This window comes from Lonchura striata, chromosome 8, assembly GCF_046129695.1.
Source record: "Lonchura striata isolate bLonStr1 chromosome 8, bLonStr1.mat, whole genome shotgun sequence".
NCBI classification, from domain to species: domain Eukaryota; kingdom Metazoa; phylum Chordata; class Aves; order Passeriformes; family Estrildidae; genus Lonchura; species Lonchura striata.
In genome coordinates, this window is record NC_134610.1 from 1,564,066 (window position 1) to 1,634,160 (window position 70,095).

At 47.7% G+C, this 70,095-nt stretch overlaps 1 protein-coding gene and 1 long non-coding RNA gene across 6 annotated transcripts; both read left to right on the plus strand.

Annotated features, from left to right (window-relative positions):
• The first annotated feature begins 1,345 nt into the window (after nt 1-1,345).
• On the plus strand, nt 1,346-25,975 carry STAM2 (signal transducing adaptor molecule 2). Of its 2 annotated transcripts, none has more exons than XM_077784868.1 (14): nt 1,346-1,454; nt 10,675-10,759; nt 13,446-13,521; nt 14,383-14,478; nt 16,638-16,784; nt 17,636-17,705; nt 18,042-18,228; nt 18,872-18,966; nt 19,387-19,469; nt 19,633-19,720; nt 20,099-20,153; nt 21,005-21,158; nt 22,117-22,274; nt 23,266-25,975. In XM_077784868.1, exons 1-14 carry the CDS (start codon nt 1,415-1,417, stop codon nt 23,438-23,440), a joined length of 1,509 nt encoding a protein of 502 aa, XP_077640994.1. In that variant the 5' UTR covers nt 1,346-1,414; the 3' UTR covers nt 23,441-25,975. The 2 variants fall into 2 exon arrangements, with proteins under 2 accessions (XP_077640994.1, XP_077640995.1); XM_077784869.1 differs by having other exon boundaries at nt 19,390-19,469.
• A 1,708-nt stretch (nt 25,976-27,683) lies between these two features.
• LOC144246646 (uncharacterized) lies at nt 27,684-60,483 on the plus strand. 4 transcript variants are annotated; one of them, XR_013340312.1, is made up of 3 exons: nt 27,684-27,757; nt 27,832-27,915; nt 60,460-60,483. It is a non-coding gene; the product is annotated as an uncharacterized LOC144246646 (long non-coding RNA). The 4 variants fall into 4 exon arrangements; XR_013340311.1 differs by lacking the exon at nt 60,460-60,483 and adding an exon at nt 54,782-55,423; XR_013340309.1 differs by lacking the exon at nt 60,460-60,483 and adding an exon at nt 36,565-38,089.
• The last annotated feature ends 9,612 nt before the right edge of the window (nt 60,484-70,095 follow it).

The window sequence follows — 70,095 nt, forward strand, 5'->3', positions numbered from 1 at the left end:
TCTTCATGAACAGGAATCCTGCATTCCCTGGAAATTCAGCTCAGGAAACAGCTTATTTTGGATGCACTACCAGGAGAAATTTTTCCTTCTGAACGGGAATCCCTGGATCCACTGCGAGGCAAAATCCTTCCTGCTGAACGGGAATCCCGCATTCCCTGGATCCACTACCAGAGGAAATCCTTCCTCCTGAATGTGAATCCCTGGATCCATAACCAGGGATTGAAATCCTTCCTCATGAATGCAAATCCCTGGATCCATAACCAGGGATTGAAATCCTTCCTCTTGAACGGGAATCCCTGGATCCACTAACAGAGGAAATCCTTCCTCATGAATGTGAATCCCTGGATCCATAACCATGGATTGAAATCCTTCCTCATGAATGTGAATCCCTGGATCCATAACCAGGGATTGAAATCTTTCCTCCTGAACGGGAATCCCTGGATCCACTACCAGGGATTGAAATCCTTCCTCCTGAACGGGAATCCCTGGATCCATAACCAGGGATTGAAATCCTTCCTCTTGAACGAAAATCCCTGGATCCACAACCAGGGCAAATCCTTCCTCCTGAACGCTCTCAGCCTCACCTACAGCTGACCTCACTGGAGCTGACAAGCCCTGAATTTAACACAGCAGTTGCAGCCTGAGGAATTTGTTTTTCCGGCACTGTACATCAGTGGGAGCTCGCTGGCTGCTGTCTCCCACCGCCCTTCCTGGCGATCCTCATTGCAACCTACAAAGAACTAACACCAGAGAACATCCTTCCAAACACCAGAGCACATCCTTCCAAACACCAGAGAACGTCTTTCTTAACACCAAAGAACTTCCTTCCTAACACAAAAGAACTTCCTTCCTGTACAAAACCTTTACGCATTCCACATTGGACAACAATCATGCAGGACCCTGCCTCATGACCCGCTTCCCCTGCAGCTCTCTGGGAAATTTTTTCAGCATTTCCAACGGTTCACTGTTTTTATTTCTTTTATTTTTTTTTTTTAACTTTTCCTCTTGACGAGCCAGGACGAGCTGCCCGCGCAGTTTGCGCCCTCAGACAAGCGCAGTTCGGGTACAAAGGACGAGCGGCGCCCGCCGCGCTCGCTCCCTCAGGCGCCGCCGCGACATGGCGGCGGGTCGCGTCGGCGCGCCCTCAGCGGCAGCTCCGCCCCGCGGGGCCCCGCGCCGCGCCTGCCGCCGCCGCGCTCCCGCCGCCCGCCCCGTTCCCCTCATCGCGCGGGGCCGCTCCGCTGTTCTCCCTCCCGGCCGCGATCCCGGCGGCGCTGCGGGCGCGGCGGGGCCGCGCGGCGCTGCGGGCGCGGCGGGGCAGCCCCGCGCGCGGAGCGGCCGAGGCGGGGCGGGCGCGGCGGCGGCTCCGGCCGGGTCAGGCGGTGCGGGACGCGCGGCGGCACGGCGGGCCGAGATGCCGCTCTTCGCCGCCAACCCCTTCGAGCAGGACGTGGGTGAGCGGCGCGGCGGCGGCTGGGCTCGGCGGGGCGGCCTGCTCGGGCTGTAGATTCTCTTCTTCCTCCTCTTTTTTCCCCGCTTCCTTTTCCTCCTCGGCTGTTTCCTTCTCCTTGTCCTCCTCTTTTCGCCTCGCTGTTCCCCGCGCCGGGGGTCGGCGTGGGTCCCGGTGGGTGATCCCGAGGAGGGCACCGTGGCCCGGCTGGGGCAGGAGGGATCGGCAGCCGTGGGGTGAGGCCGGTGTGACACGGGGTCACAGCGAGCCCCGGGAGTGCTGGGCTGGGAAAGGGCCTGGAAGGCTGGAAAAGGCCCTGGGAGGGGCTGGTGCCCAGCTGGGCAGGAGGCCAGTGGTCCCTGGGCTGTGCCAGCCCGGTGTGACACAGCCCGGGGCAGTGCCCGTCCCTGTGCTGGCACTGCGGGGACACCGCAAGGGTGGGGACTGCTCTGGGACAAGGGAGACACTGAGGGGCTGGAGTGGAGCTGGGAAGGGAATGGAGAATCCCTGAGGGAGCTGGGAAGGGGCTGGAGAATTCCTGAGGGAGCTGGGAAGGGAATGGAGAATCCTTGAGGGAGCTGGGAATGGGCTGGGGAATTCCTGAGGGAGCTGGAGAGGAAATGGAGAATCCCTGAGGGAGCTGGGAAGGGAATGGAGAATCCCTGAGGGAGCTGGAGAGGGGCTGGAGAATCCCTGAGGGAGCTGGGAATGGGCTGGGGAATTCCTGAGGGAGCTGGGAAGGGAATGGAGAATTCCTGAGGGAGCTGGAGAGGAAATGGAGAATCCCTGAGGGAGCTGGGAAGGGAATGGAGAATCCCTGAGGGAGCTGGAGAGGGGCTGGAGAATCCCTGAGGGAGCTGGGAAGGGAATGGAGAATTCCTAAGGGAGCTGGGAAGGGAATGGAGAATTCCTGGGGGAGCTGGGAATGGGCTGGGGAATCCCTGAGGGAGCTGGGAAGGGAATGGAGAATTCCTGAGGGAGATGGGAAGGGAATGGAGAATTCCTGAGGGAGCTGGGAAGGGAATGGAGAATCCCTGAGGGAGATGGGAAGGGAATGGAGAATTCCTGAGGGAGCTGGAGAGGGGCTGGAGAATCTCTGAGGGATCTGGGAAGGGAATGGAGAATCCCTGAGGGAGCTGGGAAGGGAATGGAGAATCCCTGAGGGAGATGGGAAGGGAATGGAGAATTCCTGAGGGAGCTGGAGAGGGGCTGGAGAATCTCTGAGGGATCTGGGAAGGGAATGGAGAATCCCTGAGGGAGCTGGGAAGGGAATGGAGAATCCCTGAGGGAGCTGGGAAGGGGCTGGAGAATCCCTGAGGGAGCTGGGAAGGGAATGGAGAATCCCTGAGGGAGCTGGGAAGGGGCTCAGCCTGGAGCCAAGGAGGATCCCCAGGGATCTTTTCCCTCTCTGGAATTCCCTGTCAGGAGGGGACAGCCGGGGGGATTTGGGATCATCCCAGGGAATGGGACAGGAGCAGAGGGAACGGCCTCAGGCTGGCCCAGGGGAGCTCAGGGTGGGACCAGCAGGAATTTCCCCATGGAAAGGGGCTCAGGGATTGGCACTGCCCAGGGAGGGTTGGAGTGCCCATCCCTGGAGGTGTCCCAGGAATTCTGGAGGTGGCACTCGGGGCTCTTGGCGGGGACAGGGTGGGCATGGGGCACAGCTGGGACTTTGGGATCTTGGAGCTCTTTTCCAGCCTCATTTCTGGGATCCTGAGCACCAGAATCCCAAGGCTTTTCCCAGAAGGGAATATCCATCAATCCCACCCCAGCAGCAGAGGTGGCCCTGCCCCAGCTCCTCCTGGCAGGGAACATTTTGTGCTCCCCCACAGCTCCAAATCCCTCACACCAACAACAGAAAAGGAGCCCGGAAAGTCCTTAAAATCCTATCTTTTGCATTTTGGGGGAAAAATTCTTCCTGGCAAGCGTGCTCAGGCCTTGGCAGGGGCTGCCCAGGGAGGGTTGGAGGTGTCCCTGGAATTCCTGGAGGTGGCACTCAGGGCTCTGGGCTGGGGATAAGGTGGGCTTTGGGCACAGCTGGGACTGGATGGGCTGGGAGGGCTTTTCCAGCCTTAATAATCCCGGGATTCCTCCTGTGGCTGTGGTGGGCCCAGGGCACACCTGACACATCCTGGCCGGGCTGGGGGCTCTGGCAGGGAAAGGATCCGTGGTTCCCCCCTCTCCCTTCCCCTCAGCAGCATCAAGGAATGGTTTGTGCCTGTTTTGCTCCGACTCCTGAAATTTCCCAGCGTTTTCCAGAGGTGTCTCTGTGCATCCTGGCCTCGCCATGGCGTTTGCAGGGATTCGGATACTTGTGGCTGCTGGAAGATCAGCTGCTTTTCATCCTTTTATTGAGGATTTTTTCCCAGTGGCTTCCCCAGAACCACACAGAGGTTGGGGTGGCTGTGCAGGGCCAGGAGCTGGGCTGGATGATCTTGATGGATCTTTTCCAACTCAGGATATTCTGTGCTTCAATGATTACAGAAGCTGCCTGGAGTTGGGCTGAAGACGGTGACTCAGTTGTTTTGTTTTGTGTCCTGCCCTGACTCGTGCTTCCTTAAACTCGTGCTCTGTGTCACTTTTTTGTTACACAACGTCTGTTCTCAATGGCAGCACTGAAAAAAACAGTGAAATAAGTGAGACACCAGGCTCAGCTTTCTTGTTGGCACCCTAGGAAAGAGAAGAATTCAACATTCCTGGGATTTTTGTCCTGGCCAAAATGGAAGAGTTTGAGTGCTCTTGTTGCCACACAATCTCTTGTTTCATTTTGAGCTGGTTTCCTGGTTTATTTATTATTTTATTTCTAATTTCAACTCCCTGGTGCAGTTTGCTGTTTGACCACACTCACATTTCACGTGGCTCAAACTGGTGTATTTGTTCAGGTGGATTTTTTTGGAACTCTGCAGGGTTCTTGAACAAACCTAAATGCCTCAAGGACTCCCAGGCTGCAGAACTTCAAAACTGGGTCTCTGTTTGCTTCCAGTTTCTTAAACTTTACTCAGTGGATTTTTTTTCTTTAATATTTTAATTATATATAATTTATTATTATCACTTATTAAAATTTAGCATGTACAGTAGAATAGGAGCTGGGGCTTAATCTTAGAGTTCCTTGCCAGGAAAACTTTGTCATTAGAACCTTTAAAAAAATTAGTATTCTGTTGTAAATTAGACCATGCAGAATATCAGATTATCACATGTGGATACTCTGGGGAGGTGCTGAATTTGGAATTTTGGTGCCTTTTGTTGGCTGCAAAAGGTGGGGACAGATCCACCTGCCTCTTCATGCAGAGCTGCTCTTTCCTTGGAGAACACCAGTGGGGAAAAAAGAATTTCCTTTTCTTACCTAACCCAGCCCTTGGGAGCTTCCCTTTCCCTTATGTTTTATTCCTTTTTTATTTTTCTAGTATTTATCTTTTTTTTTTTTTTTTTGCTTTTCCCCAGTATTATTGTTTTTCCCCACATATTATTTTCCCGACATATTATTGTTTCCCCCACATATTATTGTTTCCCCCCACATATTATTGTTTCCCCCCACATATTATTGTTTCCCCCCCACATATTATTGTTTCCCCCCCACATATTATTGTTTTTCCCCACATATTATTGTTTTTCCCCACATATTATTGTTTTTCCCCACATATTATTGTTTTTCCCCACATATTATTGTTTCCCCCCACATATTATTGTTTCCCCCCCACATATTATTGTTTCCCCCCACATATTATTGTTTTTCCCCACATATTATTGTTTTTTCCCCAATATTATAGTTTATTCCCCATTATTATTTTTTTCCCAGTATTATTATTTTTCCCCAGTATTATTTTTTGCCACAGCTGGCTTTGCTCCCGTGGTTCCAAGCCCCCAGAGCCAAGCAGAGCCTTGGAATGTGCCTGGACACAGCTGCACATCATGGGATAACCCTCTGGAACTCGAGGGGAGTGGGGCTGCTTCCATTGCTCAGGAACCTCCAAAACTTTTGGAACGTTGACATTTCCTGTCTGGCTCCCTGCAGACTCCACGTGCACTCCCTGTTTTCCCAGCTCTGTCCTTCCTCTTCCACAGCCTTCACCCCGGAGCAGCCTTGTTCCCTGTCATGTTTGTTTTCCTGCCCTTCTCTCCAGGGCTGGGGAGGGCTCCAGGGGGTGAGGACATTCCCTGGTTCACCCCATGGCATTCCCTGTTTTTCCCCCCTCATGGCATTCCCTATTTTCCCCCCCGATGTCATTCCCTGTTTTTCCCCCCGATGGCATTCCCTGTTTTTCCCCCTCGATGGCATTCCCTGTTTTTCCCCCCTCATGGCATTCTCTGTTTTTCCCCCCTCATGGCATTCCCTGTTTTTCCCCCCTCATGGCATTCCCTGTTTTTCCCCCCTCATGGCATTCCCTGTTTTTCCCCCCTCATGGCATTGCCTGTTTTTCCCCCCGGTGTCATTCCCTGTTTTTCCCCCCGATGGCATTCCCTGTTTTTCCCCCTCGATGGCATTCCCTGTTTTTCCCCCCTCATGGCATTCCCTGTTTTTCCCCCCTCATGGCATTCCCTGTTTTTCCCCCCTCATGGCATTCCCTGTTTTTCCCCCCTCATGGCATTCCCTGTTTTTCCCCCCTCATGGCATTCCCTGTTTTTCCCCCCTCATGGCATTCCCTGTTTTTCCCCCTCTCATGGCATTCCCTGTTTTTCCCCCCGATGTCATTCCCTGTTTTTCCCCCTCGATGGCATTCCCTGTTTTTCCCCCCCGATGGCATTCCCTGTTTTTTTCCCCCTCATGGCATTCCCTGTTTTTCCCTCCCAATGGCATTCCCTGTTTCCCCCCCACCAATGTCATTCCCTGTTTTTCCCCCCTCATGGCATTCCCTGGTTTCCTCCCCCTGGCATTCCCTGTTTTTCCCTGGCTGCTGTGGGAAGTTTCCCTGTCTCATTCCAGGTTGGATTTGCCTTTTGGGGCTCTTTAACTTTGTCCTGTGGCAGAACTGAGCATCCTCCTCCTCCTCCTCCTCCTCCTCCTTCTCCTGTTTCCAGCTGCTGAGCTTTCCAGGAGAATCTTTTCCATGGGAAGCTTTTCCATTTTTCTCCTTTTCCTACTTAATCCAGCCCTCAAGGCCTTACATTTCCTTTATATATTATTTCCTTTTTTATTTTTCAGTAATTTGTTTTTCTCTTATTTTTCTACTATTTTATCATTATTGACACTACTGACATTTATGACATTATTAACATTGTTGACATTATTTATTTAATGTTCCTTTCACTTCTCAGTTCATAGTAATTATTGTCTTCAACATTTAATCTAAAATCTTGCAAATAATTAGACTTCTAAAAATTTTTCTTGCTCTTGCTTGGGTGTTTCTTTTCTTCTTGAAATATTTTCCAGTCTTTGATCTGACTGCTTAAAATTCCTAAATTCTGAGCCTGCATTTTTATAATGTTTCTTTCATATTTTTTGAGATTATTTTTGCTTTGTTGCCCCATCCTGCCTTGATATTTTTTTAATATACCACAACCTCACAGTTACTGGTTTTCTTTATATTATGAAAGATATTTTATATAATAAACACAAATCCATAATTTAATATAATTTATATATTATACACAAACTAAGAGTTGTCCACTTTCTTTCCAATTTTTTGGGGTTTTTTTTGGTTTGTTTTTTTTTTTTTGACAAACAAAATTATTTCCTTTTCAGCTTATTTGCCTCGATAAAACAAAACACTTTTCAAGCAAAAAACTTGAATTTTAAAAAGACCTTTCATTGAACTGGGTTTATATTGCAAAAAGTTATTTTAATAATGTATTTTAATCCAATTTTTTAGGCTGTAATAGAACCATGAGTAGGGATCATTACAGGTGGGGCTGCCTTGTGACTGCAGGTTCATCCTGGCTGTGATCTCTAATTAAATCCAAGCTGGAATTCTCTAATTAGGCTCTGCAAAGGAAGGGGCGTGGATTAAATCTCTGCCTTTCATCCATGTCTTTCTGCTTTATCTCTTGGAAAACAGCACTTGGAGTCACCCTCCATTCCTTTTATATTTACTACTCCCTGTGAAAAGTTCTTCCACGCTTTGTGTAAAATCTGTTTTTGTGCAGACTAGGGTTGATTTCACTTCATGGGCAAAGTGATCAAGAAAATTTTGATTTTAGTGGTGACAGTCACTAAAAAATAAACAAGCACTGGTTTAGCACAGAAGCCTTCTGTGCTGAAAGTGCCTGAGGAGTGATTTTTTTGTGCTAAATCAGTGCTCATTTTCTGTTTCTTGCAGAGGAAGTGACACAGGTGGAGAAACAATGTTGTATTTTAATATATTTCTGGGTTTTTAACGCAGATCTCCCTTGGTGAGCCTGTCCCAGGGGAGTTCAGGGCTGAAATAACAAAATGTTTTGGGAGTTTGAAGGTCCTGAGGTGGAGCTGCCCCAGCCCAGGCTGAGGAGCTGGGCTTGGTCAGGATTGGAACAGGGAGGCTTGGAGCATTCCCACTCCTTGCCTGATCCAGAGTTGGTTATTCCCGAATTTTTTGGTCTTATTTAAGTGTATTGCCTATCCCTTCTTGTGAACAAAGAGAGAAGAAATAATGGAAGAATAATGCAGTGGCTGGGGGAGGTGGGAATGTTCCCCTGGAGAAGGGAAGGATCCAGGCAGAGCTCAGAGCCCCGGGAATGTTCCCCTGGAGAAGGGAAGGATCCAGGCAGAGCTCAGAGCCCCGGGAATGTTCCCCTGGAGAAGGGAAGGATCCAGGCAGAGCTCAGAGCCCCGGGAATGTTCCCCTGGAGAAGGGAAGGATCCAGGCAGAGCTCAGAGCCCCGGGAATGTTCCCCTGGAGAAGGGAAGGATCCAGGCAGAGCTCAGAGCCCCGGGAATGTTCCCCTGGAGAAGGGAAGGATCCAGGCAGAGCTCAGAGCCCCGGGAATGTTCCCCTGGAGAAGGGAAGGATCCAGGCAGAGCTCAGAGCCCCTGGCAGGGCCTGAAGGGCTCCAGGAGAGCTGGAGAGGGACTGGGGACAAGGGATGGAGGGACAGGAGCCAGGGAATGGCTCCCACTGCCAGGGGGCAGGGATGGCTGGGAGATTGGGAATTGGGAATTTCTGGCTGGGCTGGAATTCCCAGAGCAGCTGTGGATGTCCCTGGATCCCTGGCAGTGCCCAGGGCCAGGCTGGAGCAGCCTGGGATGGGGAGGGTTTCCCTGCCCAGGGCTGGGTTGGGATTTGGGTGCCTCCCATTCCTCCCTGTGAGGGATTCCAGGACGTTCAGGATTTGGCTGTTGTGTGTTACAGGGATGATCCCGACCATTTTCCCTCAGTGCAAAGCATTCCCTCCTTTCCTTGAAGAGCTGTGGCAGTGCTTTGGGGCAGGAGCTCTCCAAGCATTTCTCCTTTTGGCAGTGGGAGCAGCAAACAATTCCCAGCCCCTTCCCAGCTGCTCCTCTGAGTGCTCTCCCCTCTCCTGGACTGGCATCATTCCCTTGGAACCACGCAGCAGCTCACCCAGGGAAAAGCCATTCCTTGCACTTGGAGTTCTTTATCAAAGCACCCCAAGCAGCACATTTTGTTTTATCACTCTTTCCATAAAAGCCAGCTCAGGTCTAATGTTCCTTAGTTAATTGGAGGGGTGCAGAGGACAAGTCATTCCATGTTTTTAAAGGTTACGTTCCCTCCGTGCTGAAAAAAATCCTGGAAAAGGCATCCTCCCACATCTGCTCTGTCTCAGCATCTGTGAGGGAGTTATCCTTCAGAATTGTTCCTGAATTTAGGGAAGAACAGCAGCTGCTGCTCAGTTTGTCAGGATGGCAAGGAGGGAAACTTCCAGATCCCTGAGAGTTTGGGAATGGCAGAGTTGGGATCCCCACGGCTGCTCCCGGGACAGGGTGGGCTCAGGGCAGGGACTTGGCTCCTGTGGGAATGTGCTGGCTCAGGAACAAGGCCTGGGAGCTGAGTTTTTGGGATAGGGACAGTGTGGGGTGAGGGATCACAGGGAAAAAAAAGAGCTCAGGGGGCCCTTGTGGCTCTGCACAATTCCTGCCAGGAGGGGACAGCCGGGGAAATTTGGGATCATCCCAGGGAATGGGACAGGAGCAGAGGGAACGGCCTCAGGCTGGCCCAGGGGAGCTCAGGGTGGGACCAGCAGGAATTTCCCCATGGAAAGGGGCTCAGGGATTGGCACTGCCCAGGGAGGGTTGCAGTGCCCATCCCTGGAGGTGTCCCAGGAATTCTGGAGGTGGCACTCAGGGCTCTGGGTGGGGACAGGGTGGGCATGGGGCACTGCTGGAACTTTGGGACCTGGGAGGAAAAGGTCAAGCTAAATAATTCCATAATTCTTTTTCAACCTAAATAATTGCACAATTATTTTTCAACTTAAATAATTCCATAATTCTGAGGTGAAATCTTCCTGCTGAAGCCTGTGATCATCAAACCTTCCTGTGGTCAGTGGCAGAGTTGGGATTATTTCTGCCAAGGCAGGAAAAGCTGGTGTGATTCCACTCAGGGCTTAGGGAAATGTCACTGGATCCTTGGGAAGTACTTCAGGATACCCTTGGGAATCTCTTCACTACTTAGGGATTGTATATCCAGGAGATCTGCAGCTTCCAGAGGCTGACTTGGCTTGATTTTCCTTTTTTTTTTTTTTTTTTTTTTAAGTATTTAGTGTTGCAGGCACTCATTTATTTTCCACACCATCCCTGAATTTGTTGTTCATTCCCTAAAGTATTGATGCACTTAAAAGAAAATGTAGCAATTCTATAATTTTTGGGGTGAGCTTTGAAGGTTTGTGGTTTGAAAGTAATATTTATGTCCTTGAAGTAAATACTTCCGTTTGTGAGGATAAATTATGGCCAAAATTCTACATTTCTTCTGTAACAAAAGGGATTTGGAACATTGCTGGATTCACATTCCCTTTGTGGAAATCTTTCTGCTGAGCAGCCAAAATAAAATTGAGTTTAGCTGGTTAAAACTTTAATCTTGAAGCAGCCTGTGCAATAAAATACTAAATTTGCTATTTATTAACTTGACCTGTAATATTTACATGGGGTTTGAATAAGCTGACTAATAAAAACTCAAAACACGAATAAATACCATTAAGCCTCATTAATCTACAGAATGAGTGGAACAAGATGAGCTTTAAGGTCCCTTCCGACCCAAATCATTCCGTGAATCCATGAAATATTGATTAGGGATACATTTTATTGATAGACTTTGAACTGAATAAATAAATCACTTAATAAATCTACTTTTTCTTTCCAGAAAAAGCTACAAATGAATACAACACCAGTGAGGACTGGGGGCTTATCATGGATATTTGTGACAAAGTTGGAAGCACTCCCAATGGGTAAGCTCAGCATTCCAGGGAATTCTGTGCTGCTGGGAGGAAGAAAATGGCACAGAGAACACAGCTCAAAATTCCCAATTCCCAAACACAAGGAACCGGCTTGTAAATCCTTGGAAAAAAATGTTCCAGGAGGATTTTGAGCAGAGCAACTTCTGTATGCTGAGCACATTCCAAGTTTTTCCTGGAGTTTTGCACAGCACGCCCAAGTTATTCATATTTAATGATCTGGCATAAATCTGGGGAAGTGGCTGTGCCAGGAGGAGAAAGTGAAAGAATTTCTGTGCAGAAAAACACCTGGCAAGGAGCTTTTCATGAGATTTGTCTGTGTTTGGTTGTTAGGAAAAATCAGAGAGGAAAGGGAAAAAATAGGAATCAAACACAAATCACTTGGAATCAGTTTAGCCTGAGTGGAACATTAATGGAATTTCAGTCATTCTGTAGCGGCCAGAAATATTTGCTGAATTTTAAATTTGGAATCAATCCTCAATTAGTGCATAGGTGGAATTCTTAAGTAATTCAGAATTTTTAGCTTTAAATTTGGAATTAATCCTCAATTAGTGCACAGGCGGAATTCTTAGGTAATTCAGATTTTTTAGCAGTTCTATTTAATATTAAAATTGGAGTTTTTTTGGTTGTTTTGGTTTGGTTTTAATTGATTACCTACCACAAGGAATAATAGCAAATCTGTTCAGTCTGGGAATCTTTACTCCTGAAGGAAAAAAAAAATGTCCTTTTGAGTCCTGCATTAAAAATCAAATTTTTTAGTGCCACAAGACTTGTAGAGGGAACTCTTTTAAATCTGGTTTTGAAGGAAGGGATGTTGTAAAGAATTATGTGATTTTAAAAAAAATTACATATGTAGAAATAGAAGTATATAAAATGCATAATTAAATCTAAAAATACATATTTGTATGGAAAATAAAATCCCAATTCTGAATTTTAAATGCCACTGCTGCTGGCATATTTTAATTCAATTTTGTGTCATTCTCTTCCCTTCTGCCCTTGAAAATAATGAAGATTGTTGCCTACCCTTAATAAAAATACAGCTTAAAACAACTGAGTTGACTTTGTTGGATGGTTTGCACGTGAAACAAAATGAAAATATTAGGACTAAAAGTGTATTTTTCTGGCACAGAGGCTTTTCTGTGCTTTTCTAGTCCAGCAGCTCAAGTATCTGCCAGTGATAATATTTTTTAAATGCTGCATCAGCTTTTTCTTTTAGGATTTAATGTGTTTAAATGTTCCAAATATCAGTGTTAATGAAGCTTTTGATGTGCCTGAGCTCCTGCCAGCCATTAATGCTCATTTAAAGTGTGGAAGCCCCTCAGCAGAAGCATTTAAAATTCTATTTATTATTCCCCCCTCACCTCAGATTGTGCTGGAACAAATGATGAAAACCTTTGTGTCCTCAGGCTGTGGAAAAGGGGATCCAAGAGCTGGGAATGAAATCCACTAAAACACCCATTTATTGCATCCTGTCTTTTTTGGGGACATTTCTGTCATGCACTCCCTTCCCTTCCTGGCCTGGCAGCAGGTTTTTGGGAATGGATGTGGAATGCCAGGGGGAAAAAAGGGAATTTCTGTCAATCCAACACCCAGCTGAGGACAGACTGACTGGTCAGTGGGTAAATCTCTGCCCAACCCTGAGAGCTTCAAGTTCAGGGACATTTTGGTTCAGTAAGCTCAGGTTTGGTGACATTTTTGTTCAATAAGTTCAGGTTTGGTGATGTTTTCATTCAACAGGCTCAGCTTTGGTGACATTTTTGCCCATTAAGCTCAGCTTTGGTGCCATTTTGGCTCATTATGCTCAGCTGTGGTGTAATTTTTGTCCATTTAGCTCAGCTTTGGTGTAATTTATGCTCATTAAGCTCAGCTTTGGTGACATTTTCGTTCATTAGGCTCAGCTGTGGTGACATTTTCATTCAATAGGCTCAGGTTTGGTGACATTTTTGTTCAGCAGGTTCAGGTTTGGTGACTTTTGCTCATTAAGCTCAGGTTTGGTGACATTTTTGCTAAATAGGTTTAAGTTTGATGACATTTTTGCTCATTTAGCTTAGGTTTGGTGATGTTTTTGTTCAGCATGCTCAGCTTTGGTGACATTTTTGCCCATTAAGCTCAGCTTTGGTGACATTTTTGTTCAGTAAGTTCAGCTGTGGTGACTTTTGTTCATTAGGCTCAGCTGTGGTGACATTTTCATACAATAGGCTCAGCTTTGGTGACATTTTCACCCTTTAAGCTCAGCTTTGGTGACATTTTTGTTCAGTAAGTTCAGCTGTGGTGACTTTTGTTCATTAGGCTCAGGTGTGGTGACATTTTCATACAATAGGCTCAGCTTTGGTGACATTTTCACCCTTTAAGCTCAGCTTTGGTGACATTTTTGTTCAGTAAGTTCAGCTGTGGTGACTTTTGTTCATTAGGCTCAGCTGTGGTGACATTTTCATACAATAGGCTCAGCTTTGGTGACATTTTTGCCCATTTAGCTCAGCTTTGGTGCCATTTTGGCTCATTATGCTCAGCTGTAGTGTGATTTTTATTAATTGAGCTCAGCTTTGGTGTAATTTACGCTCATTAAGCTCAGCTTTGGTGCCATTTTTGCTCATTAGGCTCAGTTCTGCTGGGGTTTGGGCTCATTCCTTGCTCAGCTCCTGTCCCTCCCATTTTTCCTGAATTTCTTGTTCCGCTGCAGAGCCAAGGATTGCCTCAAAGCCATCATGAAGAGAATGAATCACAAAGTTCCCCACGTGGCTCTGCAAGCTCTCACAGTGAGTAAATTCCCAAATTCCCCCAAAAACCTCCTGCGATGCAGCAATTACATAGTTACTGATCAATTAATTTATAAATATCTTCATTAACCTCAGTAAATTAATGGCCATGATGAATTTACCTTTTATTTTGGATTATTTTTACTCTTTTGTAAATTGCTTTTTTTCCCTTATTTTGGATTATTTGCACTCTTTTTTATTTGCACTTTTTACTATTACTATCATCACTGTTTTTTCTTTGCACTTTTTTCATATTCTGGATTATTTGCACTCTTTTTTAATTTGCACTTTTAATTATTATTATTTGCACTTTTTTATTTGCATTTTTTATTATTGCACTCTTTTTATTTGCACTTTTCTTATTTTGGATTATTTGCACTCTTTTTATTTGCCATTATTATTACTATTTGCACTCTTTTATTTGCACTTTTTTATTTTGGATTATTTGCTCTTTTTTATTTTGGATTATTTGCTCTTTTTTATTTTATATTATTATTTACACTTATTTGCATTTTTTCTTATTTTGTATTATTTACATTCTTTATTTACAGTTTTATTATTATTATTTGCACTTTCTTAATTTCCTTTTTTCCTTATTTTGTATTTTTTGCACTCTTATTTACAATTTTTATTTTTATTATTGCACTTTTTAAATTTGCTTTTTTCCTTAATTTGTATTATTTGCACTCTTTTTATTTGCCATTATTATTACTATTTGCATTCTTTTTTTATTTGCACTTTTAAAAATTTTGCATTATTTGCACTCCTTTTTTTTTATCCACAATTTTTATTATTATTAATTTAACTTTTTTTTTTTCATTTTCTTCTCTGCATTTTCCCAATTATCTTTCTGCTGTTCAGCTTTTAGGAGCCTGTGTGTCAAACTGTGGGAAGATATTCCACTTGGAAGTGTGTTCCCGGGATTTTGCCACTGAAGCTCGAGCTATAATAAACAAGGTAATTGCTTTAGAGCCTGCAATCCTGGGGCAGAATTATTTTGGTAACTTCTCCAAATTAATGTTGTAATTAATGCACATTTTCTAGTTTTCGTGCTGTGTTTTCACCAAAATTTGTGTCATTTTTACTCTGAAAAAATAATCTGTTAAAGAGCTGACAGCTGATAATCCTTCACATTTTTACAAAATTACATGAGCGATTTTAATTAAAATCTCTGTTCCTAAGCTCCATTAATTTGATCATGATAAGTGCAGCTTTTCTTGAGGAGAGTTTTTATGAGGCTTGAAGGAAATTCCTGGGCTGAAGTGAAAGAGAAAATGATGAGGGAGTGAAATGACATTTGTACAAGGAAAAGGATGAAGTTCCAGACGATAATTTTGAATTTGTAGAGCTTTTGGGAATGTTGAATGAGAAAATAACCAAGAAAAGGAGACTGAAGTGGTTGGGGTCAAGCAGCTGCTGGGGTGTGAATCTGGATGTGAGGAATGGAGTAAGCAGGAACAGCTTTTCCCTAATTACTGCTCCAGTTGGAGGCAGAACTGGTTAATGGGTTAAAAAGGAGTTTTCAGATCCCTGCAATCATCAGAGGCTGAGCAAAGCAATTAAGGAAAGTAATAACATTGCTGGGAAGCAAAATGAGTTCACAGCTCTTGTGTTCCTGGCTTTTGTGGAAAAATAGGTCTGCAAGTGCTGCCTGTGTTCCCATTAGGCAGGGTCCATCCTGGAGCTCACACTGCCCTTCAGCACCCAGGGATGGGCAGGGATCCCGGGATCCCACCCAGGGATGTGCTGGGACCCTGGGATCCCACCCAGGGATGTGCTGGGACCCTGGGATCCCTCCCAGGGATGTGCTGGGACCCTGGGATCCCTCCCAGGGATGGGCAGGGATTGTGAGATCCCAGAATCCCATCCAGAAATGGGCTGGGATCCTGGGATCCCACCCAGGGATGGGCTGGGATCCCACCTAGGGATGTGGAACCCTGGGATCCCTCCCAGGGATGGACAGGGATCCCTCCCAGGGATGGGCAGGGACCCCGGGGTCCCACTCAGGGACGTACAGGAATCCTGGGATCCATCCCAGGGACAGGTTCTGGAGCACAATTTTGTGTTCTTGGGAAATAATGACCCTTTACCCCCAGCCCTGCCCCCCTTGAAGGAATAATGAATAAAATTGTGCTTTTTCCCTCTTCCCAGAGGGAAAATGAGTTCAGCCAAGCGTGACAAATGTCTTTGTGCTGCTCCTGAGCCCAGCAAACTCTGCTGAAAAAAATGCAGGTTGGAGCCCAAAGCTGGCAGTGCCCTCCCTGCTCAGCCCATGCTGAGTGGGATCTGATTCCTTGGGTTGGGAATCTTGTCCCAGTGCCAGGATCTGGGGGAGCCACAGGAATTCCAGCCAGTGCATGAATTGATCATGGTTTGCCCCCACTCCAAGCAAATGCTCCTCCTTTGCCAGGCTGTCCCTGCAGCTCAGCTCCCAGTTTGGGAATTGAAACTGCCCCTAAGGATTGTCCCTATGGATAATTCCTTTTTGTGGGAGAAGATCAGGTTTTTGTGAGGGTGTCTCAGCTGGGACAAAGCTGTCCTGGCATCTGAGGAGAAACCTCAGAGGCCAGGAAAAGTGGATTGGAGGGAAAGACTGCTTGGAGGATTTCTTGGAGGAAAAGAAAGACTTCTTGGAGGATTTTTTGTAGGAAAGGTTTCTTGTAGTGGAGGAGTTATTGGAGGATTTCTTTTAGGGAAAGATTTCTTGGAGGATTTCTGGGAGGGAAAGACAGTGGCTTATATCAGACAAGTTTATGTGGTTGGGAAGTGGAAAACAACACACCTGAGAAGGAATGAAGAGAAAATTGAGGTTAAATGGAGGGTGACTAACACAGTAGCAGTAACACAGAGATGCAGAAATTTGGGGTAAGTGTGGAAGGCAGCCTGAATTTCTCCAGAATCAGGGCTCCAGGTGCTCAGCATGTTCTCTGGAATACCAGATCAGGGTATAAAAGGTCAGATATTCTACACTCTGCTCCCCAAATCTTTTCAATCTACACAATCATTAACAATGAAGTATATTTTTAGTAAAATGGGTTTGGTAACAATTTTGGTAATGGCTCCTTCTGTTCATTTTGAGGCTCAAACATCCCTTTGTATCCAATTTTGTCTTCCAGGCTCACCCAAAAGTGTGTGAAAAGCTAAAAACCCTGATGGTGGAGTGGGCAGAAGAATTCCAGAAAGACCCACAATGTAGTTTAATATCTGCAACCATCAAATCCCTGAAGGAAGAAGGGGTCACTTTTCCTGCAGCAGGATCCCAGGTGAGAGCTGCTTTGGGACAGTGATGGATCCCAAGCTCTGCTTTCCTTTCCACATCCCCTTTTCCTGTTTGTCCCATTTCCTGTCCCTATCAGGAGTTGTCCTGGGTTTGCAGTGGTTTATTTTTCACTTCTGGTGGTTTGTTGTGCCCAATCTAACAGCAGATATGATGCCAGGTGGTTTTATCCTGACTTTTATAATTGATAGTTCTGAATGTTTCCACATTATTCAGTCCTGAAAATTAAAATTATTTCTATTACAATTTCCTCACACAAAGTTTACTTTCCTCTATATGAAACACAGAGTTTTTTTTAACTTTTACAAACACTCTGAGTTTTTGAACTTTTACAATCCCTCCTTCCTCCACAAAGATGTTTTCACTTCTAAATCTGATCTATGTGTAAAACATATGGCAGGAACATGGAAGAGTTGAGCACTGGCACCCAATTCCACTTTCTGGTGGGAATGAAAACTCCAGCAATGATTTCGCTGTGCTGCTGGAGAGAATTGTAGGGTTTAAGTCAGCAGCTCCCAACTAGAGCATCTTCCCTCTTGAAGGGAGGAGTGAACCATAAAAGTGGAAAGAGTCATTTAAATGAGTAGTCTCACTGTAATAAATATGACTAAAATAACTATTTCAATAAAATCACTTAATTCAATCTCATTATTTGTGTTACTTTTTTTTCCCTGCTGAAAACATAAGCAAACCTGAAGAGTGGTGATTTTTATTTCTAGGAGAACACCTGCATTCCACAATCCACCTGATCAGGAACAACTCGTTGCTCATTTGTTAAAATACCAAATTATGGAGATTTCTTTGTCATTTGTTCCTCTGTTGTTCCCACCTTTGCAGGCTTCCACCAGTGCTGCTAAGAATGGCTCCTCATCCAGCAAATCCAAAGAAGATGAGGATATAGCTAAAGGTGAGTTGCTGTCTCAGCCTTGGGTTGGACTCCAGAAGTTTTGTTAAAAAGCAGGGAAATGGGAATTTGGGCTCTTCCCTGCTGCACAGCACTGAAACCAAGGGCACAGCAGGTTGGGAATTGTGGCATTCCAGGTGTTTCCCTCAACCGTGGGGATTTGGGGTAAGACACATTCCTGCCACTCAACACAGCATCTGAAATGTTAACTTCCAATACTACAGACCTTGTTTAAGTAAAGCATTAAATCCTGTTTTTGTTAAATCAGGAAATCAAACTGCTTTTTCTCCAGGGATAAACCCCACAAACTTGTTCTTTTCCTCTCTGCCCCACCTGCAGCTATTGAATTGTCTCTGCAAGAGCAGAAGCAGCAGCAAATGGAGACCAAATCCTTGTACCCACCTGCAGAATTGGCACAAAACCCCCAGAGCCTGAGGAAGGTGCGAGCTCTGTATGACTTTGAAGCTGTCGAGGACAATGAGCTCACCTTTAAAAGTGGAGAGATTATTTTTGTTTTGGATGACAGGTACAAATACACTCAGTGGAGCTGACTTTGTTCCACCACTCTTTGTTTTCTCAGGGTAGCACATTTTTACTCTGATGCTTTCCCTTCCCTACCCTCCCTCATATCCCTTTCTCTTCCTTTTCCCTTTCCAAATTATTTTAACTTCTGACCATTAGTGCAGGGAGAACCTTGAGTATTCATCCAATTTGTAGATTTGGAGATAAATCTTAACTGGTTGTCTGAGATAAGAAAATGCTTTGGCATCACATTCCACCTGCTTCCAGCAGCTGTTAAACCTCTGGCTATCAAGAATCAGATTTGCCAAGAGTAAAACTGATTAAAAATAGCTAAAATAATGCTTGTTGTTAACACCTCTAGAGATGTATACAGCTTTAAAGGGCTGGCAAGTAATCAATGTAAAGATTTGATGGATTTTGTTCAATTTTCAGTGATCCCCTGACTCCTCTTCCTCCCTTCCCTCCCCTGTGCCTCAGCTCCTGTTTGACTTTGTGCTAATCCCTGCAAGTTCTCTTTTAAATGTCACAGGGTTTTGGTAGAAAAACCACCAAATATGTCTCTGTGCTTCAGGTTTTGAGTAAAAAACCCCGAATATTCCCTGGCTCTGTTCACCCCAGAGTCCTTTAACCCTTCTTTATTTCTTCAGTGATGCCAACTGGTGGAAAGGGGAGAACCACAGAGGAGTGGGGCTGTTCCCATCCAATTTTGTTACCTCTGACTTGACTGTGGAGCCCGAGGCAGGTGAGTTACCTGCTGAAATGATGGATGGATTATTTCACAAGGGCTGAAAGGATGGATCATTGCACCAAGGCAGCTTTGTGCTGCAATCCTAATTAGCCCAGCAGCAAAATAATTTCCTATATCAGCCCTAGGAAAGAATTGAGAGACATCCTGCCCTTGTTTCAAGCAATCAAGCACAGATCATTCCATAACTCCCTTTAATTTCTGCTTCTATTTCTCTTTTAAGTTATTACCATTTTCTGTGACAGAAATTTGGTTCGATTCACCATAATTCCTTGTCAGCAACATATTTACAAATCCAGCAAATTGCCATTTCAAATGTCACAGTGTCTTTTCACACAGAAAAATAACAAGGAGCAAATGTTTGTTAGAAGTTATCACATCAACAGAAAGGAAAGAAACTAATCTCTGTTCTTCCAGCAGCTGTGGAGAAAATCTCTGTTCCTGAGGACACTGCAGAAGAAATTAAGAAAGCAGAACCTGAGCCAGTTTATATTGATGAGGTATGAAGCCACTTTAAAATAAAATATTGCTGGGCTTATACATTCTTTCGGTGCTGAATGTTGGCAGATGATTCTTTGCCTATAAAGAGCTTTTATTAGAATATTAAACCAATCTTGGTGTGGCTGAGAAATCCAAGTTCTTCATCTTGGCTTCCCTTTTCAGGATAAGATGGATAAAACACTGCAGGTACTTCAGAGCATAGATCCCACAGATTTAAAGCTTGATTCTCCAGATCTTCTCAACTCAGAAGGTACTTGCAGCCCTAAATGAGCTCTTTTTTATGACTTCTTCTCACAATTACCTTTTGTGGATTGAGCTGGGAGTTCTTTGTGTTTATTTTAATCTTAGGGGAGCTGTGCTCTGTACTAACAGTGCTGGAGAACACTTATTTCACCGTGGGAGTGTGGGGCTCTGGGGATAATTTGAATTTTTTTAATAGTTCCAAGCCAGCTCCGTGTTTAGCAGAGTCATTTGCATAACTCCCAGCTCTGTAAAATGCCTGAGCTACCAATCCAACCCTGAAATAAATAAGAAATTAATTTTACTGTAGTTGGATAAAATATTTTTGGCTGCGTTTAAACATTTAATTGTGCAAGACATCAACTGCCTCAACACTTTGTCTTCACAGATATCTGCCAGCAAATGGGCCCAATGATAGATGAAAAACTAGAAGAGATAGATAGGTGAGCACAATTTATTCACTGATTTCCTTCAAATTGGGCAGGTTTAATGAGATTTGGTTTTGCTACTTTCATCTCCTAAGCAAGAAAACCTTGCAAGAAAAATTGAACAACTTTACATTTTTTTAATGCTGAAATACCAAGTTCTGAGTGTGTGCACTGAGATTTGATTGCTGCTCTCCCAAAATTCCCTGCACAGGTCATGGATGCTTTTTACTTTGGCATTTTGTGACTGTAGCCTTCTCCAGGCTGTCCAGGAGCTGGAATTTCCAGTCTGTTGGTGACTATTCCAGGTTATCCTCACCTCTCCCTCCTCAGGTGTGGCTGCCCAGTACCTGAAGGAGCTGATCAGGAAAATGGAGAGGGATTTAGTGGGACAGGACCCAGGGAATGGCTCCCACTGTCAGAGGGCAGGGATGGATGGGGAATTGGGAATTCCTGGCTGGGCTGGAATTCCCAGAGCACCTGGGGCTGCCCCTGGAAATACCCAAGGCCAGGCTGGAACACCCTGGGATAGTGGAAGGTGCCCATGGCAGAAGGTTGGAATGGAATCTTGTAAGGTCCCTTCCATCCCAAACCATTCCATGATTCTGTGACTCCAGGGGATATTTGGGGGTGAAAAGAACAGGGAGTTCCACCTGGGAGTTGCTGGTTTGGTGCCAGGAATGCTTGTGCAGCTCTTGGATTTTCCTTCCAGTCACACAGCAGCAATTTTTCAATATTAATGGGTAAAAATGTTTACCTTTGACCCTTTAGGAGCTTCTTTTCCATGCATATTCAATGCAGCATTGGTCTTTCCTCCCCATCTGAGATGTCCCAGCAGCTCAGTGCCCTCTCCATTGTTTTTGGGACAGGAAACATTCCGAGTTATCCGAGCTGAACGTGAAGGTTCTGGAAGCTCTGGAGCTCTACAACAAACTGATGAATGAGAGCCCCATGTACTCAGCCTACTCCAAACTCCAGCAACCTGCCCCATTCCCACCCACCTCCTCTGGAGTCTCCGTGCAGGTCAGTGTCCCTGGGATCTGGAAATTCCCTGCTACTTATCCCTGCTTTAAAAAAATCCCAGCAAGAACCAAAGGGAGCCCACGAGCAATCTGACGTTGCCTGTGCAAGAAATTGGGATTTATCCACTAGAACAGAAGGTTTTGCTTGGCCACTGTTGAAAATTCCAAAAGATCCCTTCCATAATTCATTTCTTGCAGTTGGGATTGGGTGTTGCAGCAGCCTGGTGGATATTCTTGCTGTGAGTCATGTCAATCTCCAAGTAAAATGTTCTCTTCTTATCTAATAGTGGGGATGGGAGGGAACTGGAATATCAGTGTATTAATCCCAAGTGTATTTTTTGCTAAATATAGAAACACTCTGCTTTTAGCTCCTTTTGCCCTTAGAAAACTGAACATTTTGTATCAGTTCTAAGCGTGTTGTATTTGTGCTCCAAACTGTTTTACACTGTCCCTAATGATGGCTTAAGGAATAAACATGGAGGGGAAGGAGAGATTTTTCAAAAAAGCACAGAATGAGGGTTTTTACTTGAAATGAATTTTACTTTCATGTTAATTGTTCAGTGGGAAAAGAATAGTTGCCATAGCAACTGCTAGATCTGAAAATATGTCAGTTAAAAGTAATTCCGTGTCCTTAACTCCAGTGACGATGGAAAATTCATTATATTTGGAGGTTACAAAGTAATTTAAGCCAAAAGGCAACTGGAGTTTGCTGTTTCCTCCCAAGACTGGTGCATAGAAATGCAGGATAAAGCTTTATTTGGGACAAAAACCTGTTTATCCCAAATCCAACCCCCACCAGCAGCTCCAGCCCGTGCCACCTGAATTTGGAGGAAATCTTGCATTATTTAAACCAGAATTGGACAAAACTGCAGGTTTTGCTTCCAGCTGTAGAATATTCTGCTGGGTTCACTCCAAAGTGTGCTAAGCACCAAATCTGCTGGCTCTGGTTTGATTTGCAGTCGTATCCTGTGCAGCCTCCCAGTGGGAATTACATGATCCAGGGAGTGTCCATGTCCCCAGGGTACAGCCTGGCCCCGGAGCAGGTGGGCCAGGTGAGGACCCTGCCTCAGAGCATCAGCTCTGCAGCCACCCAGCCACCTCCAGCTGCTTATTTAAGGTATGGATCCAGCAAATTCTTCTTTCCTGGGGGGATTTTTGCCACTCTGGCATTTATGTTTAGTGACACATCGTTTTTGAGAGGAAAATAACAATTTTAGCAAAGCAGGGAGCAATGAGAGCATTATTCTGGGTAAAACTGATCCTGCATGAGGAGATTTCCCAGGAAGGTTTTGAGAGAAGGTTGAAGAGGAACCTCTGACCTCAGCTTTAAGCACTCAGCAGCAAAGATTAAAAATTAAATAGTAGGAGTAAGTTAAAAAGCAAGAGAAAAAAGTTATGTAGTAGAATTACTGAGCTGCTGGAAGAATTTTGAGGGGGAAAAAGTTTTTCATGCAAAAACCATAAAAAACCACCTCCAGCTGCTTATTTAAGGTATAGATCCAGCAAATTCTTCTTCCTGGGGGGATTTTTGCCACTTTGCACCTTCTTGTGGCATTTACATTTAGCGACACATGGCTTTTGAGAGGAAAATAACAATTTTAGCAAACCAGGGAGCAAGGAGAGCATTATTCTAGGTAAAACTGATCCTGCACGAGGAGATTTCCCAGGAAGGTTGAAGAGGAACCTCTGACCTCAGCTTTAAGCACCCAGCAGCAAAGATTAAAAATTAAATAGTAGGAGTAAGTTAAAGAGTAAGTTAAAAAGCAAGAGGAAAAGTTATGTAGTAGAATTACTGAGCTGCTGGAAGAATTTTGAGGGTGACAACACTTTTTCATGAAAAAACCGTGAAAAGTGCCACGTTAGAGGCATGCAAAGCATGAAATTCCTGGGAAACTCTCTTTTATCAACACGGAGAAGTAACAGGAGGGGAAAGTACAAGGCCAGAGCTGCTTTAAGTTGAGAGTGTGCACGTAAAAACCTGAAACCCATGGAATTCCTTCCGAAATGCCCGTTTGGGTCGGGTTATTTTCAAACATTTTGGAGCTCCCAGCTCGTTTCGGGAGCGCCGTGCTGGCCCTGTGAGCGTGGTTGGTGTTGTGTCCCCGCAGCCCCGAGCCCGCGCTGCCCTTCCCGAGCGTCCCCAGCGCCGCCTTCCCCCAGCACCAGATGGGCGTGGACGTGGCAGCATTCCAGAGCACCCAAGGACCGGCTTATCCCGTGGCTCTTCCTGCTCATTCCCTGCTCCAGCAGCAGCCCAGTTTCCACCAGCAGCCTCTGCTGTGAGCGGCCAGCATCGAGGAATTCCGAGGTTCCGAGCCGGCGCTCTCTGGGAGTCCCTGCCGTGGCTATCAAAGTCCATCTTCCTCTCCAATAACCCAGCTCGCTGCCTTAGGGTGGTGCAGAGTAAAAATAGGCACCAGCTCTGATGGTTGTTTGCGTTTTTGCATCCTGAACTAGATGTGGGGATGGTTTAAAATAATTCTCCATTCCTCCCAGTCTCTTTTCTCTTTTTTTCTTTCCTCTTTCCTTGCACTTTCAGGAAACGCCACTTGTGAATCTTTGAAAGATTGTCCTAAAATAATTCTCTTTTCAATGTGTTTCTGGAAGCTTGAGGATGCTGAGATGCTGTTGCTTTGCCTCCTCTGGTGTCTTCTGTAATCCTTCTGTCCCAGTGGCTCTAGGGAAGCTCTGCAGTTCAGAGTCTCCTTCCTGAAGGACGCACCGTGGAATCCAAGGGGTCCCGAGGAAACTCTGCCACTCAGGACCACATCCCTGTGGAAATAGGAGAAAAAGAGGGGTTTGACAGTGCTGCCTCTGCATTTTGGAAAGCACAGAGAATTGCTGTGTTTTCTCTTGAGGAAAACAAGTTTTCCTCCAACTGCCCGGTGTCTTGGCAGAGGTGGCACTGCCAGCTCGAGGCTCCTTGGCAAGAGCAGGCAGGGGATGCTCCCAGGTGGATCCAAGGTGCCGAGCCAGGAACTTGCATGGGACCTCTCCTCAGTTTTCCTTTCTGGATGAATGTGGAAGTGAAGGAGCTTTGGAGTTCCTTGTGGGAAAGGAGGGGCTGGAGAAGGTTTGAAGCTGCTGAAGCCTCTGAGGATCTGTTCCCTTGGCAAGGGGGAGCCGAGTGGAACAGGAGCTGCCCTGATGGGACCAGGGGCTTCTGCCTCGCTTGGATTTCCTTTCTCTGCCACTGTGTCCATGTCTAAACCAGCCCTGAGCCCGGAGGAGCTCCTGCACCACTGGCAGGGGGGGTTTGAGGCCATCCCATGTGCTGGTGGGTGGGATTGGGCTCCTGTGGGGATCCAGAGCCTCTCCCTGCAGGAGGGATTGCCTCAGAGCTGGCCACGAGTGGCAGCTGGGGAGAAAAGAAATCCAGGAATTTCTTCCCCGATGCACTTTTTAAAGGGTGGGGTTTGTCCAAGGAAGCAGATGAGCTGCGTTGTCCTTTGGGAATGTGGAATTTCTTTCTTTTTCTTGTTTCAACTGCTGGGAAAAAAAAAATCACTTCATCCTCCTGTTTACCTGCTCACTGGAGCATGGTCACATTTATCCTGCTTTTAACCACCTCTGGTGAGTGATAACCCGTGGTTTGGGGAAACAATGGAAGCAAATTACTGATTAAAACATCTCCATTAAATGCAGGAAGCTGCCAGATGTCTGAATAAGCATTTTTGATGGATAAACTTCATCCCAGGCTGCTGAGTGACAAAACCCACCCTTCACTCAGCACCTCCTCCATTTCTTTTCCCTTTGATTTAATTATTTGCTATCTTGACCTTATATTTGCAGCCTCGTGCTCATGCAAAAAGTGCTCTTTAAATCACTTTTCATTTAAATGTGTGCAATTGGAAGGAGGATTTTGTCTTTCCTTTGGACATGACTTTAATTTGTCTTGATCCTTCCCCTGGAAGTAGCTCAGTTACAAATAACACACACGTGGCAATACTGAAGTGTTTTGATAACTTGTTCTTTGTGTCTTTTGAGGAAATGAATTTATTTCAATGCTGCTGTTCCAAATTCTTGTTTTTTTGGAGCTTTTATTTGTCAGAGTTTACTTTGTTCCAAGGTGGTTTGGGGTAGAACTAAACCTTGCTCTCATTGCTATGAATTCTCAATGTTTGTTAGGAAATTTAAATTGGTGGGTTTTTTTGGATTTTGAGCTTTGGGCCAAGAGAAATCTTCAATTGAGCCAGCCAGATGTGATTTGATGATGTTAATTGTTAAGTATAAATAATGTATATACTCATTTGTCTGAGATTTTCTACACAGCTCCACACATGCCTGAACTTTTATAAAAGCAGGATTTGTCCTTCTGTCACCTCTTCTACTCCTAACTCTGTGATATGCAACTTGTAGATAGTGTAAAATAATTTAATTATTATTAAACCAGTGTATTTAGAGGGGGTTGGTGTTTCTCTTCATACTTCTAGACATGATCATATTTATTTTTAAGGCCTGATTGTAACTGAACATGCTGCCAAAGGATTTCTCTAACTCCAGATTTCTACCTTAGGTTTCTACCTGCTGTTTTCTATCAGGAATTCAGGGTGGAGAACTCCTGCTTTTTCATATAAACCCTTAACATAGGAACCTGGGCGACTTTCTATTGAGACTTTCCACGTGGTATATTTGTTTCATGGGTGTTAAATATCAGTATGAGATCCATTTCCTTTGGTGGGAGCTGGGGACCTGTTGTGTCCGTTCAATTTGTCACCCCAGAGTGCTCTGAGGGCTTGTTCTCTGTCCCCTGGTGTCACCCACGCTTTTTCTCTCCGATTGGCTCCAGAAATCATGTTAAAAATCAGATTCTTGAAACCTTCCGAGTGCTGTGGTGTGTTCTTTGTGCTGCAGGGTTTGGTGGGGATGGCCCTGGGTTTGTGGGACTCTGTCCCTCCATGCTGTGGCCTCTCTCGGGGATTATTTCCTGAGATGAAGATGAGTTTTCTTCCCTTATTTTTATCTGTGCATCTTTTCTAAGAACTCCCAGGCACTGCCCCTGCTTGCACTGAGAGGTGGCTGTGGGATGAGTCACGTTTGTTCACACACACCCTGGAGAATTCCCTGCTCAGAGGGGTGAGAGCTGCGTCCTGGGATCGTGCCTGAGGATTCTGGCTCATCCCAAAAAATCAGGGTCAATCCCTGGGCTTCAATCCTGCTGCTGGAGCTGTGCGTGGACACCAGAAACACCTGCAAAGAGCCCCAAAAATTGTCATTTACACGTCAGTCACTGGTTCTCATTTTTTTTTTTTACGGCCCTTTGGAGCTTCTGACCCCAGTGGGTTGATTTGGGGTCACTTCAGGTTGGAAGTCAACCTTTAAAAAAGCCAAATCATATCCTGAATTATTGGGAAATGCTGGCTGGTTTTCCCTTCTGAATCCCACCCTGCTCCGTCGGGTCTCCGGAGAGAACCTTTCCCTGGGAAATGTTTCAACAGAAATGCCTTCCTAGGACCAATTCCGTGATGAAACTGGATGTAAAAATAATCTCATTTAGACCACGGCCTCGGTGACCCACATTGAGTGTGGGCAGAGAACCAGGCTGCTCCTTTGAGCCGGGGAAGGAAGGATTTGTGTCTGGAGCGGGCAGGAGGAGGCTGGCAGCGCTCGGAGCGGGCAGGTGTGAGTGAGGATGTGCACATCATCCTCCTGCTCGTGCCCGTGGGAGGTGTGATGTGCCTCTAGGTGAAGCTCGGCAGTGGGAAGCAGGAAATCCAGGTCCCTCTCCCAGATCTTCCTCGGATTTTAGCTTCCAGCTCCTCATCTCCCGATTTAGCTTGATTTCCTGGGAATGGAGCTCTCCCCGCCGGGGGTGCTGATGGATGTGGGAAGGGTTGGGCAGGGCCCTGGGGCTCAGCTGGAGCCCCAATGTCCAACCTGGCCTGGGACACTGCCAGGGATCCAGGGGCAGCCCCAGCTGCTCTGGGAATTCCAGCCCAGCCAGGAATTCCCAATTCCCAATCTCCCAGCCCATCCCTTCCCTTTCCCCCTGGCAGTGGGAGCCATTCCCTGGCTCCTGTCCCTCCATCCCTTGTCCCCAGTCCCTCTCCAGCTCTCCTGGAGCCCTTCAGGCCCTGCCAGGGGCTCTGAGCTCTGCCTGGATCCTTCTCCAGGGGAACATTCCCGGGGCTCTGAGCTCTGCCTGGATCCTTCCCTTCTCCAGGGGAACATTCCCGGGGCTCTGAGCTCTGCCTGGATCCTTCCCTTCTCCAGGGGAACATTCCCGGGGCTCTGAGCTCTGCCTGGATCCTTCCCTTCTCCAGGGGAACATTCCCGGGGCTCTGAGCTCTGCCTGGATCCTTCCCTTCTCCAGGGGAACATTCCCGGGGCTCTGAGCTCTGCCTGGATCCCTCTTTTGTCCCGGTGAGCATCCCCCGCTCTCTCTCCCAGCCCGTCCCCAGCACCCCGCGCATCTCCGGGCTCTCCCCCCGGCAGGAGCCGCTCCGGGGCCGGGCTCGGGGCTTTTGCCGCCCCAGCCCCGCCCCGGGGCCGCCCGCCGCCCCCTCCCCAGCGCGCTCCGCCCCGGCGGCGGCTCCGCTGCGCCCGGAGAGCGCCCGGCGGCGGCGGAGCGGCGGAGCGGCGGCGGGAGCCATGGCCGCGGTGCGTGCGGGGCCGGGGGCGGCGGGGCCGGGGCCGGGGCGCTCACACCACCTTGACGCTTTGTCCCCGGGCAGGTGACGAGGGGCACCGCGACGCGCCGCAGCCGCCTGAAGCGCTCGGACGGCAGCACCACCTCCACCAGCTTCATCCTGCGGCAGGTCAGCGCCGGGGCCGGGCTCGGGGGGCTCCGGGGGGCTCGGGGGGCTCCGTCCCGCCGCCGCTCGGGACCCCCGTGCGCTGCGCCGCGCTGCCCGGGGGATGCTCGGGGGATGCTCGGGGGATGCTCGGGGGATGCTCCGGGGATGCTCCGGGGATGCTCCGGGGATGCTCGGGGAATGCTCCGGGGATGCTCGGGGGATGCTCCGGGGATGCTCCGGGGATGCTCCGGGGATGCTCCGGGGATGCTCCGGGGATGCTCCGGCTCCGCTGGAGTTGCGAGCGCCGCGGAGTTCGGGGCTGCGAGCGGCCCCACAGCCCGGCCGCGGCCGCGGTGCATTCGGATAAACGCACGGATCGTCCTCGCCTTGCCTCCCGGCGGGGATTGAGCCGCTGGGCACTCCCTCCTTATTGCCCGGGACACCGGGAGATGCGCTTGGCGTCGGGAGTGGAAGCTGAGGTTTTAGTCATCTCCTGACTTTAGGATTTCTAGGGGGGAAATGGTTTTAAGTGTGTCACGAGCATCGGCATCCGAGGTTGGTGCTGCTCAGGGCTGGTTGCACGGCAGCCCCGTGCACCGCAGGAGCACTGGTAGCCATCAGCGTGGAAGCTCCTGCTCACATTCCCTTTTTCCTTCCCTGCCATCCCTTTCCTTCCTGCTCCCCTTTTCCACCCTTGTTCCCAGTCTCCCTGCCTGCCAGCTGTCCCTCGCTCAGACACACACTGACATCCTGAGTCCCCTGAAGCATCACCCTCAGCTAAAACTGGCTGTTTGCAGTAAATATTATCCATTTCATCCCCAACTACAGCATGTGCAGCACTCCCCAGAGCCTGAACCTGCATCCCAAATTGCTCAGGGGAAGTGGAGCTGGGCCCTTGGTGGATCCAGGACCCAGCGTGCTGTGCTCAGGACACGGAGCTTGCTCTGCCCCAGAAGGAGATTGAAATCACCCAGGCACGTTTCATTTGTCCTGGTGGCACCTCCTTGTCACGGCCCCAGCCCGGAGCAGCCGTGCCAGGCTGGCAGTGCCCGTTTTCTGACGTTCAGGGTGATCATCCGTGGAGACTGGAGTTGAGACAAGGATAAATGAGCAGAAAGGCAGTTTTGGGTTATGCTGGAGCTGTGGCAGCTGAGGAGATGCTGCCGTGGGTGCTCCTGGGAGATGTCCTGGAGCAGCTCTCAGCCTGGCAGGGGAGCTGCTTCCAGAGGTGGATTTGTGCTAGGTGGGAATTCAGGGTTGGTGGTTTGGGTACAGGGTCCTTGGCATCACCTACAACACCTGGTGTCCAAGGGAGCATGACATGACCTGGAATTTTGGAAGCCAGGCCTCTCTCTCTCTGGTTTTGGGGGACTCATTTCCCTCCTGAGCCCCCTGGGGTGTTGCACTTCTGATTAGGAAGAGGAAAATCAGGGGATGGGATGTTTTTCCTGCCCTTTACCCTCCCACAGGGAAGTTTTCCCTCATAACAATCAGGCTCTGCAAGCAGAAGTGGAACAGAAAGTCCCACCAGCAGGGATCAGCCCCAGGTAGCTCTGTGGTGCTTGTAGGTCTGCTTGAAAAACAAATAGGAATTCTGTCACTCAGACTTGTAATCCGTGTCCCAAAGGAGTTAAAATCTTTTGTAGATCTTGTATACGTGAAAAACTGAGCACCAGCTTCTTGCCCAAGCCCACAATACCTATGGAAATTATATCCTTGGTTTCCTTCTGTGCCAGGAGGGACGCAGCTCCCTGGGATTTGAACTCATTACTCGACTTTTCATTATGTTGCATTTAATTTCTGGTTTCGATCCATTGCTCAATCTAATTTAGGAAGGGAATAACGTTTGGAGGAGCTTTTGGATTTGCATTTTTTATTTTTTTTTGTCCACACCATGCGGTGGGAAGCAGAGAGGGGCTGTGGGGTGTGTGTCCACAAGGACAGAGCTCCCAGCTCCAGCCTCTGCTGGGGGAGATGCTGCACTGGAGGGCACAGGTGGAGTCCTGTCCTCCCAGGATCACCCAGGGGGGTGCTGGAAATCAGTGGGATGATGTTTAAACACCCCCAAAGGGAGTGGGATCGCTGCTGTCCTGGAGTGACTCCTGATGCAGGAGATTCCCAGCCCCAAATCCGGGGCACAGCCAAGGCTGGGAGCAAAGCTGGCACTGAAGGGGTCAAGTGTGGCCTTTGAGCAAGGAGTGGGTGCACAAAACTGTTCCTCTGACGTGGCAGGTGCTGCTCAATTAGAGCCAAGAACCCCCTGAAGGGACAGGAGTCAATTATTAGACACTAATTAGGGCAGCTGGAAGCGTGTGCTTGTGATTCCACACACCGCTGGCATCAGAACTCCTCCTTGTGTTTTCTGGGGGTTCTGTGTTCCCAGCCCTTGTGACACAGGATCTGGCGTTTTCCCTTGGAATTCTGGCAGGATGGATTTATTCCCTGCAATTTCTGATGAGATTTATTTCACTGACAAAAGCTGTGACCTGTGCAGGGCAACAGCAAGCACCCAGAGGTTGTGTCAGAGCATCCACCACTTCTCAGGATGCTGGGGTGGAAGTGCAGCTTCCCTTTCTCCTCCTCATTTTTCTCCCTCTCCTCCTCCTCCTTTTACTCCTTCTCCTCCTCTCCAGGTATCTCCCAGGGGAATATTTACACATTTTGCTTTTTATTGACCCAACTGCAGCCCTTGTGCAGGTGAGATTGAGACACCTCCTCAGGCAGGGTTTCCCTTTGGAATGTTCTCCCTCAAACCTCAGGGTCAGGAGGGGCTGAGGGAGCTGGGAAGGGGCTGGAGAATCCCTGAGGGAGCTGGGAAGGGAATGGAGAATCCCTGAGGGAGCTGGGAAGGGAATGGAGAATCCCTGAGGGAGCTGGGAAGGGAATGGAGAATCCCTGAGGGAGCTGGGAAGGGAATGGAGAATCCCTGAGGGAGCTGGGAAGGGAATGGAGAATTCCTGAGGGAGCTGGGAAGGGAATGGAGAATTCCTGAGGGAGCTGGGAAGGGAATGGAGAATCCCTGAGGGAGCTGGGAAGGGGCTCAGCCTGGAGCCAAGGAGGATCCCCAGGGATCTTTTCCCTCTCTGGAATTCCCTGCCAGGGGGATTTGGGATCATCCCAGGGAATGGGACAGGAGCAGAGGGAACGGCCTCAGGCTGGCCCAGGGGAGCTCAGGGTGGATTTTGGGGAAATTCCTTCATGGAAAGGGGCTCAGGAGGAACCCCCATCCCTGCAGGGATTTAAAGCCCTGTGGATGTGGCACTTGGGGACAGGGGTCAGTGGTGGCCTTGGCAGAGCTGAGGATGGTCGGACTCGATGATTTCAGAAGATTTTTTGGTACCAGCAGGGCCTTGGAATAAAATCTCCTTGAAACATTCATAGGAATCAGTGGAAATCCTTCCCACTTTGTGCCAGAGACTCCAAGTGAAGCCACTGAGTGTCCCTGAGCTGCCCAAGGACATTTAACTTCACACACAACTATATTTAGACGTGCAGTTTATTTCTGGAAGATTTTTTGCTGCTTCTTTAGAGATAGTTGAGGTTAAAGCAAATTTTCTTTTGAGACTTAGTTACACCTGGTGCTGCATCTCTGGCAGCACTTGTGCTTCACCTTTTTAAATGCAATTTTTCCTGTGTAATATTGAGAGGAAGAGAGGAGCAGCCTTTTGTGTTATCAGAGCAGCTCTCAGGCTGTAACAGCACCTCAAAGGCTGAGGACATTGTGACAAAATAATTTAGAATCTTTAAAAAAAAGAGTTTTGTGGCCTTGTCTCCACAGGGCTCTGCTCGTCAGTGACCGTTTCTTGATGAACTTTTCAAGGTGCATTGGAATTCTTTCCAGAATTCTGCATTTTTTTGTCTCAAAATCCTTTCCCTCAGAGCATCCCCTGGGGACTCTGGTCCCCTCCTGGAAGCTGCTGGGAGCAGGGTCCATTCCAGTGGGAACCTGCAGTGATCCAGGCATTCCCCAAAATCCAGCGCTGATTAAATGGATAAAAATCGTGTCTGCAGAGGAGCAGAGCAGAGGTTCAGCAATTTAGCTCAGGATGAGCTCAATCCTGCCATGAGTCATTAATTTCTAAAATACAGCTTACTGTCATGGAATGTGATTATTCCTTAGGCTGGGCTCTTCTGTTCCTCTGTGCAGCACTGGGGAGCAGTTTAAGCATTTGACAGGTGAATAAAAGGCTGAGCCCTCTCTGCCCAGAGCAGCAGCCCTGGCAGGGCTGTGCCTCATCCCTGCTGAGCTCAGCCAGCTCTCAGGTCATGCCACTTGATGAAAAAACAGTGGATTTAGTTTGTAAAAGTCAAGATTTGACTTTGTAAATCCAAATGTTTAGGTCGAATCAAGGAGGGGAATTAAGGGTAAAAGTGAAATGAATGTTCCCAGGGTGTCTTGCTTGACTTTCCCTCAGGTTTGGGGTTTTCTCCTGCATTCAGCTCCACAGAGTTTACAAAAGCTTTCCAAAAGGGCCTTGCAGCTTTGGGGGAAAGCAGTGTTTTCTGCTTGGAAATGGAATCCTGGCGTGGTTTGGGTTGGGAGGGAATTAAATCCCATCCCATTCCGGCTCCCTGCCGTGGCAGGGACACCTGCCACTGTGCCAGGGCGCTGCCAGCCCTGCCCAGCCTGGCCTGGGACACTGGATCCTGTTGGGTTGGGGCCAGTTCCAGGTGATGGTTTGCTCCTGCAGGGCTGCACTGGGACAATCCATGGCAGGAATTCCCTGTGGAGGACCGGGGAGCTTCCATGGAATCATCCCCTGGCAGCTGGACAGGAACCATCCCACCGAGGGGCAGGGCTGGGATTTTGGAATGGCCGCAGTGCCCTCGGTGAGGAAATCCTGGGAAAATGAGGAGTCCAGCCCCGCTGCCCTACAGCTTCCCGTGTGGAAGGTGCTCACCAGGTGAGCCCAAGGGTTCCAGGACATGCAGAGGACATCCCTCCATCAGCTCCTGATGGTCAGAGCCTTGGTGGGACCTTCTCCAGGGTTTCCTGGAAGGAAATGGATGGATTTGGAGCGTGTCCTTTGTAGGGCTGGGCCAGGCCAGGGGCACGATGGATTTAGGGAAAGGCTCTTCCCCCAGAGGCTGCTGGCACTGCCCAGGCTGCCCTGGGCACATTCCCAAGTGTTCCAGGAGCATTTGGACACCAGGGATGCCCAGGGTGGGAATTTGGGGTGTCTGGGGCTGGATCCATGATCCAGGGCTCCCTTCCCATCAGGATATTCTGTGACTCCATGAACCTTCACAAGGATGAAATAAGAGGAAACTAAATGGATTTTCCTTTTTTCTTTTAATTATTAAGCAAGGAGCAGAAAAATTGGCTTCTCTCCTCAGTTCTGTCATCACCAGAGCCGGCAGCCTTCTGCACATTCCCGTTTTTCCCTGGAATGCTGCGGGCCTGGGAATCTCCAGGGCACGATGAGGCTTTAATGAACATTTCTTCCCGTTCTAATTGAATCCCCAATTAAGCTCTCCCTCAGTTCTGTTAGGAGGCCACGCTGTGAGAGCCATGTTGGCAGGCAAGTCCCGAGGGCGGCCGCGTGTTTCCCGGGAAAATCCCCCCAGATGTTGAGTTTTGGCTGGATTTGGAGCTCCACAACCTCTGGGCAGCTCCAGGGGTGATGTTCACGCTGAGGTGCCACCATGGTCCATCTCCCATGGATTGGGAGTGATGTCCATGCTGAGGTGCCACCATGGTGCATCTCCAACAGGATTGGGGTTGATGCCCACCGTGGTGCATCTCCCATGGATTAGGGGTGATGTCCACGCTGAGGTGCCACTGTGGTGCATCTGCCATGGATTGGGGTTGATGCCCACCGTGGTGCATCTCCCATGAATTAGGGGTGATGCCCACGCTGAGGTGCCACCGTAGGGTATCTCCAACAGGACTGGGGGTGATGCCCACACTGAGGTGCCACCATGGTCCATCTCCCATGGATTGGGAGTGAAGTCCACACTGAGGTGCCACCATGGTGCATCTCCCATGGATTGGGGGTGATGCCCACGCTGAGGTGCCACCATGGTGCATCTCCCATGGATTGGGGGTGATGCCCACCATGGTGCATCTTCAACAGGATTGGGGGTGATGCCCACTGTGGTGCATCTCCCATGGGATTGGGGTGATGTCCACGCTGAGGTGCCACCATGGTCCATCTCCCATGGACTGAGGGTGATGTCCATGCTGAGGTGCCACCGTGGTGCATCTCCCATGGATTGGGGGTGATGCCCACCGTGGTGCATCTCCCATAGATTGGGGGTGATGTCCACGCTGAGGTGCAACCATGGTGCATCTCCCATGGATTGGGGGTGATGCCCACCGTGGTGCATCTCCCATGGATTGGGGGTGATGCCCACCGTGGTGCATCTCCAACAGGATTGGGGTTGATGCCCACCGTGGTGCATCTCCCATGGATTGGGGGTGATGCCCACCGTGGTGCATCTCCAACAGGATTGGGGGTGATGCCCACCGTGGTGCATCTCCAACAGGATTGGGGGTGATGCCCACACTGAGGTGCCGCCGTGGTGCATCTCCCATGGATTGGGGTTGATGCCCACCGTGGTGCATCTCCCATGGATTGGGGCACCATCCGTGTGCCCAGCACAGCGGGGCTGGAGCACGCCAGCAGCTCTGGGACTTCTCGGGAGGCAGAGGAATTAACGGGACGTTAACGGGATTTTAACGGGACGGTTCCATGGGTTTGGAGCCGTTGGGATTGGACCTTCCCAAAGGTCGGCTCCTGCTCCCCGCGGACGCTGACCGGCTTCTGTCTCCATGGCAACAAGGCTGGGCTTTGGGCAGAGCCCAAATTCACCCAGGAAAAGTCAGATATTAATAGAGAGCGACGTCGGGATGGAGGCAGAAATAGGATTTGGCTGCTCCTCAGCCCAAATTTGGGGGATCTGGGAGGGATCCGTGTGCCTGGACCGGCTGTGGGTGTTTGTTTACGTGTCTCTGTGCAGCGTGACCTATAAAATTAATTCTCTTCAGCCATGTTATCCCAGCCAGGCAGCAGAATGGGAGCAGGATGGCAATGGGCGAGGTTCCAGAGGTGGGACAGGAAATATAGAGGCTAAAACTGTCAAATATAAATATAAAGTGATATCATTTCTATTTATATAATAGAAATATCAAAACATATTTATATAACATATATATAAGTGTAAATGTTATAAACGTATTTATATAAAATATATATAAGTGTAAATGTAAATATATATATATAGGGTATGAATGCACAATGCTCTTGCTCCCCTTCAATATTTAATAAGCACTAACTAAAAAAAACCACAATATAAATATAAATATAAATATAAATATAAATATAAATATAAATATATCAATATATAAACGTATAAATATTAGTGTGAATATGAATATATATGTTGTGAAGGCATATATATAAACATATAAATATATATAAAATATGTAAGTGTAAATGTAAATACACATATAAATATATGTATAAATATAAATATATGTAGGGTACTAATGCATGATGCTCTTGATTTCCCCCTTCACTATTTAATCAGAAAGAATTAAAAAATACCCTTACAAACACATAAATATATATCTTTAAAAGGTTATAAAAATATTTTGGTAATGACTGATGGATACCTTGACACCTGAGACAATTTAGAGAGCGGGAATAAGAACATTTCTTTCCTCTGCTGTTTTAATTTTTGGCTGCTGCTAATGAGGTCTCCAGATAAAAAGGGATTGGGAGCAGCAAGGCCTTGCTGCCTTTCCCTCTCCTAAAAATGGGAATTTTTCCTAAAGGACAGGGAGAGAGGCTGGAGATCCCTCCTGGCCCATTCTCTGCCCTGGTACAAACCCTGTGCGGTTTTGGGAATCTTTCACACCTCAGCCCTGCTGTGGGAGGTGCTGCTCCCTCCGAGCTGTTGGGAATTTTGGTGGCAGCATTGCCGTGGTCCCTGAGTGTCCCCGAGTGTCCCCGAGTGTCCCCACCCCAAGCCCTGTGTCTGCAGAGGGACCCTGGGCTGGCGTTTGGTGAGATTTGGGCTGGAGGGTGTGAAGGTCCAGAAGGTTCTGGGGAAAACCCAGCCTGGTAGTTCCCACTGAACAATGGACCCTCAGCATTCCCTGGCCCTGACACTCCCAGGACGAGCAGCGTGCTTCAGGGAAATCCTTTTCTTGTCCCAAATAAGAGATTTAACATCCTTAAGTGAAAGTCTCTTGAATCCTGACAGTTTGCAGCGCTCGGCCCTGGGCTGTGACATCTTCTCCTGCCAGGAATAAGCTGTAAGCTCCCCTTGGCTTTCCTTGGATCCCGTTTTTCCTGAGGTTTGTGTGGTTTCAGTGCTTACCAGGCACTCTTTTCCCAGCTCACATCCTGCATTTTCCCATTTATCCCTGTGACAGCAGGAGCTGCCCCCATGTCTCCACATCTCCGCAGCTTCCTGCACTTAATGCACTTTGATATCCCTGCAAAAATCAGAGATCCCCAGCCAGGCAGGGCAGTCAAATAATTCCAGGCTGAATTTTGCAAAAACCTTTTGAAAGCACTCCTTTGGAATTCAAGGTGATCCTTTTATTAGGATAATTATTGGGATTTGCTGGCTGACCTGAAGCAGCAGCAGCCAGCTGGATTTAAGCAGGAGAATCCCGACCATATCCTGGAGGAAAATCCCTGTTCTGCTCCTCACTAGTGACTCCAGTAAACCTTGACAACTACAGAGTTACGTAGAGGAAGGAGGATTACGGGAGGATTTTCCAGCCAAATTCCATTGGTGATTTGGATTTGCATTCTGCTTGCCCAGGTTCTTGTGGTGAGTTACATCCTCCACTTTTACCTCAGGGGCTTAGGGAACCTTCTCTTGGGGGATTGGGGACAACACTTGGCACGTAAACGTTCACTCCTGTTTTTGTGAAGTGTTTTTGGAGCCTTTTATTCCAAATTCCCTCCCTACTTCAAAGTTCACAAGTGGAATTTTGGTGCCGGGAATTCCTCGGGGTGTTTGTTCCTTGGGTGATCTCTTCTGAGCAATGGGAACTGATTTGCCCATTAGGAGACATTTCATAACCTGGTGAGTTGTTTTTTTTTCTTCCTCTCTTTTATTCATTGAAGAGGGATAAAAACACCCTCAGCACTTGGCATTTCTTGGGCCTTCATGCCCAGTCGAGGTTAATGGGCAGGGGTGATGAAACCTCAGCCAGGCATTCATCTTCCAGGAGCCTGCTGGCAATTAGGGCTGAAATATTCTCCTGCTGCTTTGGCTTGGAGCATCTTGGGCCAGCAGGAGCAGCTTCTCCTCCCTCTCCCTGCTCCCCACACTCGGGGTTGGGGGAGAAAGGATCCATCCCGTGGGACAACAACTCTGCTGTGGACAAAGGAATGTGTGACCTGGGGGTGGCAGAGGGGACAGCTGGTGCTGCTGGGCTGGGGGGAGGAGAGGGATTCCAGGAATTCCAAATGGAACCCACGTCCTTGGAGGAGAAGGTGGCGTGGGGGACGCACAGAAGCGAGGAATGAGCTGGGAGGGTGGGGAAGAGGAGATGGGAGAGGCAGGGAAGGATCCCTGTGGGATGAGTTATGGAATTGATAAGGTTGGAAAAGACCTTTAGGACCATCAAGTCCAACATCAAGCAGCAGCACCACTGTGGTCACCACTGAGCCGTGTCCCCAGGTGCCACCTCCAGGGACGGGGACCTCACACTGCCCTGGGGAGCCCATTCCAGTCCCATTCCAGTCCCATTCCAGTCCCATTCCTGTCCCATTCCTGTCCCATTCCAGTGCTCTACAGCCCTGTCCATGAAAGAACTGATCCTGACATTTACCCTAAACCTCCCCCAGCACAACCTGGGGCTGTTTCCTCCCCTGCAGCTCATGGCCCTGCCCCTCTTCCATCTTCCTTCTCCTCCAAAAGCTGCCTCTGGCCTTGCCTTGCCTGTCTCCTTTTCACCAGTGCCTCTTTCCTCTGCACTGAATTTCAGCAGCTGCCTCATTACCCATTTTTGTACCAGACAAAAAGAGTGGGAAGAAGGGAAATCCCAAATTTTTACTACAGTAACTAGTTAAATTCGGATAAGGACAGCATGTGGGATTCTTGTTGTTGTTTATTTCTGTTTTTTTCCTGGGAATGTTGTTACTCTCTTTTATTTCCCATTGCGTGTGTCACAGCTTGTGTTTGTCCCTTAGAGGTGACAGTGTTGGGACACTCCCTAAAAACTGAGAGCTGCCCAGTGGACAGGGTGTCACATCAGCCAAGTATGGGAACAGACTGAGGGATAAAAGAAAAGAGCTCCCCAAAACCTGACAAAAACCAGGGCCAGGGAAAAAAGTGAGAGGAAGGAGAAAAGGAGGGGGAAAAAAGACCAAGCAAGGGGAGGTGGAATCTGTCTCTGGTTTGTGTGCAGAGAGCCTGAGAGCACAAAATGTGGGTAGTGGCCCTAAAGAGCGGGTGACTCTCATAACTCATCTTCTGGCACTTCAGTCCCCCATTCTTTGGTGTTCTGGAAGGAAAATGTTCCCTTTTCCTTCAGGGAGCAGTTGGATGTGTCCTAGGCACACTCACTGGGGCTGGAGCAGCTTCCTCTGCTTTCATCCCTTTTTTTACCCCTTTCTCTTTTCTTTCTTGTTGTGGTTTGACACGGAAAAATTCTTTTTCCGTGTCAAACCACGACATTTCTGCTTTGGTCCTTTTCCTTTTTTTTCTTTTCCTTTTTTTTCCTTTCCTTTTTTTCCCCTTTTCCCCCCTTTTCCCCCTTTTCCCCCCTTTTTTCCCCTTTCCCCCTCCTTTTTCCCCTTTTTTCCCCTTTTCCCCCCTTTTTCCCCCCTTTTCCCCCTTTTCCCCCCTTTTCCCCCCTTTCCCCCCCTTTTTCCCCCCTTTTCCCCCTTTTCCCCCCTTTCCCCCTTTTTCCCCCCATTTCCCCCATTTCCCCCATTTTCCCCTTTTTTCCCCTTTTTCCCCCTTTTTTCCCCCTTTTCCTTTTCCTTTTCTATTCCCATTTTCCTTTCCCATTCCCATTTTCCTTTCCCTTTCCCATTCCCATTTTCCTTTCCCTTTCCCATTCCCATTTCCCTTTCCCTTTCCCTTTCCCTTTGTCCCTGCAGAGTTTGGGTGAGGACTGGTACAGAAAGTGGCAGCATGGGGACAGCAGAAAAGCCACCAGGAGTCACCTGCTGCCTCCTGCCACACGATGCCCTCTCCATGGACACTCTGCATGTCCAACCTCTGCCCCTCTCCTTTTTCCAAGGGATTTTTCCAGGGATGTCGTTTGTAGGGTTTCCTCAAGGCACTGAGATTGTCTCCAGCACGTGGTCCCTGTTCTCTCAGGGGCCAAACCTCCACAAAGGAAATTTCCTTGGCTCCAAAACCTCACCAAAACCCACCCAGCCTGGCCTTGGGCTCTCCCAGGGCTGGGAAATGTTTTCTGGATTTATTTCATCCACTCAATTCTGCTCCAAACCATCCACAAGTGGGGGAGCAGCTCTCGTGATAAATCTCCTGATATTTTAAACTTCTCCATGACCCTGGCTCCTCTCTGTGCTCAGTGATTTAAGAGGTTTTTGTGGGTTCCTGCAACTCGTGCTGAGAAACAACTGAGAACCTCCCACATCCTCTCACCTTTCCCAGTTCCTGGCACCCCAAGTCCACCTGCAAACCCTTTCCCTTCCTTTTTTCACAGGTGCCCCAGGTTCCTGTGCTGGGTAAAGGAGAGGTTCCCACTTGCAGGCAGGAAAAGCAGAGTTGGGGAATCACAAGCCGCTGTAATTTATGCAGGAGCAGTGTGGGGGAAATTGCAGCCCACTCCTGTTCCACATAAATTATGGATGTACCTCCTTGGAAATAGCTGCAGAGGGGGTTCAGGGGTTTTTTTGGCTAATGAATCATGCCCTGAATTTCTACAGTACCTACATTGACTCAAATGTCTCCTTGTGGCCCCACCTTTCTTTTTACATCATCTCTAAACTTTGGCTGAACTCGCAGCTCCGGATGCTTCTTTATTTTCCTCACGACAGACCCATTCCTTGAAGAATTCTGGAGAATTTTCCCTTTCTTTGAAGAATTCTGAAGAATTTCCCCCTTTGGAAAAGGGGCTCCTAAATTTGCTCCCAGAGCCTTCCCCACGGGGGAGTTTCCATCTTGTGCTTTGGAGATCTCTGAAGAGATCCCTCAGCTGCTTCTGAAGGATCTGTGGGAATAAATGAGTGTTTAGGAAGGTGCAATCTGCTCTTGTGTGCAGATATCCATGAATTTAGAACCTCTGGAGCTGTGGCCTTCAAACCAAGGTCCTGGGCAACACGAAACCTTTGGAACTGAGCAGGGAAATAAAGGAAGATATTCCTGAAGGAAGTGAAGGATGCTGCTGCTCACCCTGTATTTGGGGGTGTAAAATATAGATATAATATTGAGATTTGGGGGTATAAATATAGATATAATATCGATATTTCTGCAAGCTGAGGGGGGATTTAGAGGAATGCCATGTGCAGCCCTGGGAATTGTCCATGAGGAATGTCTGGGCTGGGATCTGAGCTCCCCCACTGCAGCAGGGGGAACATCCAGCAGCAAGGAGCTGCTGGGGAAGGGCTCTGGGGAGGGTGGGGAAGGTGAAGAGAAGTTGTTTGGAACAGGAGGAGATGGAACAGCTTTGGACCTAAAATCAGCCTGCTCCAAGGATACAGAACGTTGTGGAAAGGAGGAGTGGAAGTGTGATTTTCATGATAATGCAGGAGCGGGTGGAGCAGCGTAGGCACCAGGGAGAGGGGTGGAATGAGGAGATGGAGGGGGGAGAGGAGGCTCGGTGCTCAGGGAGGGGGTGGGAAAATGGAAATCAAATCCCAGTCCTGGAAAACCGCTTGGATTTCGCCAGGGATGCAGCAGGCAGAATTTCGGGATGCTAAAGAGAGACACAAGGAATATTTTATTGTCTTGTGCAAGGAGCCTGCCTGGGCTATATTTAACTGCTCTCGTGTGTGCTCTCATGAGGAATCCGTGCACTTTCCCCCGTTTCATGGCATGGTTTAAGCACAATTATTTCTGTTCTGGTGGAAGGTGTCGCTGCCCGTGGCAGGGGGTGGAACAGGATGAGCTCCAGGGTCCTTTGCCATCCCTCCCAGCCCGGGACTGACTCAGTGCCACACGCATTGGCAAATAGCAGAGGGCTTCGCTTCGGGCCCTGGCCATATGCTCATGTAAAATATGCTAATGAGCAGCTAATGAGCGAGCGGGGAGGATGCTCTGCCTGAATTCCAGCATCAGTTCCCTGGGGTTTGGGGAATTTCAGCTAAGTCTGGCTTGGAGAGGGGTAACTTTGCTCTCCACAGCAGTTCCAAGCTGTGCCTTTCTCCCATTCAGGTCTATTATTAGAATAGTTTGGTACAATGTATTTTAATAAAATCCCTGGGTTTTTTTTTCCTATTCAGTTCTATTCTTAGAACCCTTTCTTGGTAGGGTATATTTTAATACAACCCCAAATCACAGTGCACTGTGCTGATGGTTTGTGGCTCTCCAGCATCCCTGTCAGGACTGTGCCTCTGGACTGGTCCTGCTGTGCCCACCCACATTTTGCTGCTTTGGAGGGGGTCAAATCCTTTGTTCCTGGAAAAGCCCTTTTTGGGTTGTATCTAAAAGGCAACATTTCAGTTGGGATGAACTTGAACTATTCCCATGGAAGAAAATACTGTGCGGAGGAAAAAAACACCCAAATTTTGGAGCATGATTGGAAATCTGTGACCATCTGGAGGGAGAAGGCTGCAGGGAGGTGTCCGTGTGTTCCTCACAGATGTTCATCACCACTCCTGGCACTGCAGATCCCAGGGGATCCCAAGGGATCTGCCTCCCTGACTTCCACCGTGGCTGTGGCTTGGTTTGAGCTTCAGGGGGTTAAGCTGGGCTTAGAGAGCATTGGCACATCCCAGAATCCCAGAATGGGTCGGGTTGGAAGGGTTAAAGCCCATCCCAATCCACCCCCTGCCATGGCAGGGACACCTCCCACTGTCCCAGCCCAGCCAGGAACTCCCAATTCCCAATCTCCCACCCATCCCTGCTCATCCCACCAGCCCAGCCAGGAATTCCCAATTCCCAGTCTCCCACCCATCCCTGCCCTCTGGCAGTGGGAGCCATTCCCTGGGTCCCTTTGTCCCAAACTTCCCTGTGTTTCCAGGAGGAATCCAGCAGTAATAACAATCTTCCAAAATGTAAACTTTGGACCAAAATAAATCCTGTGTCTTCCCTGGAATGGGGGCTGGGACCGTTTGGGCTGTGGGAGCTCAGCCATGGGGGGATGGTCCTTGTTTCCATCTTGATCCTGGTTTGGCTCCTGGATCTGGTTTGGATCCTGGATTTGGTTTGGATCCTGGTGCTGGTTTGGATCCTGTCCTTGGTTTGGATCCTGGTCCTGGTTTGGATCCTGGTCCTGGTTTGGATCAGCTCCTGGTTTGGATCCTGCCCCTGGTTTGGATCCTCGTCCTGGTTTGGATCAGCCCCTGGTTTGGATCCTGCCCCTGGTTTGGATCCTGGTGCTGGTTTGGATCCTGGTCCTGGTTTGGATCCTGTCCCTGGTTTGGATCCTGTCCCTGGTTTGGATCCTGCCCCTGGTTTGGATCCTGCCCCTGGTTTGGATCCTGCCCCTGGTTTGGATCCTGCCCCTGGTTTGGATCATCTCCTGGTTTGGATCAGCTCCTGGTTTGGATCCTGGTGCTGGTTTGGATCAGCCCCTGGTTTGGATCAGCCCCTGGTTTGGATCCTGCCCCTGGTTTGGATCATCTCCTGGTTTGGATCAGCTCCTGGTTTGGATCCTGGTGCTGGTTTGGATCCTGCCCCTGGTTTGGATCAGCTCCTGGTTTGGATCCTGCCCCCAGCCCTTCCCTGGCTGTGTTCCCTGCTGCTGCTTTTTCTCTCGTGGGGTCCCAGAGCTGGGGCTGGGTGCTGTGAGCAGCAGATTGCTGCACTTCGTGTTGCTGCTGTCTTGCTTTTTCTTTTCTTTTCTTTTCTTTTCTTTTCTTTTCTTTTCTTTTCTTTTCTTTTCTTTTCTTTTCTTTTCTTTTCTTTTCTTTTCTTTTCTTTTCTTTTCTTTTCTTTTCTTTTCTTTTCTTTTCTTTTCTTTTCTTTTCTTTTCTTTTCTTTTCTTTTCTTTTCTTTTCTTTTCTTTTCTTTTCTTTTTTTTCTTTTCTTTTCTTTTCTTCTTTTCTTGGTGGGTCCTTCCACCCTCATGCCATCAAGTGAAGCATTTTGTAGGAACAGACAACGCTGAATTTCATGGGAATGAAATATCTGATTCTAGAAAAAATAGGATATTTTTAGATGTTTATAAGAATTTCAGGCCACTGGGACATGTATTCACTTACGCAGAAAGTCACTAATTACCTTCTAAAAGCCAATTTTCACAAGGTTGTTCCTTATTCCTTAGTTTTTCTTCAGGCAGGACGAACCTGGCAAATCCTGACTCGTGGTGAGCCCAGGTTTTGAGAGGAATTTCTGGGAGTCTGCTCCTAGTTTGTGCAGTGTGAGGATGAATATCCTCTTGATTTACTCGAAGGCGTTTCATGGCTGTCAAATACACGATTCCCATTTCCTTACAAGCTCAGATCCATAGGAAAATCCTTTTCCAAGAGATTTTCAGGCAGGACAGTAACTAAAAAGAAGAATCCCATGCCCGGTGTGGATCTTGGGTGGCGGCAGGAGCTGAATTTCTGGGATGAAACTCTGCAGTTCTGGTCCAAGCCACAGGATGGGGATGTTGGATTGAGGCTCGTTGGAACATCCCAGTGTCCTTTTCATAATTTAAATGTGGGTTTTCTATTTTTCTGTTTTCCCTTTTTTTAAATGTTTTTCTATTTTTCAAAGTCCTGAGCACAGAGGTCGGCTCAGGTGCAAACACCACAAACACAACGTGACTGATTTCCAGTGTTGCTCCTGCTGATTTTTGGGGAATAATTGGCAGTGCTGGATGGCTGTAAGAAGCCTGGGTTATCCCAGGAGAGATGAGTTGGAATGCTGCTTCCAGGAATTCCTGATTTTTTAGCCCAGGTAAGAAAAACACGATGCTCTGTCTTGCCTTAAATGTAAATTTATAGAATCCCAGAATCCCAGGGTAGTTTGGGCTGGAAAGGACCTTAAAACTCATCCCAATCCACCCATTCCATGGGCAGGGACACCTCCCCTGTGCCAGGCTGCTCCAGCCTGGCCCTGGGCACTGCCAGGGATCCAGGGCAGCCCCAGCTGCTCTGGGAATTCCAGCCCAGCCAGGAATTCCCAATTCCCAATCTCCCAGCCATCCCTGCCCTCTGGCAGTGGGAGCCATTCCCTGGCTCCTGTCCCTCCATCCCTTGTCCCCAGTCCCTCTCCAGCTCTCCTGGAGCCCTTCAGGCCCTGCCAGGGGCTCTGAGCTCTGCCTGGATCCTTCCCTTCTCCAGGGGAACATTCCCGGGGCTCTGAGCTCTGCCTGGATCCTTCCCTTCTCCAGGGGAACATTCCCGGGGCTCTGAGCTCTGCCTGGATCCTTCCCTTCTCCAGGGGAACATTCCCGGGGCTCTGAGCTCTGCCTGGATCCTTCCCTTCTCCAGGGGAACATTCCCGGGGCTCTGAGCTCTGCCTGGATCCTTCCCTTCTCCAGGGGAACATTCCCGGGGCTCTGAGCTCTGCCTGGATCCTTCCCTTCTCCAGGGGAACATTCCCGGGGCTCTGAGCTCTGCCTGGATCCTTCCCTTCTCCAGGGGAACATTCCCGGGGCTCTGAGCTCTGCCTGGATCCTTCCCTTCTCCAGGGGAACATTCCCATCTCTCCCAGGCTGGCTCCAGCCCTGGAGCAGCTCCGTGGCTCCTGTGGATTCTGCAGCAGCTCCAGGTCCCTGTGATGTTGGAGCCCCTTCCCCTGCAGGTGTTGAGCAGAGTGAACGTTCAATTACAAACCATTTCCCAACTTCCCAAATGAAACATTCCCAGTGCCCACAGCAGGGGGATGTCACTCCTCATTCCCAGGCAGGGCTGGCATCATTTTGTGGCTGCGAGAGCTGAGCTGCAAAAACCACAAAATAAATCACAAAATAACCCAAAGCCCCGTGCCAGCCCCCAGAACTGCACGTGGGAAATGCTGCAGCCTTTGCCAAGCCGGGCTCTGGCTGCCCAGAACTCATAAATAACTTATAACTTATCAATAACTTGTAATTTATCAATAGCTTGTAACTTGTCAACAACTTGTAACTCATCATTAACTTGTAACTTATAAATACCACAGGCAGGTTGGATTTTTTTTGTTGGTTTTTTTTTTGTTGTTTTGGTTTGGGGTTTTTTTTGTTTTTTTGGGGTTTTTTTGGCTGAGTGGGTGGGTATTTTCATTTCTCTCATTTCTATATTCTCATTTCTGTTAGGCAGGGATGGATGGGATTTTGGGATTTTGGGAATTCCTGGCTGGGCTGGAATTCCCAGAGCAGCTGGGGCTGCCCCTGGATCCCTGGCAGTGCCCAAGGCCAGGCTGGAGCAGCCTGGCACAGTGGGAATTGTCCCTGGCATGACAGGGGTGGCACTGGATGGGCATTAAGCTCCTTTCCAACCCAAAATATTCCATTATTTTCTGATTCTATTATTCCCTTTTTTATTCTTCTCTTTACCCCACAAACCAGCGTTGTTTTATTGTGATCAGCACAAAATGCTCAGATTTATTTTGTCTCCTCACAGAGCTGTTGGTTTATGATAAAGTTGCCTAAAAAAATTCAGGGCTGTTGGTTTATGATAAAGGTGCATAAAAATATTTTGTCCTGAGAGTAGAGGATGGGAATTCCAGCCCTTTTTTTTTCAAGGAAGAAGCCTCCATGTTGTCAGCCCATAAATAACTTTAAATCCCCAGTGGGCATTGTGGTGGGGTGCATGGTGACACTGCTGAGATTTGGGGCGATGCAAATTAAAAATTGGGGGTTTTAACAATAAAAACTTGGCATTTCTTCCAGATTAATCTTTAAAAAAAGAATTGGCTGAGGCAGCCAGATTTGCCAATGCAAATGACCCCATTTGTGCTGCTTGGACACCATAAAACTGTGAGAAATCAGATAAAAAGAGAACTCAGGAGGTGCAGTTTTCTCAACTGACTTGCCCAACTCTTTATGTTCCATAGGGAAAGGTCTTTAAGAAGGAAAATGAAGTTTTTCCCCCATCCTGCCTTTAGGATTTCTCTGGGGAGAGGTCTCTGCCCTGTTGTCTCCCTGGAAGCTGCAGTTAGAGCTCTTGGCTGTGTCTGAATCACAGCTTTTCCCCAAAAAACATTTTCCATGTCCAGCTATCGACTCCATAATGTTCTATTTTATACTTTATAATTTATATACTTGTAATACATGTTTTTATATTCTATTCTGTATTATTTATCTTTATAGATTTCATTTTTTTAAAATCCAAGCTTGCTTGGAAACTTGCACATGGAAACCAGCAGAGGATAAGGTCTCCCAATGTCTTCTCTATGATGACTTTATAGATTAATAATTCAATACAAGAAATTAATTGATGATTTCTAATCAATCTCCTGGGAATGTGAGCTAGGGCTGTCTGCTCTCCTTATCCTGGACTGGTGGAACTGGGAATGCTGGGGGGGAATCTCAGAGCTGGCTCAGCCTTTTGTTTGTCTTCTCAGAGCCCTAAAAATGTTCTGCTGATGTCAAATCTCTGCTCTCTCCCCCTCACGTCGTGGAGCACGGGGAAAATCTGGGAAAAGCTCTAAAGATGGAATAATTCTGAGTCATGGAGACACTAATAAACACTCCCACACGCTGGCAGGGCTCAGGTTTGGTTATCCTAAATAGCCATAATTGCTGAAATTCGTCATATTTGGTGATTTTTGGATTTGTTCACTAAATCAGGAGCTTCAGGAAAGCTCCAGCTCCTGGGTCGAGCTGGGAGAAATAGTAAGAAAATATTTATTTATTCCCTTTGCCCAGGATTGTGCAGCAATTATGGCAAAACAAATTTATTCCAGGTTCTGCCGATTGCCATGGAAACCCACACGGAAAATAGCAGCCCAAGGCCACTTAGCATGAGAAATCCAGAGGGCTCATCCCTGATTAACTGGTTCCTGCTATGGATTTTGGGAAAGAAACCCTTCAGATGGAGACATTTCCCTGTGAGCAGTGGGAATCCTCCCAGGGAAGGCAGAAGATGCTCTGGCTCGGGGTGTCTCTCCTGGGATATCCAACCTTCTGCTCTGCAGGGCTGTGCCACAGGATTTGGATTTTCCAGCAGCAAGTAGGGAGGGAGGACAAGTGGCTGGGCCAGGCAGAACCCCCAGGAGGGAAGGGCAGGATATTGGATATTTTCAGGTGTTTGTGGGAGGCAGAGCCCTCAGTGCTGTGCTGGAGCTGCAGTTTGGGGCTCTGGGCTCGGGACCCGCTGGGGTGGGATGGTGGGATTTGGAGGCTGGGAGGAATGTAGGAATGGATTTAGGGATTGTCCTGGGATCATTGGGATTGGAAAAGTTCTCAGAGGTCATCGAGTCCAACCATTCCCTCAGCACTGCCAGCACGGCCCCATGTCCCAAAATGTCACATCCACAGGGCTTGAAATCCCTGCAGGGATGGGGGTTCCTCCTGAGCCCCTTTCCAGGAAGGAATTTCCCCAAAATCCACCCTGAGCTCCCCTGGGCCAGCCTGAGGCCGTTCCCTCTGCTCCTGTCCCATTCCCTGGGATGATCCCAAATCCCCCCGGCTGTCCCCTCCTGGCAGGGAATTCCAGAGAGGGAAAGATCCCTGGGGATCCTCCTTGGCTCCAGGCTGAGCCCCTTCCCAGCTCCCTCAGGGATTCTCCATTCCCTTCCCAGCTCCCTCAGGAATTCTCCATTCCCTTCCCAGCTCCCTCAGGGATTCTCCATTCCCTTCCCAGCTCCCTCAGGGATTCTCCATTCCCTTCCCAGCTCCCTCAGGGATTCTCCATTCCCTTCCCAGCTCCCTCAGGGATTCTCCATTCCCTTCCCAGCTCCCTCAGGAATTCTCCATTCCCTTCCCAGCTCCCTCAGGAATTCTCCATTCCCTTCCCAGCTCCCTCAGGGATTCTCCATTCCCTTCCCAGCTCCCTCAGGGATTCTCCATTCCCTTCCCAGCTCCCTCAGGGATTCTCCATTCCCTTCCCAGCTCCTTCAGGAATTCTCCAGCCCCTTCCCAGCTCCCTCAGGGATTCTCCAGCCCCTTCCCAGCTCCCTCAGGGATTCTCCATCCCCTTCCCAGCCCTGATCCCTTCCCTGGACATGTTCCAGCCCTCAGGAGTAAAGGCTGACCTCAGTTGTTTCCAAACCAGCCGGAACCACTTTCTCCCTGGCTATATTCATTTTTAGTGATGTAACTGTGATTGTTGAAATTTGTAGCTGCGATTTTGTTGAAATCAAGGAGAATTTTGATTTCCCCAATTGTGCTGGAGAAGAATCCAAATGACAGCAGGGACTGACGGATTGATTTCTGATGTTCCTCTGTCTCCAAAAATGGAAGTGTTGAGGAAAGCATTCAGCGCTGGCCTCGTGCTGAAGCTGAACGACTTTCTCATCCTGTGCAGGTTTTGTACATCCCTGGTGTATAAATATGAGCTCTGTGCTCTGAGTCACTGCGGGGAGCTGCAGGGGAGGCCTGGCAGTGCCTGCCTGGCTGCCCGCGGGCTCACAGGAGCTCGGAAGGAGCCCTGGCACTGCCCACTCCAGCTGCCCCAGCTCTTCTGGCTGGGATCCGGGCAGAGCCAGCAGGGAATGGTGCAGGAGAGGCAGGCAAGGAGTCACTGGATATCCTGTCCCCTGTGGCAATTTAGAATGAGCTTGAGATGGGACCTCTGAATATTTTAGATGGTGTGATTTACTTTTCTTTTCCACAGGCAGGAAGGGTGAGTTGGGCTCACATCTTCACTGCACAGCTCAGAAGGTCACAAGACCTTTAGCTATAAGATCTTTTAAAATTTTCTTGCCCGATAAAACACTGCCAATGAGGATATTTATGGTTTTTTACTTTAAATATTTTCTCTTATGGGCTCATGTGTCAGCTTTCTTATAGATCATGGTATGACACAAACCTGCAGTGCTGCTTTCTGAACTCCTTGTTACCTCTGGAACTACTTTTATTTTTTCTATATCTTAAACTCTAAAACTCTGAACTTTCCTCTTCCTAACTTGTCTCTGCTTTAAACTATAAATCCACATTCTCACTCCTAACCCCTAAGTTTGGAAGCCTTTTCCAAGGTCTCAGCTCAAGTCCTGGGTTTAATTCTAACCTTTGGCTCACAAGCCCAAAGTTCTGAGAATTCCCAGCATTTCAGATTCCAGCAGGGACCCACAGGATCATTATCTGCCTCCTGGCCCTGCACAGGCACCCCAAGAATCCCAGAGAATCCCAGAATCCCAGAGGAGTTTGGGTTGGAAAGGACTTTAAAACCCATCCCATCCCATCCCATCCCATCCCATCCCATCCCATCCCATCCCATCCCATCCCATCCCACCCCACCCCAGGGACACCTCCCACTGTCCCAGGCTGCTCCAAGCCCTGTCCAGCCTGGCCTGGGACACTTCCAAGGATGGGGAGTCCCCAGGTTTTCTGGGAATGCTCAGTGAGGTTGAAATGCAGTTGGAAAATACCACCAGGGTTTGATAATTCCCTTTTTTGCCACATCTCCAAGGCTCGAGGCAGAGCTGGAACTCGAGTTGGGGCTTTTCCCTCTGCCCAAAACACTGAAGTGGAGCTGCTTCTCCTCCACCTCCCCACACAAGCCAAACCCTGTGGTGCTCCTGTTTGGAGGGATTTTGGAATCCTTTCCTCCCCTGGACTGGCTCAGTGCAGGACACAGGGGAGCACAGGGCTGGTTTTCCCCCACTTTGTGCCATTTCCTCCTCCTGGGAGTTTATTTTGTGTGATTTGTGGTGCTCTGTAAGAGAAGCAGGTTGGCAATCCTGTGTTGTCACCCAGGCCACTTGTCGTGTTTTGGGTTCATTTTTTGGGTTACTGGCCCAAATCCAGCCTGGGCTCACCAGCCTGTTTGTCTTGCCCACGTGTCTGTTCAGGAGTGCTGCAGAGTCCAGGTCTCCAGAGCTGCTAATTAATGCACCTCCATTAATTGGCACTTCTTTCAGGTGTTGGACCTCAACCAGCTCATTTGAAATAACAAAATAGCACCGTGTGTGAAGCACCCCTGGGCCACAAATGGCCATAACGTGCTTATCCCATTCATTAAATGGATTTTTGGGGATTGATGAATTGATTGGTAGCACTGGAAATTCCTGTGAATTACCTGTGAGGAGCGTTCTGGAATCAGACATTGCTTTTGGGTTATTTGCTGGGGTTTTTTGTGGTGGGAAAACGATGCCTGTGAGTCTTGCAACACAACAGCTTTGTGTGGAAATGGTTGCTCAAATTCCTAAAGCTGAAGTTTAATCTGCACTATGGATGTCGGGAAGGAATTTTGGAGCTATTGTCTGTCAGTGCTCAGCAGGGAGAGGAGGAATTGTCTGCAGTAGAAGGAATATTCTCATTACCCCATCCTACCTGCTCATTTAAGATAAAGGCGTTTAAGAGTCTGGTTTCAATTCGAGCCATTTGGTTTTTTAAGGAAATGTTTTCCTGGATGTATCAACCCTGTCAAGCTTCACCTTCAGGGCTGGATATTCCCAGTTCTGAGCATAATTCAGCTCTGCTCCTTTGTCACCTCTGCCCTTCCCACCCCCTCACCACCCCCGAGCTTTAGGTGGGCTCTGCAGGAGATGAATAAACCCAAATTATCTGCACGAGGAGGAGCTCGGGGCTCTCCAGTCCCGTGGGGAGAGTGGGCACGCACGCGTGTGGGCAGGAATGAGTCCAGGGACAAAAGAACCTGTGAAATCCTCAATGCCTGCTTCCTGCTGCTATGAAAAGTATTGAAGATGTTTCATCAGAACTCTTTTATTTTTTTTTTTTTTTTTCCCCCCATGACTAAGTCTGTAAAGCTGCTGTGCTGAACTGGGGTTAAATCCCGTGGCTTGAAGGACCATCCAGCCTTTCTGGGGGTCATTTCACCTCTGATTAAGAGCTTTTGGCCCTTCCACACCTTCCCATTAGGCAGGATCAGGGCTATTTATGGATTTTTCACAGTGGACTTGCCCCACTTCTTTTTGTTCTACGGAATAAGCTGAGAGTTTAGAAGTTATAACAGAAATATATTTATATAAATGAGACAGAAGTCATTGGACAAAACTATTCTCATTGCAGCAGAAGTGAGTAAAGGTGATATAAGGTTAGAAAAGTAAAATAAACTCCATGACAGCTGACTGTTGGGTTAGAAAGCTCTGTATTACCTCGCAATGAAGAAACTTGTGACTAATCTGAGCTGTGGCTGAATGCTTGCTCCTCTCAAATCTCCCAGCCCCTGAGACTGATGTTTATCTGAGTCATAAATCATTCTTAGCCTGAAAATAGCCCCATCCCTTCATTCCTGACAGCAACAAGGACAATTCCTGACTCTGCCAGGCCTCGAGGAGCCTTGGAGCCTGTTCACAGCTGCTCCCTGATGGCCTGGTGCAAACAGTCCCAGTGGGACATGGATGGGAGAAAGGGACTCTGCTGGATCTCGATTTTTTGGGAATTTGACCTCCAGCAGCCTTTGTGGTGTCCATTGCTGCAGCTCCAAGGAGAATTCGAACAGGAAAGTCAAATTATGGCTTTTTTCCCCTCTAAATTCCCTCCATGCCCAGCCAATTTTCCTTCACTCGAGATCGACAGAAGTGATTCCAGAGTATCCCATTCCCAGCTGGGAATTCCCTCCTAAACCCGCAGGTTTCCAAAGCCAGATTTCTGATGGGAGAAATCAGCCAGGAAAGCTCCACCTGCAGCTCCCTGCTTCATCTTACCCTGCTATTTTCATCCTGCTGAACCAAGAGGTGGCAGCAATATTCCCTGCTAAGACATTTTATGTGTTTTACATTCATATCATATTTAATTGCAATAATGAGCCATTTTATTTCTAGCCTGAACTGGAACAAACCCAATTTTTCATCACTGCATCGATAAAAATTCTGCTTCAAGCCTCTGGTCTAGCCCAAAAAGTTTGGGTTTCCTTTGGCTGCACAGGGTGCTGGGCAAAGCAGTAAATCCCAGAATTCAGTGAATTATTGTGTGTTTAAGCTGTTATTCTGCCCATCACAGCGGGTCTTTTTGGAGAATAAAATGCAGTGGAAAACACATACAGAAAAAAAATCAACTTTAGGTCCCTTGCTAAAGCTGTTCCTGCCAGGGGACCAAGGCTGAAGTCAAAGCTTTACCTTTATCCCTAAATTTTGATCAGCACAACATGCAGAGCTACAGCAGGTGTAAAATTCCAGTTCATTGCCAGTCTTTTTTTCAGGATAAGCTTCCAAGTTCTCCATTCTAACAGAGCCTGGGCTTTTCCTCCATTTGGGATAAATACGTCCTTTTATGAATTTTGATTTCTATCACCTTTTAATTCCGTGCTCCCTCATCTGGACACTGAATTAAGTGCTGAGAACATGAGGTTCTGATCTGCTCCTCTATTGCTCATCGTGATTATAGGCAGGGATGGCAGAGCTGCCATTAGTTATTATTCTCCACACTCCCAATTAGAATATTCTGTTTTCTGCTCGTAACTCTGTCAGGCTGAGCTGCTCAGGCTGAATTTTTCCATTTTTTTCGTTCTCAAGTGAACTCCAATTCTCACTTGAAATATAGCGAAAATAAAAGTCCTCAAACTGTTTTTGGGGGGGCCACAGAAAATATTAATGCTTTCCTAATTAAAATATTAATTTTCCTAATTAAAATATTAATTAGGAAATTAATTGTTTCCTAATTAAATTTTAATTTAGTAAGTAAAAAGTAATACTATTATTTTCCTAATCAAAATATTAATTATTTTGGGGGGCACTGAATATTAATGCTTTCCTATTTATTCCGAATTTTTGCTTCCTGTCTCGTAGGCAGTTTTAGATCTAGGACAGAATTTTCAGCAGTTTATTTTGAGTTTGGAGGTTTTAAAGTAATCACTGTAGGGATGTTGTAAAAGACTGGGATAAATGAATGATTCTGTTCTTTTTTTTAATGCAGGGTTTGAGAGATTAGGGAAAATACAGGTCTGAACCTGCATGGAAGAGTCAGAGGGAAAAATATTAGCATTTTCTAAGTATTCAGAGCATCAGAACTGATTTAATCAAGTTTCTGGGGCTCGGAGCAGCCTGGGACAGTGGAAGGTGTCCATGCCTGTGGCAGGGCTGGAATGGGATGAGATTTAAGGTCCCTTCCAACCCAAATATTCTGGGATTCTTGTGGGACTCTGTGAACTGCACATGGTTTTCAGTTCTGATTCTGTGAACTGCACATGATTTTCAGATCTGATTCTGTGAACTGCACGTGGTTTTTATATCTGATTCTGTGAACTGCACATGGTTTTCAAATTTGTTTTCAGATCTGATTCTGTGAACTGCACATGGTTTTCAGACCTGATTTTATGAACTGCACGTAGTTTTCAGATCTGTTTTCTGATCTGTTTCTGTGAACTCCACATGGTTTTCAGATCTGTTTTCTGATCTGATTCTGTGAACTCCATGTGGTTTTCAGATCTGATTCTGTGAATTCCACATGGTTTTCAATCTGTTTTCAGATCTGATTCTATGAACTGCACATGGTTTTCAGATCTGTTTTCAGATCTCATTCTGTGAATTCCACATGGTTTTCAATCTGTTTTCAGATCTCATTCTGTGAACTGCACATGATTTTTATATCCGATTCTGTGAACTGCACATGGTTTTCAGATCCGTTTTCAGATCTGATTCTGTGAATTCCACATGGTTTTCAATCTGTTTTCAGATCTGATTCTGTGACCTGCACATGGTTTTTATATCTGATTCTGTGAATTCCACATGGTTTTCAGATCTGTTTTCAGATCTGATTCTGTGAACTCCACATGGTTTTCAGATCTGTTTTCAGATCTGATTCTGTGAACTCCACATGGTTTTCAGATCTGATTCTGTGAACTCCACATGGTTTTCAGATCTGTTTTCAGATCTGATTCTGTGAACTCCACATGGTTTTCTTTCAGGACGGGCTCTGCTGCTGCAGGCACTTTTGGAATGATTTTTTTTTTTTCCTTTTGCAAGGCAAAAGCAGAAGTAATTTCAGTCCTTTCTAAGTGCCTGGGGTTTGTAAAAGGACTCGCACAGAGCTGCTGGGTTTTGGGAGATGCTGAATGAATGAAGTGAGAGCTGCTCCTCACCCTGAGCAGAAGAGGGATGGCTCCCTACATCCCAAATTCCCTCCTGGCAGTGCCTGGAGATCCCTGAATTCTGCTCCTGTCCTGAGTCCCTGCTGGCCCTGGAGCTGCTGGAGCAGCCCTGGCTCGGGGTGGCCCTGCAGAGGGAGCAACTGGGGGATGTTTTGGTTTTTGGGTGTTTGTTCTCCTGGAAATCTTCCTGCAGGAATTGCCAGTGGGAGGGACTGAACATCTCCAATGGAGAAACACCAGAAATGCAGAAATAGGGTTTTTACAAGTTTCAACAAGTTTAAAATATGACCTTGCAAAAAGACTAGATAATTTAGAGAACTAGAACTGTGAAAGATGCATTGTAGCAGGACCACATGGGGAAAAAATAGAGGTGATTAATGTTAGAAAAAATACAGGTGATTCATGTTAGAAAAAATGTAGGTGATTAGTGTTAGAAAAAATAAATATAGCTGATTAATGTTAGAAAAAATAAATATAGGTGATTAATGTTAGAAAAAATAAATATAGGTGATTAATAGCAGCATCGTGTGGCAAAAGCCAATAGGCTGAAAAACATTTATAAAGTATTGTAACCAGGAAATAGGGTGGCTTCTGATGGAATGGTGTTGAGTTTTGCACCTCTTGTGTCTCACCCTTCATCAAGGCTGATAACAGAATAAAATCCTTTAAAACACCTCTCGGGGAAAGCCAACAAATAGGGTTTCTACCTGTTCCAGGTAAGGAAGATGAGGAGCCATCACTTTCAGGATTTTTCCACAGATGGTGTGTCGTGCTCCTGGATGGTGAGAACACCCCAGAGCCATCGTTTCAGCAGGTACAGAAGGAGAAGTCTCCCAGAGACCTTACAGGAAGGAGCAGAACTCACTTAAATATGCAGAGCTAAAGCCATGAATAATTGTTCTTCTCAGCTCAGCTCCCAAGTAGTCTGGCTAAATATTTCAGGAAATCAGGTTGGACAAGTGGTTCCTCCTTCATTGATCTGTTGTTTCTGGATCGGTTTCTCCACTTGGATGGGAGTCATGGAAATCTTCTGCAGGGAGCTGAGGAGTTTCCTGTCATCCCTGCCCAGGAATTCCGAGTGCTGTGTGGCAGCCCGTGGTAATTGGATTATAAAGCAGAGGGAAGGGCAACAAAATCAGCAGCCTCATCCCTGTAAAGTCCCAAGGGGAAGCAGCAAACTGGGGGTGAAGTTGAGCCATGTCTTCATAGTATTTATTTTTTATTTATTTATTCTCTTAACCTCTTAACAAGAACAGCAAATTCTTCTTAGCACTGGGATTTAAAAGCTCTGCGTCTGACTCTTAAAGACAGCCTTTGCTCTACTCTTTGAACATGAAAACAAAATAAAACATGTAAAACTAAAGAAAAAAAAAAATCTCCATGAGATCCTGTATTTACAGAAGCTGGAATTTCATTTTAGCTTGCTGAGTTGTCTTTTTGCTCACTCAAGGCTTTGTTTTCTCTAAGGAACTATTACATGATAATCATAATTTATCAAAAATACATTTCAAGCAACCTTTTCATGAGTGTGCACTGATAAAACTGCAAATATTTAAATGCATCTGGGAAATTAACACCGACCAGGAGCTTTCTGGGCTGTTTGCCTATTCTGAGGCTGGGAAATCTTTGAGTTCATTGCTCTGTAGAGGTTGGATCTTCAGTAGTGGGACGTCCTGGCATTCCCAGCACACTTCCAGTGCTCCTTCTCCCTGCAGCTTTGCTGGTCCCAGTCCCAGGGGGATGATTGCAGCCCTGGTGGGTGTGTTCCACTTTTGATGGGATTTCCAGGACGTACTGGTGCCTTTCCCTGTTTGGGTAAAACAGCAGCAGCTTCCCATAAAGTTTGTAATTGGCTTTTAGAGAGATTTTTCCCATCATTCCAACAGTTGCAGGCTGAAGTGTTGCACAGAAACTCAGCATCAGCACTTATGGCAGCTAAGGAGATTGATTAGCATTCATAAGGAAAGCAGAGGAGCTTAAAATAAGGAATGAAACAAGTGCTTAATCCTTTGGCCCAGATGGTTTTTGGCAGGGCAGATAAAAACGTGGATCTTCCCTAAAAACAGAACCCCCCCATCTCCCTTCCAGCAAGGAGATCTGACACAATTCCAGCCACAAATCCACTCTGGCTTTTTGGGGTGACTCGATATTTTGGACCTTCTCATCAGCCTGGTGGCCACGCGGAGCTGCCGGAGGGAATCTCTGTGGTGGGTGTCCGTGGATATCCCCATGGATCCGTGCAGATCCTTCATTCCAAGCTCCTCATCTTCCAGATGTGCTCACAGGGGGATGTTCTCGAGGTGATCTGGGATCTGCTCTGCTCAGTGGGTGCCGGTGGAAGCCACGGCTGGAGCTGTCCAAGCCTTGGAGCACAGCCCTGCCTGCCTCAGGAGCTGGGAGCATCCACTCCTCCCTGTGACAAACCCTCTGGAAGGCCTTGGCTTCCTGCAGATCTCCACAGTGCCCATGGGAAAGGAGCATTTCACAGCTCCTTAAATACAGAGGGTACCTACAAATGTAGCCCAGTTACCTCTCGCTGGAGGTGCTTCCAACCAAGAGGAAGTGACAACCGAGTCTTCACACTCTTTAATTATAGCAGCCTTTACATAACAGTGTCAGATAAATGTGTTTTAGGATAGGTGGCACCTCGCTTCCTCCAGAAGAACTGTCAAATTAGACCAGACTAATTTATTACTTGAGATTCCAAGGATTAAAGCACACGGTCCACCCAGTCTGTTTGAATAAAACCTTAAAATTCACCGAATCCTCTGTGCCAGGATGTATCCCAAACAGCACCATCCTGCTTTCTTTTGAAACAGAAATACTGGGTGGAAATCCCTATTCCTCTGGTGGCTTCAAGGACTTCCAAGTGCCACGAATCCCATTCTGCTGGAAAACAGGGTTAGAGGGGATCTCAGGAGGTTCTCCTGGCTGTGCCTCCACCCAGGGCAGAAGCTGCTGTCACTGCTCCAGATTCTTATCTAATCTCTATTATAAAACAGAGGAGGAGGGAGAGAGGAAAGGAAATTGCTTTAGAGGGAGAAGGGGCAAGGAGTGGGGCTGTGCCAAGTAATTTAGGAGAGTGAGGAACTGGCCTCCTTCCCACGGATGGATGGATGGATGGATGGATGGATGGATGGATGGATGGATGGATGGATGGATGGATGGAAGCAAGGTGGATTGCTGGAGATTGCTGATGGTCCTTTTCCCTTTCCATCGCTGAAATCCATCCCTGGGCTCTTCTGCTGATGGCAACAAGAGCAGCTTTCCCTGAAAGGAGAGCAATTTTCCTCAGCTGGCCCCGGAATCCAGGCGGGGGAAGATGAAACCCGAAGTTTGTGTTTCATGGGGAGGATGCTGGTGGAGACTGTGGGCTTGGGAATATTCTGTGTGTTGGAAGGAGCAGATCCATATCCCAGCCTGCTCTTAATGCAACCACTAATGCTCTTTGCTAATGTGCCCTTGCCTTCTGGGGGGGGTTTTGCCTCATTATCCCTGAGTAATGTCAGGAATCCATGGCCTGATGTGACAGCAGGGAGAGGCCAGCAAGATCTTGGCTGTGTTGGTGTGTCAGAGTCCAGCACATCCCCCTGGATGTCCTGGCTGGCTCCAGACCCTGGCAGAGGGCTCAGAGACCTTGGCATGAAGTCAAAAACACCCATGGCTTCCATTTTAGCCCATGGAAAAAACTGCCAACTTTGTGTGAGGAATTACAAGCCACAAGGGTTTGAGTAGTGTGGCAGTTAACACAGGGTGAAAAAGTAGAATTTTGGGTTTTTTAGAATGGGGTTCAGGGATACAAGATGGAGGGATTTGGGCATGTCCTGGCCTTCTTCTCCTCCTTGCCCTCCATGTCTTGCTGTGATGAAAACCAAATTTTCTATTGTTTTAAGGTAGAGGCACGCTGTCCAACATAAATGATAGATATTGACACGTTATTGTAAACATAGCACAGGGTAGGTTTTGGTATGAAATGTGAACACCTGGAGAGCAGACAGAACACCATGGCCAAGCTGCTGGCCAGAGCTCAGCAGGGCAGAGAAAGAATGTTCTAGATGAGGGAAAATAAACACCCTTGAGAAGCTGATCCTGCACATTCCGACTCCTTTGGCTGCACGGGCTGGGAAACGAGGACTGGGAAACAAAACCTGAGATGGTGTTGGGGTTCTGCTGCCCCAGGCTGAGCACTCCTGTGGCTCCCACAGCAGCAGGGAAGGAGGCAGCGAGCTGCTGCTCCACTTGGCAGATCCCAGGGGAAGTGGGAATGCTGAATTCGGGAGAAGGGAGAAGTGGCTGACTCCCATCCCGCTTGGCGCAGTGCGGTGCCAAGGCGAGGGAACAATCTGGATCCTGCGTGTTTATTTATTCCAGCAGCACTTCAGTGTGTTTATGCAAATAGTTCATTGCTCCAGCTCCTCAAAGAACCACACAAGTGCTGTCACTTGATTGAGGAATCATTAGATTGGGCTGGAAATAAAATTTTCTCTGGTTCTGTATTCACACCCTCGGAAAAAAAATAAAAAAACAACCCAGTGCTCCCACATTTGGGTAGCTCAGGACTGACTAAATAATGGATATTTTGGGATAGATGGATGCACGCTCAGAGAGATTTCCTTTGTACTCTAATTAAAAATAAAGAGGATGTGAATAATCTCTAATGGCAACAGAGTATTTGGAGGAAGTCAAGTATTTTTGGAGGATTGTTGATAGTCAAAGTATTCTGACTGCTGAGCTCTTCTCTTTCCCCCACCTCCAACCTGAAGATATTTTAGTCTGGGTTATGTCCTCAGTGACTTGTTGGGCATTAAAAGTTTTGGGTGACTCGTGGTCTTTCTTTACATCTCTTTCTTTTTTGCATCTCTCCTGTGCCGTTGTGGGCTCTGATTAACATCATCAATGAATGCTATTAAAAAAATGAATAGCACAGCAACTGAAGCCATTCAAAAAATGACATTTTTTTAAAGGTTGGACTTTACCAAGGCTCATTTCAGCTCTTTAGCCACTGCATGTTTTCAGCACGTCGTTCCTGTAGTGTTGGCCAGTGGAATTCCCTGTTGGATAACATCAGCTCCATTCAGCCCCCCGTTCCCTCAGCACATTTATTATATTTATATAACTTCACAGACAGCTTAAAAGAACTGGGTGTCTTCCTCCCTCACCTCTGTGTGTGTTTCTTGGATAAATTACCTCATCATATTCAAAACAGCCTTTGATTTAGAATTCCTCTCCAATTACAGGGAATTGTATTTTTATAGCATCTTCTAGGAGCCTTTTGAGTTGAGTCATTAAATATATATTTTTAATAAACTCTGTGTCTTAAAAGGAGAGTTTGAAATGTAAGGACTGGGAATCAAATAGTGATTCCCCTGATTTCTGAATTGTTTTATTACAAATCTATGTGAAGTTCACTTCTTTCCCTTCATCTTGCCATTTCACAGCCTTTTGTTTCTTAAATTTGAGCTGACCAGTGATTCTTGCAGTTGATTCTTTCAATCTGGAATATCACAGAAGTCTGTAGAACATGCTGTAAAAATTAACTCCTGGACTGGGAGTTTTATGAACATTTTAAAGATCGTTTTAGAGGCTGAGATCCTCCTCCATCAGAATTGGTAAATTGGGAATAAGACTTAGCACAACTTTGGGGAATCTTCCACTGAATTTGTAAGAAACTGTGAATATGGGAATATTCACAACAATAACACCTTTGGCTTGGCTTCAGGTGTCTGTTGGACACTTCCCATGGGATTAGTGGTGATTTTGCAGAACTGATGGAAGCTTTTGGAAGGAAAAATGGATGAAGGAAATGGAAAACACAAATAGGAAGCGTTTGTGAAACTGCAGTGGTGGATCAGATTGCACTGAAGATGAGATTTTAAGTAATTGTTTTAATAAGGGTAGGAAGTAAATTGTAAATTAGTTCTGTCATTAGTGTTTAATTATTTATTGACTTTTTAATCACGTAATGTTACACCAGAAGTTTTAATTTGTAGAGCTCCAGGAGGAACCTGTTTAGAGCTTTTGTTTCTTAATTTAGTTGTAAATCAGGTACACACTTTTGTTCTTCTAATTCTTGGTGTTTAGGATTTGGTTTTCTTGTTTCCAGACATTGTGTGTGTGTTTTCTGTTTAAATTCTTAGTGTTTAGTCGTAGTGGCTTCAGGGTTTAATGTTCCAAATATTGTTGGGAGGTGGACAGATGTTTTTTTTGGAAACCACCCGCTGTTCTCTGGAGTCTTGAAGGAGAAAGGCTGTATTTTATTGTAAATAAATCACAGAATTGGGCTGGAAGGGACCTCTGGAGACCATCCAGCCCAGGCAGGGTCACCTGGAGCAGTGACACAGGAATGTGTCCAGGTGTTTGGAATGACCTGGAGCCTCCAGCCCTCCCTGGGCAGCGCTTCCAGTGCTCTGCCAGCCTCACGGAAAGATGTTTTTCCTCCCTGGGCAGCGGTTCCAGTGCTCTGCCAGCCTCACGGAAAGATGTTTTTCCTCATGTCGAGCTGTAACTTGTGTTTTACTTTATGGCCATTGCTCCTCAACCTGTCACTGACACCACTGAACGGAGCCCGGCGCCAGCACATTTTGGAGATGTTTGTATGCATTAAAGAGGTCCTACCTCAGTCTTCTCTAGACTGAGAATGTTGTTTTATTGTAAACCAGTTTTATTACAAATAAGCACGGCACAGAAGCCGCCGCCATCATCCCGTGAGGCGCCGTGAGGCGGCGCCAGCGCGCAGCGCCGCTCGCGGGCGGCGCGTCCCAGCCAATGGCGTGGCGGCGGCGGCGCGTCGCAGCCAATAGCGAGGCGGCGGCGGCGCGGCTCAGCCAATGGGGGGCGGCGGCGCGGCGGGCGGGAAGCAGCGGGGCAGGCGGGGGGCGGCGGGAGGCGGCGCCGCCGCAGCGCTGAGGGAGCTCGGCCCCGCCGCCTCACCGCGCTCCGCCGCCGCGCTCCCCGGCCCTCCGGCCCCGCACCGGCTCTCCATGTACGACAACTTGTACCTGCATGGGTTTGAAGACTCGGAGGCGGTGAGTGCCGCGCAGAGCCGCACGGGCGGGCTGGGTGTCGGTGCGGCGGGCGAGGCACCGGCGGTGACCGTGCTGCCCCGAAGATGCCGGGACGGGCTGCGGGGGTTCCCCGGGCAATTCCCGCTCCCCGGCACCGCTGGCCGGGCGGTGCTGTGGCGGCACGGAGCCCCGGGCCGCGGTCGGACGCCCCGGTCGGGAGCGCTCCCCGCCGGGTCCGGGGGTGTCGGCGGGATCGCCGCGGCGCTGGACACGCTGCTCCATATTAAACAGGGATCCGTTACGTAAGCATTGTGGACAGCTCGTAAAACACATCGGTAACAACATAATATAGGGTGTACGTCAATGCAGACGTATGTATGGCATGATGTGGTGGCCTCGGGAGAATGGATGGGTCCTGGAGGGCTTCGGATGAGGAATTTTTTCCTGCCTGTGTCGGTCTGGAAGAGCGATCCCTCTTAAGTGTTACCTCACTCCTTTTAGCATCCCGTTATTTCAGGGAGAGAGGAACAACAGCTGGGTAAAACGGACATTAATGCAGTGCACCATGTTGAGAGGAAATACCGTGTATGGGAATCCTTCTGAACTGGGTATTTGAATTATCTCCAAACTCTGCTGCTTAGAAGCCTGGAATGGTTTGGGTTGTAAGGTTTAAAGCTCATCTCACGGGCAGGGAGACCTTCCACCATCCGGGGTTGCTCCAACCTCTGTCCAGCCTGGCCTTGGACACTTCGAGGGATGAGGAAACGCTTTGTGCCAATTTAGAAATTCCTGCCCTTGTGTGTTAACTCTTCCTTTAGGTTGTCTCTGGCTGCTGCTGCTCACAATCTGCCAGGCCGAGTGCAGATGAGTGTGTTGGTTCCTTTAGGGATGTGATTTGGGATCCAACTGGATGTTTCTGTAAACCGGGCAAACTGTGAGTCCTTGGGAGGTGTCCTCCATCCCAAGTCTGTCTTGTGCTGGTTTAATTCCAGCAAAGTCTAGCCACGTTCTTAAGAAGACAACTTAAAAGTGCAGTGTTAGGGCTGAGAAAACTGAGTTGCTGGATAGTGGTTGGTGTAGAAGAAATGTGTAATTTATAAAATGTATAATTTAATAAAGTTCCTCAGAGAATGCAGGTAAATGTGTGCTGGATCTAAAGGTGCTTCTGAGATGCTCAACTCCGTGCATTCCCAGAATCCCAGCGGATTGGAAGGGACCTCTGGAGAGCTCCCAGTCCAACCCCCTGCCAAGGCAGGGTCACCTGCAGTTGGTGACACAGGAATGCATCCAGGTGGGTCTGGAATGTTTCTGGAGAATCCACACCCTCCCTGGCCAGTCCCAGTGCTTGTTCACCCTCCATGGAAATAAGTTTTTTCTCATGTTGAGGTGGAGTTTCTTGTGGTTTAATTAATATTTCAGTAAAGCCCGGTGATCTCTTCCAAAAGCGTTATTTGGGCAAAGCAGCTTTAATGGCAGCAGAACCTACCTGTTGCACAAGCATCCGGGTTAGGATTTGTGCTGGAAGAATTTGGTTTATGGATGAGAGGAACTTGGTCTTTAGCTATCCACTTGGAAGGACTGGGATGAAAAAGGAATTTCCAGATTCCCTAAATACTCTCTTAAGCAGTTTATGATAATGCAATTTTGCAGCTTTTTAAATTTTACAGCTGCTCTGTAATTGAGAATGCTTTTGATAGACCAAATTTCCAGAGTCACAGGAATATGTGAGAGCCTCCCTTTTCTTAATAAAAACACCCCAAACCTTAAAAGCAATGTGGACCTCACAGTTGTGTGGCAAAACTGGAGGCCATAAACCTCAAAGGCTCAGGCACAAAGCAGTTAAAATTCCCCGAGTGTCTGTTTGCTTTATGCTGCTGAACCACTTGCTTAAAGCATTAAACCTTATTATTTTAGCTCCTGACTCAGGGATTGGGAATGCCTGCTGAGACAATATCCTGGCAAACAGGTAGCGGGGATGGGTCACATGAGTGCCACTTTCTGGCCAGAGAGAAGCAGGGAGAGGATTGAGAAAAGGAATTGTGGTGGAATTCTGGTGCAGAGCGTGAAAACCGAGATGAAAGCAGGGCCTCTGCATTGTTCTGGTGTAGGAGCTGGAAGCTCATCCTGCAGCTGGAGAGCTGGAGCAGCCCCGGGCTCGGATCCTCCTCGCTGCCCTGGAGCACCGGGAGCCGGGAGGGAGGGCTCTGCTAATTGCAGCGCTTCCAGCACGGAATAAACCACAGCCACATGAGTCACTAGCACGGAACGTCTGCCTAAAGTGGGCATTTGCCCTCGTAAAACCCATCCAGCCTTGTGTGCAGAATGCAGCTTGGGTTTGCATTAAAGGCAGGAGTGAATGGGCAGAGAGTGGCACTTACCCTCAGTCGACACGCTCGCTTTTGGGAAGGTGCTGTAAAATCTATACCTAATTTATCCTGATTCACTGCTCAGCAACAAACATATTTTTTAACACTGAACAGATATTTCCATGACTTTTGTAACAGCAACTCTTTGTATAATGTGTTTGTGTGTGTAGATATCTATAAAACAAGCAAAAATACAGTTTTTATTGATGGATGTATAAAGACATGAGTGTGTGCATGGTATTGCAGTCCATTAGCAGCTGTGATGATTAACGTGAAGTAGGTGATGCAGTAGCTGGTGTGAGGCTTTTTGGAGGAGGAAAATTACACTGCTGAAGCTGAGGACTGTAGACAAAAAGTTGTTTCCACGTTCTGCAGGGACAAGTGTCCTTGTCAGGAGCACAGAAACATGGAGAGTGCATCACCCTAGGGGGAAACATCTTCCCACTGAAGGTTTTTGGGTTGTTCTAAGCAGGGTCACCCTTTTGGGAATTAAAGTTTGTTTGCCTTGTAGGGAAGCATTTCATGTTTTTGATCACAAGAGGATATAAAAGCCTGTTAGCACAGGGGCTTAAGGCAATGAGATCCCCTGGGTGAGCAAATAATACATGAATTTTGCTTTACCTCTCACAGTTGGGAACTCGTTGTCGTGTGTCTGTGGTGGGGAGAAATTGGAATGCTGCTCCATGGGCAAACTCCAGAGTTTCACCTGGATTTTGGGAAAGACTTCACCTTTTCCAGAAACAAACTTCAGTGAAACCTTCCCATAGGAAATAACTCTTTTCTTCTGTAAAATTACATTTCCATTAAGGCAGCATTTAATTACGAAATTATCTACAGGAGTTAGCAACAAGTCCCCTGTGATACAGAGTCCATTCCAGCCCCAGGAACAAAACCTGGCTCGGCTCAGTGTTTTGCACCTGCAGAGCTGTCAGAGCAGCCCCTTTTAGGCTGTTTGCTTATATTTATCCCTTCAGAACAACGCATGAGCACCTGGAGCACCTTTCCTCACCTGTCGGGGTGTCAGCTTCGGGCCTGTCAGCACGTGAGCAGCTTCATCTGGGCTATTCACTGCCTTAGGGGGGCGGCTGGGAAGGGCTGGTGTGGGGTCAGCCAGGGGCTGGTGTGGGGTCAGTGAAGATCTGGTGTGGGGTCAGTGAGGGGCCGGTGTGGGGTCAGTGAGGGGCCGGTGTGGGGTCAGTGAGGGGCCGGTGTGGGATTAGTGAGGGGCTGGTGTGGGGTCAGTGAGGGGCTGGTGTGGGGTCAGTGAAGATCTGGTGTGGGGTCAGTGAGGGGCCGGTGTGGGGTCAGTGAGGGGCTGGTGTGGGGTCAGTGAGGGGCTGGTGTGGGGTCAGTGAGGGGCTGCTGTGGGGTCAGTGAGGGGCTGGTGTGGGGTCAGTGAGGGGCCGGTGTGGGGTCAGTGAAGATCTGGTGTGGGGTCAGTGAGGGGCCGGTGTGGGGTCAGTGAGGGGCTGGTGTGGGGTCAGTGAGGGGCTGGTGTGGGGTCAGTGAAGATCTGGTGTGGGGTCAGTGAGGGGCCGGTGTGGGGTCAGTGAAGATCTGGTGTGGGGTCAGTGAGGGGCCGGTGTGGGATTAGTGAGGGGCTGGTGTGGGGTCAGTGAGGGGCTGGTGTGGGGTCAGTGAAGATCTGGTGTGGGGTCAGCGAGGGGCCGGTGTGGGGTCAGTGCGGGGCAGGGCAGCACTGGGAGGGCACAGTGCCAGCGCTGCTTGGAGCCAGTGACAGCCCCAGGAGCCGGTGACAGCCCCGTGCCTTTTCCCCTGGTCATCCAGTGCTTCCCAGGCGGGGCAGCTCTGCCTCCTCCCGTCCCAGCCATTTAAAAAGACATTTTTTGCTGGGGAAGTTCCCATTTATTGGATTTCGACATGGTGCCTCTGACCTGTACAGGAGATGGAAAGGTGGCTATGCTTGCCCTGTGTATCCCTGTGGTAGTAGATTTTTTTAGTAACTGCTTTGACTTACTTGCTGTTTCCCCAGCATATCCTCCTCTCCCAAGCCATAGAAGCACCTCCTTTCCTTGACCTCTTTTAGCTGTTTGACCTGCATCTAAGCCTGCCTGGCTTCCCTTGGCAATTCCCATCCCTGCATCCACAGCCTCCCTCCTCGTGCTGGTACCAGAGCAGGCTCTCAGTTCACCAGGCAAGCAAGACTTTGTGCTGCTGTGTAAGCCAGGGTGATGCCCTTCTGTGCAAGTTCAGACTGTCACCAAGAGTCAGACAAACACCGTGGTGGGATTCACGCCCACAAAAGTGTTTTAGATTCTGAAAGTCCTTTGGTGTTTATAGGGGCTAAGCACCAGTGAGATCAACCCTGGTAATTAAAGGTCCCAGTTTGCCATGAGCAGGACTGTGTGTGGTGCTGCATTATAATAGAGTTTGTCTCCAGTCACTCTATACAATTCTTGAGAGCTTTGCTGAGAATTTTTAGGAAAAAGGTGATGGGAATATTGGGAAACACATTCTGTTCTCCACATGAATGGTCAGCACAGTGTTTTGAGGACTCTACTCCCTGCTTTTTCAGTGGCATTACTCCTCAAACCTGCCATTCCTTCTGCTGCCAGCATACACTTTCCTCAAGGCACCTGAGACAAGAAGATCTCTGTGTGCTGCTCAAGCAGAAAAAGTGATTATAGAAAAACAAACCTTGGTAGGGAAATTCATATCCAAATATTGATTGGATTTGTGTCTGGTGCCTCTGTGATTGCTGAAGGGGGAGGAAAAGTGGGCTTTGCTTGCTTTGTACATCTCAGTTGTTGTGGGTTGAGTAACAATCAAAATGTGTATTTAGAAGTGTTTTTCATGCTGTCTCTTCAGTGATCATGTACTGGGTTTTGCAACACCCAGTTCATTCTGTAGAACATCTCTGTACAACAGGCAGCTGAGAGCAAGCAGAGGCTTTATCCAGCTGCCAAATAAAACCTGGGACTCCAGGGGGGTTGGTTAGAAAGGTTTCAGTGGTTATTGCCTTTATCATGTCCACAGGGCACTTCTGAGATTGTCAAGCTGAAGTTGGTGGTTGAGATCTGATGGATTTTGCAGGCAGGGACACCTTCCTGTATCCCAGGTTGCTCCAAGGCCTGTCCAGGCTGGCTTTGAACATTTCCAGTGATTGGGCAGCCACAGCTTCTCTGGCACCCTGTGCCAGGGTCTCCTCACCCTCCCAGGGAAGGATTTTTGCCATGGATGGGAACATGAACTGGGAGAAGTGTTTGCAATGCTCTTGGTTTGCTGGAGACACCTTTCTCTTGCTTTGCCGTGGGCTTGACTGTTCCCAATTTGCCCATTTCAATTAGTGCAGTTTCTAATGAATCCAAAAAGGCTGAGTGATGTCAGGACCTAGGCATGCAGGGTCTTCTGCCTAACCACTTACCTACTTGCTGTTTGTTTTGTAGGATTTTTAGTTTCCAATGTGTGCTAAACTCTGCCTTGATTGGGACAATAATCAATATTTTCCCACCCAAAGAGATTATCCTCTGCCCATTATGTCTCCTGAATTCTCATTGCAATTTGGCTTTTACACGGTCAGAGCTTTGGTGTGTTTTTGACACTTTCAAATCTGTTTTTGTTTCTATTAGCCCCTAATAGACTGCCTTGACTAATGAATCATCAGCTGCCTGATATTTATCTTGTGTGGAAAGGGCTGCCTGAGAGGGCTGGAAGGTGGTTTGTTTGGGGCTTTGCTGGGGTGGTTTTGCTTAGATTTTCCTCCTAAAATAACCAAAGTTCTACTACTACAGCATTGGCTATGCTTGCCTTGTTTTGTGCTCTTGTGAGGATGGTTTTCTGTGTGACTCAGATCTTCTGTTTGTTAAATGCCACATTGTGATTTGATAGTATAGTAGTCAAATAAAACACTCAGTAAGAATCATAAGTCATTTTTATAAATTGCTGCTTGCTGTTTCCATAGAGGTGCTTCTTTTATACCAGAATACCAGAAACACATTGAAATTAAATGAAAAAAAATAAGCAAAGCTTCAAGTCATCTAAATGAGAGATATAATGAGGAATAGGTAAGAGAAATACATAATTTTGTGTTTTCAGTTCCAGCTGCAGGTCAGAGCTCAGCTGATGGTCCAGGGTGTGGTTGCTAAAACTGAGTTCATGTGGAGCCCTGAGGTGTGTGGTGAACTGTGGATTTATCCTGCTTTTGGATTCCTTCTGCTGAACTCCTGACTGGCTGTGGAGTGCAGCCAAAACCACAGGGCCCTCTCAGCACTGTGCTGCTCCTGGATTGCAGATTGCTCTCCAAATTGCCCTGTGCTTAAGGAAATGCTGCTGCTGGGAAGTGGAAGCAGCTCTCCCTGGGCTCAAGGGCATTGGAAGGAGGAGTGTGGCTCTTGGTGCTGAAGGAGCACATCATAGAAATAATAAATAACAAGGGAAGAAGCTTAACCTAGGATTTGTTGATGCCGTGGCTTGCTTCCCTATCTCCCAAAAACATGCTCTGCTTGGGAGACCCTGAGCTGTTGGATGTTTTCCCTTGGAGCATGCATTTTATAAAGATAGGAGAGCCTGATTTTCCAAATCAGCACTTTACCCAAATGCAGATTGCTTTACAAACAGGACAACTGCTCATGGTCATTTGGAATCCAGTAATTAATTCCAAAATGTCATTTAGCTGGCGGGGTGCTGAGTTCCATAGGGATCACAGGTGGTGTCAGGATTTGTTTGCAGCCTCTCCTCAGCTCCTGCTTTGTATTTTTCCACAGTGCTTTGTCACTGGTTTTCATGCCAACAGTGAACTGGTTTCAGCTCTAGAGTGTCTTCTTTTGCCATGCTCTTTCCTTCTTTTCCTATCTCAGCATAAATTTCCATTCAGGTGCAATATGTGGAGCACAGTGAGCAGCTTTGTCTGCCCCACTGTACTGATCAAGTAAACTGGATTTTTGATTTGGAGGATATTCCAACGTCCAGAGCCAGCCATGGAGAGCTGGAGGAAGCCAGCAGTGCCTGAATTTGTGAATGCACAACACAGGATGTAAATCTACTTTTTCTGCTTCTCTCTAAAGCCTTGTCAGAAGGGGTTTGAAGTGTCCTGAAGAAAGGACTCAGAAAGGGAAGTGGTGGCTATAGGCTCTGCTCTGCTCCTCAGGAGGGTTTTAGTTTTCATTAAAAGAGCAAGAAAACCCCGAGGGAGGAGGACAAGGGGCTGCTCTTCTCATTTGGTTTGTTTGGGGTTTCTTTCCCTAAAAAGTCACCTAGGACAAAGACTCCATAAGTTAGAGAAATTGAACTATTTGGGTTGTGCTGCTTCACCAGCTTGGGGAATGCAGCCTGGCAGGGATTTGATTTATTACAGCAACAAGGCAGAAATCATCAGTTAAAACCAGTCCCTATCACTGTGCTGAGTACTGGAGGTGTGTGTTTGAACGAGCTCCTAATGCTTCATATAAACCTCCACAAGCCTTTCTATTCTGAGAGAATTCTACTTATACCAAATATATTTTCCTATGAGTCCTCCCTTGGTTTTTCCCTGTGCTGGGACATTTCCCTGCAGATGGACTCTGCTCAGCTCGTTTGTGTTTTTTTTCTGCTTCCTCCCAGGGGCTGCGTGTCCTGGCTGGAGTGGCACCACAGTCAGTGATGGCATGGGCAGAAATGTCCTGTTCCCTTGGGAAGTGTTGCTGTGGGTGCTGTGCCAGGTGCTCTCGGTGTGGAGGATTTTGTTTTCAGTAGCAATGTCCTTTATGGCCAGAAACAAGCCCTCAGCCCTCATGGGACAGGCTCTAGGGTGAGATGACCAAGGCATCCTCCCTGTCCCTTTCCCTGTTCACAGAGCCAGGTACAACCTGAATACCCCTGACTAACAGTTCAAACCTAATCTCTTAGAATAAAAATAAGATCATGTTTCTAATGGTTACTTCCCTGTGCTGTTACTTTATAAACATCTCCTTCCCATGCAGGATTTCTTGGCAATATTTTAACCCCCATTCCCATTGTGGTTGTGGAGTCCCTGAAGAATGTCTCTCTCTTGCTTGAGAAAACGATGTGTTTCTGACAAATCACCAGTTAATCTGTGATATATAGGTCATGAGATACTGTGATAAAATTTTATGTTCCGGGACAATTAGTGCTGAGCTCATCAGGTCCTGACAAAACAAGCCCCAGCATCACCCTTGGGCAGGGATGTTTCAATTATAACCAATAACTGGAAAATCTCACCGAGGAAAAAAAGCCAGTGGCAGCTTGGCCCAGCCTCTGGCAGCTGAGAGACCTCAGCAGCTGCTGGCAGCTGTGACAAGGCTCAGGAACAAAGCTGCCATGCTCCAGGAGTGACAGATCCCACAGAAATCAGTGTCCAGGGAGAAGAGGTGGCTGGGATTCTGCAGCTGTGGCTGAACTCACCTGCCCACGAGGTCCAGCTGGATTCAGGGAAGGTTTCTCCTCTGTGGGACACAACCAAGCTGCCAGCTCATGTTCCATAAGCAATGTTACTTGAACTAAAGTGTGCCACTGAAGTGTCTGTTGGAACAGGCAAAACTGCTTCAAAGTATATTTATTTCCAAAGTTTCTGACAAGTAACTTTTATCCCCGCTGTGGTGCTTGTTCTGGTTGAAATGTTCTCAAGATGTTTTTGCACTCCATAAACACCAGGAATGTTGGAGCTCTGTACTTGTTATCGATCTCTTATTGGAAAATGAACGG

Coding starts and splice junctions, on each gene's coding strand:
- STAM2 (XM_077784868.1), top strand. CDS start 1,415: ATGCCGCTCTTCGCCGCCAACCCCTTCGAGCAGGACGTGG. Junction 14,479..16,637: donor CTCGAGCTATAATAAACAAG/GTAATTGCTTTA, acceptor TTTGTCTTCCAG/GCTCACCCAAAAGTGTGTGA. Junction 22,275..23,265: donor CCTCCAGCTGCTTATTTAAG/GTATGGATCCAG, acceptor GTGTCCCCGCAG/CCCCGAGCCCGCGCTGCCCT.